The sequence below is a fragment of the Podarcis raffonei genome, chromosome 3 (assembly GCF_027172205.1).
Source record: "Podarcis raffonei isolate rPodRaf1 chromosome 3, rPodRaf1.pri, whole genome shotgun sequence".
In the NCBI taxonomy this organism is placed as follows: Eukaryota; Metazoa; Chordata; class Lepidosauria; order Squamata; family Lacertidae; genus Podarcis; species Podarcis raffonei.
In genome coordinates, this window is record NC_070604.1 from 11,959,717 (window position 1) to 12,031,805 (window position 72,089).

Sequence of the window (72,089 nt, forward strand, 5' to 3'; positions counted from 1 at the left end):
TCACTTTTACCTTACCTATATGGCTTCCACTTAATTCTAAGACAAGTGTGGGAAAACATGGGCTCTCCAGATGTTGCTGCTGCTACTATTCCTATTATCCCCAGGAAGCATGGCCAATGGGAACAATTCTTTTCACTGGTGCTAGAAATAAAAGGAAGCATCTGTTTTCCCCCACACTTCTAAACCAACCCCTAATATATTTTCCTCAGACAGATGGACCATCCAAATAACTAAGTTAAATTACATAGTTCTGACTGTTCAAAAGGGATGTTATTGGAGCTAAATACACACCTGCAATGAATTTTGTTTAAACCTGTCAAATCCCTCTCCGAATTTCATTGACACACCTAACATCTGAAGGAGGTGCTTCATCCTCTTCTGTAGTGTGATTGAATATTCATGATATGGCTTTGCGAAGAAGCAAGTCAAAAGTATTTCATGATGAATGACTGCTACGGTGTCCTGATTTCATTCAGCTGAAATTGACCACGAACTGCCCAATTTCATGCTGCCTGTGTGCATTTCAGGCTGTGTCTGATGTGCGGGCAGCAACTAGGCGAGATGCTCACAATCAGGTGCCGAAGGAGTGCAGGTGACTCCTCTGAAAAGCCTTTTGTGGGCCAGTCACACGTGACTCCTCTGAAAAGCCTTTTGTGGGCCAGTCACATGGGCTGAGTGTTACAATCCTTCTTGGGTTGCTTTTGTTTGATACTATGTTACCGTATTGACCCGAATATAAGCCATACCCAAATATAAGCTGCAGCTTTAAAATTGGAGGGGGAGGGAGAGAGAAAAAGAAAAAATACCCCCATACCAGCTGCTTCCTTCCTCGCTGCTCCTGGCTGCATACTGGGGGGGGGGGCACACTGCCTTACCGGCAGCCTTTTCCCTTCCTCGCCCTCTGTCCCTTCCCATCCTTGGGGAAGAGAAGGGGGAACTACACGTTCAGCAGGCACAGTTTGCCCCGTGCTCCTGGCTGCAGCCCGTAAGGTCGCGAATATAAGCCGCATTTTAACTTTTCATGATCAGAATTTGGGGGGAAAGTGTGGCTTATATCCGGGCCAATACGGTATGTATTTTTGTGTTTTTATATTGTGAACCACCCAGTGAAGTGCGGTTTAGACATTATTATTATTATTATTATTATTATTATTATTATTATTACTACTACTACTACTACTATTACTATTATAGTGGTACCTCGGGTTATAGACGCTTCAGGTTACAGACTCCAGCAACCCAGAAATAGTACCTTGGGTTAAGAACTTTACCTCAGGATGAGAACAGAAATCATGCGGCGGCAGTGCAGCAGCAGCGGGAGACCCCATTAGCTAAAGTGGTACCTCAGGTTAATAACAGTTTCAGGTTAAGAACTGACCTGCAGAACAAATTAAGTTCTTAACCCAAGGTACCACTGTATTATTATTATTATTATTATTATTATTATTATTGACAATGAGCAGCAATCTCTGAATCCTTACCTGTAGAAGTGCCTGTTGAGACCGACACTGCAAAATCTAGAATAAATTCAGAGGTAGGCAAAAGCTTCCTCCAGGTTTCCTGATCACCAGTTCTGAGATGGGGAGAGCGTGGCAAGTATGTCCCATTGCGTCAAATTACTCTCAAATGATCCCCTACAAATGCTCCCACTCACAAATAATTCCTTAAAAATTGCCTGCTGCTTCTGCCAGCTTGTTATGTCACATCATTTTATTGAGCAATAAGAGCTTTCTCTCCCACATAGATTCGGGAATAGACAAAACCATGTACAAAAGTTCCACTGACTTCAAAAGTAGATACTGTCACACATTTTACAAAAGGACAAATGTAGCAGTACAGTACAAAAGTCTTACCTTGTAACAAACAGAGCAAAACAATCCTGTTTAGGTTAATGTACTTTGTCGATCCGATATAGCTGTGTTAATTCATTTAAAAGCTGGTCATAGAGGAATATAATAATTGTAATGACAACAGACTTCCAGAAGGTTGTGCAGAGTTAATCAGACTCAGATTACGCAAACCTGTTATGGTCTGAACCTAAACTAAAACAGACAATTAACAATGCAATAATATGCATGTCTGCTAGGAAGTAAGCCCTAATGAGTGTGATAGGACTTTCTTCCAAGTGTGAATAGTCTGAAACTACACAGTCTGAATCCAAGTCCTAATAGATTCTGTGGCATCGTTCTGGGTAAACTTGCACAGACGCCACAGCGAATGTTCAGGGATGATGGAAATCCAAGAGCATCTTCCCCATCCTTGTCTTAGGAGCTCAAGGTCCAAATATGGCCCTATCTTTAAGCCACCTTGGAAAGTTAGACTAAACAGGGATCAAACCCAGATCTCTTCTGCCCCCCAGTGCGGAAACCCCTCTTTGGGTTGCTTGTGCATAATGCACATTAAAACATGCATCTTATAAAGCACAGCTTTAAAGGAAGTTTGAAGAACACAGTAAAGTAATGCCTACGTAGCCAGGGAAACATTTTGATCTGCCATATCATGAATTTCCTATTAAAAGAGTTACCGGTACTTTAGATGTATGGATTTGAGTCTAAAATGTGAAGGCTCAGTGCAGCCACATTCTCATATAAATCCAGTCCTGTGAATAAATCAATTTCACCAGCTCAAAGATTATTCTTACCAAAAGGAAAGCACTTTTCAACTGCAAGAAAGCACTATGTTTTCAGCAATTTTCGTTCAGAGAGATGCTGCAAAAGTGAGCAAAAGGCAGAAGCTCATTCAGAACAACTTAAGGTTTATGTACAGAGGTTGCAATTGGGCTGAACCACAGGTACTACAGGTTACACGGAAAGGGGGAGGATGTTAGAATATAGTTCCGTTCCACCTTAAACGGTGGAAGCAAGCAGTCATGTTTTTCCTTTGTTCTGAACTACGTTGAATAAAATGGTGGAATGGAGCTATTTCCTAACACTCCTCCCATGGTGTCTCCCCCCATAAAGAAGCTCTCCACAAATAGATCAAAGTGTGCATGAAACCCCTTCACACACCAGCCAGATAAGTGAATGGCAAGGTGTTTAGCCACTGCCTACATAGGAAATAGGGCTAGCCTGCAGTCCTGGTCACTCCATCAATCCTTCACTCCCCATGTATGTGTGGCATTGTGTAACCCTCAACATCTGGTCCTTTGCTGAATATTTGAAGCTGCCATATACCTTGGTTCTCGAACGGTTTAGTTGTTGAACAACTAAGTGTTCTGGTTTGTGAACGTTTTTTCGGAAGCCAAATGTCAAGCATGGCTTCCGCTTGAGTGCAGGAAGCTCCTGCAGCCAATTGGAAGCCACATCTTGGTTTTCGAACAGATTAAGTTCGAGAACCAAGGTACCACTGTACTGAGTCAGATCACTGATACATCTTTTTCACTATAGTCCATTTTGACTCACAGTGTCTCCCCAAAGTTTCAAGAGAGAGATCTTTCTCTATCCTGCTGTTAGCTGAAGGTGTTAAGGGTTGAACCTTCTGAATGCAAGCATGACCATTTTACACCACTGAACTCTGGTCCTCCCCTGTTCAGGAATAATTTTTTACACCCAGAACAATATGTGTGCATGTTAACTAAATGACCATTCTCCCCATGCCCAGGTCTGTGTACCCACAAGAATCACCCAGGGCTTGAAATATTGGCACAGTGTGTTTGTGTGTTGGTCAGAGGTAGAGATGGACAAGCCTGTCCATTTGGGTTTCTCAGTTCCCCCATCTTGAGTCCCGTTCTCCACAGTTCTGTGTTGGTGTGTGATGCTTTAGTGCTCATTTTCTCCTAAATTTAATGTTTTCATATGCAATGTTGCCTACAACATACATTTTTGCAAGCAATTTCCCCTAATACGCATTTCAATATGTTGCTTTCGCTAATAAATGCACTTTTTGGTACTCATCATTTGGTTGGAGAACCAACCAAAACTCAAAATTCGGAGGAGTGTGAATTGTGAAGGAGGGTTGTGTTTTGGTTCACACAGTTTTAGGAAGTGTTTTATCTGGGAGGTTTGCATGAAAAAGCCAATGGAACCAAATTACTCCCCCATCTCTTAGAGGGGCTCTGCCCTCCTGACCTGTTGTGCCAGTACCCAGTTTTGAAGACTCCAAGTGGGGGCCTGATTTGTTTAAAATTTGGGGGCTTACTTCCCCATCCCCAATTTGAGCACCACCTCAGCTAACTCTAAAACATCTTACCTAGTGCTTAAAAATAAATAAATTAGGGATACTCTCATTTTCCTACTCATATTGAAATAACTGCCTTTCAAGGAGGTCAAACCTAGATTCACAAAATGTTTAGGGGTATGCGTACCCCTGCGTACCCCCAAAGTCCATAATTCCCTAGTAAGAGCAGATGCACTGCAAGTTGGATCCTCCTAACAAAGGGTCCATGTTGTGCATGGTCCTAGAACTCTTCCCCAATTGGCTCGTGGGCAGGGCTTGCCCCGCTCCAAGCCGGTGGTGCCACAATTATGCTACTGGCCTTTAGCCAATCGGCAACGTGGCAAGGTTGGGGGTTGGGGGTATTTATTCGGCGGCGTGACGTAGGCACCCTCTCTTGCTTCACACTGCTGAACGCCCGCCCACCCGTTAGTTAGGTCGTGTCTGGCCTTGCTTTGGACTTTGGTTGATCGTCTGTTTTGGAACGGGGGCCAAGTAGGATTTTTGTCCAATGTGGCAGATTGGCTGTGGCCACTTGGTTTTTGCCTACCTCTTAGCAATCATCACAACTTTGTAAGGTTAGGCGGTTAGGCGTTGGTTTAGGGGGATGTGGGGAGGGGAGGTGCGGCCATCACTTGCCCCTCCAATTAATAGGGTATTCCGTTAAAGGAATCTGGGGGGGTCTGGATCTTGTCAGAAGCCCAGGGAGGGGCTAGGGCCATGCCAGAACCCCAGGGAACCCCAGGGGTGAACACCAGTCAATATACATCAATGGAGCTCCCCCTGCTGGTAGTTTACCCTTCCAGGCTTCCTGCAGGGTGGGCAGGAGCCAGTTATAGTTTTGATACCAGTGCCTAAGCCAATACCAGTCACACTTGTCTATTCAATAAGGTTGTGGCCAAAATTTGCCCATTAACCTTTAAGCTAAATTCTCTCTCCACTGTGTCTTTATTTCCATGGGGGACGGGTTTTGGGGCTCAGAGCACAAGTATAAGGTCCCAGGTGCCATCTCCATCGAAAGGACATAAGTTCATGTGAACTTGTCTCTGCTTAGATATCCTGTAATAACATAAGCCAAGCAGCCTAAAACAGCAGACAGACCCCACCGATTAAGTAATGACCACAAGCATAAAATAATACCACGGTACTGAAAACTTTGGGACATGTGATTTACAGATGTAGGAATCCAACTTCCCCCTCATTTGCACAGGTAAGTTAGCATATATCCATCACTAAAAATCCGAAGAACTCAAGAGACCGATTACGGCAACATGTCACTGCTCCATTTATCAAGAACATGAAGATACAAGAAAAAATAACATTCCACCCATGAGTCCGAACTGGGCCAAAGTACTGCAAAAATAATATATATATATTGTGTTGTAATAAAAGAACATTACTCAAGTAGGGAACACTACTGCGGAAGAGATTATTTTCTGACAGAAAGCGAGCTTGGTTCCAGAAATGCTAGTGTCCATCAGGAAGAAACATATGGAGTTGCTTGGGCATGTTCAGAAAATACAGGAAGCATATGTGAAGCATAAATATTTGATCCATAAAGCATCTTGCTGATCTTAGACATTCGCCTGCCTTCTGTTTGTCTTAGATAAACCATGAGTTTTCTTGCAGTTATCCTAAGAAAAAACCAAAACAAAATCAGGAAATTCTGGCGAGAGTCAAGATGGAATCCTGTGTTTGTAAGAATAACATTTTCTTTGATTAAGGACTTGCGGGGGGGGGGCGCTTTTAGAGTGCCAAGTGTAAATAGTATAGTCTCATAAAAGGGAAACTGGGATGTAGCAAAATCGGGTGGCTTGTGTGGCTACACAATTTCATTTCCCAGTGGTCTGTCCAAAGTCTGTTTTGGGGGCCTAATCTGGTCTGCCGGTTGGTTTAATCCAGCCCCTGTGGCAGTTCATTTCCTGGGGTAAAATCCTAAAAATACCTCAACAACTTCAATCCTAAAAGAAGCTCAACAACTCCAACCCTAAAAAAAGCTCAACAATAACTTTGGTTGGCCTCCATGGCCCTTCACTTCATCAAATCTGGCCCTCTTTGAAAAGTTTGGACACCACTAGCCTAAGAGAACATGGAAGGTTCTTCTGCCCATGTGAAGAAAGAAAAGAAAGTCAGATGAAATCATGAGGCCACACACATCTTTGCTGTGAGGAGATTTCTGCCCAAATTTCACTTTAGCCTAATGCAATCCACCTCTGTCACAGGCATGGCGCTAGTTCTGATGTCGGTATCTACGCTAGACTTGGCTCCATGGTAGGTGGACCTCCATCTGAGCAACATGATCTTCTTGAAGTACTTCATGGTGTTGTTCTTTACGGTTACGAAGCACATGGTGTTTATCATGCTGTTGCTCATGGCTATGCATTCTACTATATAAAAGGCGGTAAGGTAATGCTTCTCTTTCACAAACACGGTGGGGAAAAAATCACGGACGATTGTGAATCCGTAGAAAGGTGCCCAGCAGAGGACATAGGCCGTCAGGATACACATCAGAACCAGTACCGTTTTCCTCCGGCAACGGAGCCTCTTCCGGATCTGTTCCGTCTGAAAGCCCGGGACCGTTTTGAACCAAAGTTCCCGCGAGATCCTGGCATAGCAGAGGGTCATGGTGAGAACGGGTCCGACAAACTCGATGCCAAAGATGAAGAGGAAATAGGATTTGTAATACATCTGCTGGTCGACAGGCCAAATCTGGCCACAGAAAATTTTCTTTTGGTTTTTGATCATGAATAATACGGTTTCCGTCGCAAAATACGCGGATGGGATGGCAATGATTAGAGAGACGATCCAGACAACGGCAATCAGAAAGGTTGCTGTTTGGTAGTTCATCCTGGGTTTCAGTGGGTGAACGATGGCGAGGTACCTGCAAAAGACAGATGTTTCCAAATTCTTGTTAGGAAAGGCTTGCAATTAAATTATATTTACTTGTTACTGGGTAGAAATAGCAAGTCTTTTTCTTAACTCCCACCACCACTATAATCAATGTTGAGGAAATACCCTTGGGCTGGCAGGCAAAGGTAAAGATAAAGGACCCCTGGACGGTTACGTCCAGTCAAAGGCAACTATGGGGTTGTAGCGCTCATCTCGCTTTCAGGCCGAGGGAGCCGACATTTGCCCACAGACAGTTTTCCGAGTCATGTGGCCAGCATGACTAAATCGCTTCTGGTGCAACAGGACACTGTGACAGAAACCAGAGCGCATGGAAATGCTGTTTACCTTCCCGCTGCAGTGGTACCTATTTATCTACATGCATTGGTGTGCTTTCGAACTGCTAGGTTGACAGGAGCTGGGACCAAGCAACGGGAGCTCACCCTGTCACAGGGATTTGAATTGCCGACCTTCCAATCGGCACAGCTCAAGTGGCTCAGTGGTTTGGACCACAGCATCACCCACATCCCTTCTTGGGCTGGCATAATATTGATGGTGGTGCATAGCCCTGCAATCAAAACCCAAACCCCTGATCCTGAGAGTGTCTCTGCTGATGGTGCAAAGCAGCATATCAGACTGTAAGTCTTAAAGTATAATGACATGAGGTTTTAGAGTTATTATTATGATTATTATTAAAAATCTAGATTGCTTCTGGGTGGGTTTTTTTAGCAATGATTTTATTTACTGCTGTTATTTTAATGTTACTTAATGTCTGTAATCTTATCGTATTGTTGCTTTACTGATTGCTTGAGAGGGTAAGCACCCTAAAAGGCAAAATAATATATATATTATAAATACAAACTATGTTTTTAAAAAATACAAGCCCTGTGACATCAGGAAAGTGAAAAGGTTATAGGGCTTACTCAGCCAATGCCCTGATTTTCTCTTGTATTAATCAGTGGATCCCAAGGTCACCTGGGGCCGTCTCTTTAGATTTCAGAGTAGTGTTACAGTCGTGGCTCATCATAACGCAAGACCATGTTTTCCATACCATTTCTTTCAGCAACAATTGGCTGCAAAATACTTTCCTGCACTGAAAAAGGTTGTAGGCAAACTCCTAATTATACTTGATGCTTTCCTGTAACATGAATTGTTTTCAGCACTTCTTATCTGTAGCTGCCCAGCTACTCAGATGGGAAGTTGAAACACATTCTGTCTGCATGTATTGACAGTTTGTTCTTATTCGAGATTAATGTTTTTAATCAACCGAGAATGCAGTGTGTTCATATTTCCACATGAAGGCAAATGCAAGAGGTTTGCATTGATTCCTAACAGCGTCTGTGAATTAAGGGCCTGATAGGAATGCGAGAATTCCTCTGAAAGAAAGACACTGGGAATTAAGATTGCATGCACAGCTTCCCATAAGCATCAGTGCTTTGGTTGACAAGAGTGAAAGCTATTTTGCTTCTCTTATTCTCAGAGCCGGTGGGAGTGAGCATGAAACCTCCCCTCTTTCGATAACATCAGCTGGTGCAAGTCCAAGATAAATAAGCATTTGCCCTGATCTAGACAGAGAAATCTGTAGGAAGGAGTAACAGTTTATCAGGCTTCATGTTCCCAAAGTGGACGTCTATTGAAGTGGTTGGATGTGGCTTTAAATCAAGAGGGGCTAACCTGTGGCCTGCAGCCTGCATACGGTCCCTTAAATGTTTTAATGTGGCCCCAAGGACCCGCCCGCCAAATTTGCTTCTATTTTTTAAGCCTATTTGATGCTTGCTCTTCACACACACAACCATTCCTAGATGTTTTGGGTATCCAGATCGGGAGCCTCTTTTTACCATTAAAGGGGGACTTGGGTGGCACTGTGGGTTAAACCACAGAGCCTAGGGCTTGCCGATAAGAAGGTCAGCAGTTCGAATCCCTGCGACGGGGTGAGCTCCCGTTGCTCGGTCCCAGCTCCTGCCAACCTAGCAGTTCGAAAGCATGAAGTGCAAGTAGATAAATAGGTACCACTCTGGCAGGAAGGTAAACGACGTTTCCGTGCGCTGCTCTGGTTCACCAGAAGTGGCTTAGTCATGCTGGCTACATAACCCGGAAGCTGTACGCCGGCTCCCTTGGCCAATAAAGCGAGATGAGCACCACAACCCCAGAGTCATCCGCAACTGGACCTAACAGTCAGGGGTCCCTTTACCTTTACCTTTTCCCGTCTTTGGGGCAGCACCATTGTAAGAAGGTCTTATAGCTGAGGAACCAAGAAGGAGAGATCATTCAAGACTACCTTGCAATGGCTCTTCCAGAGGTCATTTGTTAAGGTAAAAAGAGGGCTTCACTCCCCCTTGTTTCCTACCTCATTCAAGTGCAGCAGAATCTCTCCCTGCTCCTCAGCTGATTGGTAGAAGAGCAGGGATTGGGGCTGTGAAGTATATATATGTATCACTATATCATTAGTAGTATCATTACTAATATTATTCATTTCCTTCCATATCTATATCTATATATTGTATCAAATGCCATCCCAATCTCCATGCAGTGAGAGATTCCAGGGGTTCCAGGCACCTACCTAGGGTTTGTGTTTCCTTCTGGAAATGAGGATCTGCAGAGACTGTGGTGTCTTTGTGATATATGGTTTATTAAAAGGTAAAAAGGTAAAGAACCCCTGGATGGTTAAGTCCAGTCAAAGGCGACTATGTGGTGAGGTGCTCATCTCATTTTTTCAGGCCGAGGGAGCTGGTGTTTGTCCACAGACAGCTTTCCGGGACATGTGACCAGCATGACTAAACCGCTTCTGGCACAACGGGACACCATGACAGAAACCAGAGCGCACAGAAACGCCGCTTACCTTCCCACCAGAGTGGTACCTATTTATCTACTTGCACTGGCGTGCTTTTGAACTGCTAGGTTGGCAGGAGCTGGGACAGAGCAATGGGAGCTCACCCTGTCATGGGGATTCGAACTGCCAGCTTTCCAATCGGCAAGCACAAGAGGGCGCGTCCCATTCCCTTTACCTTATTTACACATATATACAACCTGAGTCTAGATAGAGGAGCTCCCAGCATTACACTCTAAGGGGGTCCCTTGCTTCTCCCATAGGCACAGCATGAGAAATCATCCATGCTCTGTGTCTCCTTCTACAGCCCCCACTCTCGCTTGTCACCTCTAACAGACTAAAACAATTCCCCTCTGTACACAAGGGATTGCATCACAGGAGTTAGACCATATGGGACTGCATAGTAAAGGTAAAGGGACCCCTGACCATTAGGTCCAGTCGTGGCCGACTCTGGGGTTGCGATGCTCATCTCGCTTTATTGGCCAAGGGAGCCGTAGTACAGCGTCTGGGTCATGTGGCCAGCATAACTAAGCCGCTTCTGGCGAACTAGAGCAGCACATGGAAACGCCGTTTACCTACCCACCGGAGCGATACCTATTTATCTGCTTGTACTTTGACATGCTTACAAACTGCTAGGTGGGCAGGAGCTGGGACCAAGTAACGGGAGCTCACCCCGTCGCTGGGATTCGAACCGCCGACCTTCTGATCGGCAAGCCCTTGGCTCTGTTGTTTAAACCACAGCGCCACGTGTCCCTGGAACTGCATAGAGCTTCATGCATTTTTTTATAGCTCAGTCAGAAAAGCATGAGACTCTTAATCTCAGGGTCACGAGTTTGAGCCCCATGTTGGGCAAAAGATTCCTACATTGCAGGGGTTGGACTAGATGACCCTTGTGGTCTCTTCATGATGCTATGATTATCCTTTTCATATGTGGTTTTCACTAACGCACACATTTTTGCAAGCAAAATTTCCCCTAACATAATGCATTTTCGTATGCTATTTTCTATTATACACACTTTCCTCTAACGTTTTGCAAACACCATTGGGCTGGAGCATTGCAAAATTCTGATGAGTCCAAATTTTGAAGGCTAGCTGTGCTCGGTTCTCATATTGTTTCGGAAAGTGCAAATTCGATAGCGCAAATTTGGCTTTAAGGGAGTACCAAATTGAATTTCTCTTCTACAAGGACTTGACTATCCAGGTGTCGGTGAAGATAGAAGCTGAGTTTGGGTAACTGGAGAACAGGGGAAGAGGAAGGAAGGGGGGGGATAAAATCCACGGGTATATGAAAATAGCATATTTTAAAACATTTTTTTTAAAAAATCCAGATGGAAAAATGCTCAAGATGAAATATTTCAGCTTCTGTGACTTTAGTTTCTTAAAAATTGCTCTGCAGGTGAACTGGTAATAGGCAACAAGCGCTGCATGGAAGTGACAATGAGGCTGGTGACAGTTGTTCCACCAGTGCTTGCAATTGACTTCTACTAGCTCTTGAAGGAGTATCAGAATGCACGGTGATTTTTAATTCCCTTTCTAGGTTACCATGGGCCTCTTATCAGAGAAGAGAATGCTACATAAAGCCAATTTCAAAGCTACATTGGTGTTTTACAAAGCCAGACTGCCCATTATGCTACCAGGTTTCCCCCCTTCAACTTTCACTTCTACTGAATTCTCTTCCCGAAGCCTAATACAGTGGTACCTTGGGTTACAGACGCTTCAGGTTACAGACTCCGCTAACGCAGAAATATTACCTCTAGTTAAGAACTTTGCTTCAGGATGAGAACAGAAATCGTGCTCCGGCGGTGCAGCGGCAGCGGGAGGTCCCATTAGCTAAAGTGGTGCTTCAGGTTAAGAACAGTTTCAGGTTAAGAACGGACCTCCGGAACAAATTAAGTACTTAACCCGAGGTACCACTGTACTTTGCATTCTACTAGTCTCACTACTTGAGAAGCATGTTGTTACTCTTTATTTCTACTTCAGAATTAAAATCTTGGACATTTCTCAATGTAGTTCTTTTCCCCCCTGATATGTGGCTGTATACTAAAAACATTTCTTATATATTAGTGTGTCCTATTACAATGGAGGAGCATTAACTGTAGATTTTCCATTGCTGTTACAAGCCCACGTTTTTATATAAAGCATTCAGAAAATAAATTTCCTTGGCACAAAACATAGTTGCAAAAATAATACTGGTCTCTCCAGAGCTGAGTCAGGCTAAGAGAGAGAGAGAGAGAAAGAGAGAGAGAGAGAGAGAGAGAGAGAGAGAGAGAGAGAGAGAGAGAGAGAGAAGATTGCCGCTCTTCCAGATTATGATCCCATATTGCAAAGATACGGCCATTATATGATCACTAAACAATAATAGTCTGTAGAAATGGATTCGTCAAAGGCCGTTTATGTTTGTGCACCAACAAGTCTGCCATATTATTGGTAATTTCAAAAGACGCCGTAAACCCCAAAGACGCCGTTCTGACATGTCAAAATTAGATTCTTATGCAAAGAGGAGGCAAAGTTTATTTGGCTTTGGGGCACTTTCAGACTGTTGAGTGGGATTCGACCACATGCCAGGAAATTCAGATTGCACAACCACAGTTGATTAGGAGGTCTTGTACAACAAATCTGCTTTCACTTCTTTGCGCTGGAAAAAGTGCTTTGAGGCAACATGGTCTAAATCAGGATAGATGCTCAATAAGCAAGCTGCTTGGAAGTGCCCTTCAGTACAAATACTAGTTGTGTGACCCTCAAGCTCAGGATCTTTTTAATGTTTGCCATTTTTAATATGTTTTTATATGTGCTGGAAGCTGTCCAGAGTGGCTGGGGAAACCCAGCCAGATGGGCGACGTATAAATAATAAAATGATTATTGTTATTCTTTTTATAAAGGAGCATAGACTCTGCCAATTGCTGCGTGATTCTGGTTCTGCTTGGCAATTTTGTATATTAATGGCATACACTATCCCCACCAGCTACTTAATAATAATTATTGCTAGTTCCCAAGGTGCCTCTTTCAAATCATGCTCAGGTTTCGCCCTCTGAGAGGATATTGTTTTAAAACTTCAAGATGACTAGAAACTCGTTTATGAAATAAGAGGATGGCTGGATAAGCCACATGCAGCAAAAGCTAGCTTTGATTGCAGACGTTTGACCCCAGGACTGAAATCCTTTGCAGTGATTATGAAGCAGTGCTTCAACCTAAATTTTCTCATAAATTGAAAAAGAAATCTTTTTTGCTTCTGCTGAATCATGCTTTGAATTGGAAACAAAAGATAATCCACTCTAATGCATCCTTGCCTGCTCACAAGTTAACCTGCAGAGCGATTTTTAATATTAAATAGAAATGAAATGAAATCAATCCTAGGCATTTATTTATCTGGATTTTTGTTTAAATAAAAGATTAAGAGATGAGGTATTTCTTTCATGGCTTTTAAACCTGCTTTTGGTACCCCTTCTCTCTCTTTCCCCACAACTGATGGCTAAAACAGCCTGGAAAGATAGAGCACAGGGACCTGGAAGGATAATTCGTGTCCAGATCAGAGGTGCAAAACAATGGGCTGCCTGAGAAGGTGTGCAAGGAAAAGGAAATCCTTCTATTGTATTACAGTATTACAAGCCCCAGGGCTGAAACAGGTTGCCCTTCTGCCACAAGAATGCTGATAGCCAAATGGTGGAAGGGAGATACAACGCCAACTAAAATGGAGTGGCAAGCGAAATTATTTGATCATGCAGAATTGGCAAAGATGACAGGAAAAATTAGGAACCAGACAAACCAAAAGTTCAGTGCTTTTTTCTAAAAATAAATAAATGTTTAGAGGTACTCTCATTTTCCTACTCATATTGAAATACTGCCCCTCAATGAGGCCAAACTTAGATTCACAAAATGTTAAGAGGTATGCGTCCCCCCAGAAGAAAAGGTTTAATAAAGAATGGGATATATACCAATTATATTTAAAAGAACATTGTCCATATATGAAATCTTTGACATGCTTTGATTAACTTCTGCAATGTTATATGGTAATTTATAGGTAATGTATGATAAGTTAAAGGTCATACAATATGCAGACAACAAGGAAACGAAGGACCTATACTGAGGAAGAGGGAGGTCTTAACGTATGGAATGATTTTATTTTATATGTAATGTTTTCTTTGTATTTGATGGGCTTTGTTTTTCCTTTTGTTCTTTTCGTGGTGAATGGACTTAATATGCAAAATCAATACAGATTAAATTGCAAAAAAATGAAAAAGAAGAATCAGGTTGCCCTTTGCTGGGAAAACAGTCTGCATCATCCACTCTGCTAAGCCAAAATGTCACAAAGTCCTTTTACCTCAAGCGTCTGAGATGCTGTGAAGTGTGTACACTGTGAAGTGTGTTGCATTTTGGAGCACGATGTACATAGATTCTGAAGCGGAGAGAAGACTTGAGTGCCTAATTAACTGTTCAGTATTTAATTTGCTAATGTGTATTTAAAGGGAAAATCTGTTGGGATAATGATGATCTTAAGCAGGAATATAGAATTCTTAGTGACTGGTAGGGATGAGGGAGAGACTGGATTCCATGCACATTTAAAGGTGAATCTATCTTCTCTTTCTGAAACAACCTAGAACCATAATGTGCATGCCTTAGAAGCTCACACAATTTTGCGATGCAGTTCTCCTAATATATGATAAAAATGCATATATTAGGGAATAGTGTGCATGAAATATATTCTAAAATATATTCTACAATATAGAACCAAAATACACATGCCTTAGTAGTTCACACAATTTTGTGATACGGTTCTCCAAGGAATTGTTGTTGATAAAAATGCATATATTAGGGAATGGTGCACATAAAAATCAATACATTAGTGAAAATAATGTCCAAGATTGCATTCTCTTAGGGAAATTTGCTTGCACAAATGTATACATCCATCAAAATTGCATATAAAAATGAGTTTATTAGGAGGAATTTGCACCAAAATGCTGAGGCTTTTGAAGAAGAAAACAAAAACAAAAACTGGGTGGAGAACTGAATTTAAGACGTGGGAAATGAGAAACTGGCAGATCCTACCTTCTCTAGCTATAGGCAAACCCAATTCTAATTACCCTCCTTACCTGTCCACAGCAATCGCCAAGAGCGCATTGGTGGAGACGTAGAGTGAGACAGTGCGCAAGTAGTTGACTGAGGCACAGAGCACATGGCCATGCTCCCATGACAGCTGCCGGACCACATAGTAGTCCATCTCAAAAGGGCAGCAGACGATGGCCACAATGAAGTCAGAGATAGCCAGGTTTGCAATGAGAAGGTTGGTGAGATTGCGCAGCTTCTTATATCGGGCCAGAGCGGCGATGAAGACAAAGTTGCCAATGCCACAGACCAGCATGATACCAACCAGCGCCACACCGATGACGATCTTGGCGGCAAAGAAAGTGCGGGTCTTGGTCACGTCATCGCCATCGTCCAGGGGTAGATCATAGTCGTTGTAGCTGAAGTTGAAGGGGAAAGTGTAGTTTGGGGAGAAGGAAAAGTCTCTGCTGAAGTGGCTGTATATCGCAGCAAAGTTGGTGCTCGCAAGCGTGTCGTTGGTAGGGTGCCATTCATGCCTCATGATGTTGCTCTGGTCAGTCTCTTCTTATATCACGAGGAAGCTGTTGTGAGCTTTTGTCTTCTCAGTATCTCCCAGGAAGGTCCAGCCAGGGAAGAGAGCTTGCACTTCTGCAAATTGGGATCTTTGACAGCAACCAAGCCATTCCTCACCTTTTAAAATCAGAATAGAAAAGAGAATCAGAGGGAGCAGCAAATGTATGGGAAAGCAGAGGTATTCCTGTGCTAAAGACTTCTGCTTGAGAGCCATAGATCAGGAGATGAACAAAGCTTTGGCAGCCCATGTGTAAATATTTCCAACTGCTCTGCATTTATATCACTCGCAATAAATATTTGAGATGCAGTGCTTTACTGAGCAGTAGTATTTTGAAATAACATATCGGGGTAGGTGAGAGAGGTAAAAACAAATATTTTCCAGGTTAGGTTATGCTCCTTCTATTCTATCTATTTGTGTAGCAATTATATAGAGCTGGGTGAAGCTACCAGATGTTTGTGTTGTCACCAATACTGCCTTGTTAATGGCTGCCAACACAGTAACCAATTTCCTCAGCTGCCTCTCTGGAAATTGCCACTAGACTGTGTCACCTCACTTCAGAGCACATGTCATGGACTTTTCCTTCAATTCTTTTACAGTCTGCTAAGGGCTCAGAGAGAAACTGCATCTTGTGCACTTTGGAATGTTATAAGTAATTAAATTGAGTGGAAGCAATCTCACGCCAACAAGGCTTTTTATTATTATTTTGGAATTGGTTAAACAGATACACAGTGCCAGATTTCCAAACTGTGCAATGGCATAAGCTTTGGTTTGGGTCAGTCAGCAAAACTGATTTTCAGCATGCATCTGAGGATAGGCTCAGGGATGCTGGGAAGTCTAGCTTGCAAGGGAGCGGAACAACAAATCTGAAACCACAAACTGCAGGGGTTTGTTTGTTTTTTTGCATGTTCACATTTGCGTGCCCCCAAGACACCCCTGAATAAAAACACAGTTCACACATCATTTTTGTTTTGGTTTTTGGCATAATTTTGGCCACAACTTTATTGAATTACAGTATGTGAGTGGTTGCTTAGACATTGGTTAGCGACTATCTGTTCCCACTTGGAGGTAGGAACAGAACAAACAACCACACCCCTGTGGAGGTCAGTAAGGGTAAACAATTTTGGGGAGAGAATAAAACTGGGAGCCAGGCTCTCACCTCTCCCCAAATACTCCCTGGGGCTCTTGCGTGGCCCTAGCCCTTTGCCAGGGATTCGGACAAAGGCATGGCGAGCCCCTGGATTCCTTTACTGGAATACCCTTGCAGCAGCAGCATTGGAGGGGCAGGCAGAGCCAATCCATGCCCCCTCCACCAACCAAAAATTAACCAATGCCTAACCGCAACCTTGGGACGTTGGTGGCGCTGTGGGTTAAACCACAGAGCCTAGAACTAGCCGATCAGAAGTAGATAAATAGGTACCTCTCCGGCGGGATGGTAAATGGCGTTTCCGTGCGCTGCTCTGGTTCGCCAGAAGCGGCTTAGTCATGCTGACCACATGACCCGGAAGCTGTACACCGGCTCCCTTGGCCAATAAAGTGAGATGAGCACTGCAACCCTAGAGTGGGCCACGACTGGACCTAATGGTCCGGGGTCCCTTTACCTTTACCTAACCGCAACCTTACATGTTGTGTCGATTTGCTACGAAGTAGGCAAAACCCAAATGGCACCAGCCAATTAGCCAAATGGTAAAAATTCCTACCAGGCCCCTGCCCCAAAGCAGACAACCCCATGACAAGCATAGCGAGGTCAGCGCGAACAAACCCTAAATAAAGGGAGGGGGGTAATCCGATGTGCGCAGCAAAAAGAGGAAGCTCAACGCTGCACACAGGGAACATATATAGCACCCCCATCAATCAAATAAAATTGCAACAATAAATTTTCCCCGGCAACAACTGAAGGTGTCCAATCAAATTCATGGCCATCCAAACTAACCTGCCCAGCAACTGGGGGTGTCATGTTTGCTCCCACCGCAACACGTGCTCTCCATGAAGGAGAACCTGCTTTGGCAGATAAAGGAGTTGTATCCATGTCTGCATATGTTGATGGGCTGTGGCTCAGCGGTAGAGCATCTGGTTTGCATGCAGAAGGTTCCAGGTTCAATTCCCAGCCCCTCCAGGTTCAATTCTCCAGCCTCTCCTCGATAAAATATAAATGCTCTGAAGTTTTGTGTATGGCTCTGATTCATTCACCGAGCCCTGCCTAGGGGAAGGTTTCCCCATTCCCAACAGTGATGATGGACATCTGCAGCACTGGATGGGCACATAAATCCTGAAGCAGTTATTTGGCGGCAGTTGTGTGGATGCGCAATGCACAGAACCGACTGACCTGTGCAATTCAGGCTTTGTTTATAACCTGTGCATTGCTAATTCACATGGTACGTATCATTTACTTCTGCGGATGGGTCAGAAATTTTTCTTGTATTCGCAAACGTATGAGATGCAAACTTCTGAGTCTGGTTTGGTCACATTGAAAGCAACACAATAAAGGGCCACTTTATTTACGATGCAGACTGGCAAAGTGCTGCCTTTTGTCAGCTTCTCCTGGTTGGAGACCATGCCAGCTTCACCAGGAAAAGGGGAAAAGGACAGAGGGGCATTTAAATGAGCTTTATCTGCTTAATGATTGGAGGGTAAAGTATAATTAGAAATAATAATCATCAAGAGATCCCTTTCCTCTGGTTGCAAGGTTTATTTATTTACATGTAGCAAGCAACACAATTTCTTTTGGTCTCCGTACCCGCTTTGCCTCGAAGCACACCATCATACTTTCAAAGACTCTGAACCCATCTCTGGAAATGGACCTGCTTCTGGGTTCATAATATTAGGATGCCAAGCTGTGCGCACAAAAACGCCAAAGAGCAACTGAGAAAAGCAGCTGTTGGCAGTAGATGTTCAACAATGTCCACTAAACAGCATGAGTTGTTTTTTTTTTAGACAGCAAAGGAAAGCCTGCACAACAGGGGAGATCAGCTCCCGCTTGCACCCATCGAACAGCGTTTTTGAAGAAGCACATCAGTGTTCACAAGGCAGCTGTGCTGATGGATTTTTTCTTCCCTTCCAGAGGAAACTTCTTCGGGCAAAGTTCAATTCTTTAACATGTTTCAGCCATCAGAGGTACAAATGCACGCTTACCATTTATGTTAGCAAACCTCACCAAAATCAGCCTGAAGATGCTAACAACAGTGATGATTGATGATAACGCAGCATAGAATCTTTGAGGATTTTTGGTGGTTCACGGAGACATCGGTTTTTGTGGGCAGCCCAATAAACTGATGTCTCTGAGGTCCCACAATGCTTATTGCCTTTTTGTTGCTGGAGACTAGCATAAATCTTGTAATTGAAAAGTCTCCAGCTTTATCTGGAAGTAAGTTTCACGAAAAACAATGAAACCTTCGCCACCCCCACCAAGGAAATGTGTTGGGATCAGGGTGTAAATAATTTCTAGAAATCAATCCAGGACAATGTTTGGGGAGGGGTGTGTGCCAAATTGCTGCAGAAGAACAGCAGAAAACATCCAATCTCAAAATCAATTGATAGGTACAGCTATTTATTTATTTTAAAAAAAGCAAATTAGGAGTTTATACATTTTCCAAATCAGCTTCCTGTACCTTGCAAAATAATAAACGCAGCATTTTTTAAAAGTACAAATCAGACATTACCTGTTCCAAGGCTATGCTTCGGTCTTTGATGCTGTGCAGAGATGCTGAGTTCTTAGTACGCTCCGCTCCACAGAATGCTTGCAGTCCTATTGGAAGCACAGCACTGAAGGTTATCTAGTGATGCTGTGCAGGACTAAAGACGGAATCGCACATCTGCCTTGTAGCTGAGAGAAATCGGAAGCCTGCCTCCCTCTGTGGCTGCATCTAAATCCTTTTCTCTGTGGGAGGCATCTCTATGCTTCCTGTGCAGATCTAATTTTAAAGAGCCAGTCCGCAATAAGTCACACACCCCTTCCCTTCCCTATGTGTGCCTGGGTACGTGCGTAGACATGCATAAGATTCCGTGTCTATATTCAGAACGATCTTCCAGAACACAAGCAGAGCTCTTTATCTCTGAATTCATTATACGAAAGCATACTGCAAAACCTGATCACTGTGGGCTGCATAGATCATGGACTGGATCACTAGGCTCAATGTTGTCAGCTGTGATACCCTTCTCCCTTCCCCCAAAGCAATTACCCTTCTCACGGCAGTTTTGACTGTGATATGATTTCCCCAACCACAATTCTCAGAGACTGAAACCATTTTAGAGAAGCACTGAGATTTCTAGGGTTTCTGTATGTTGGTAGTCACTTGGAATATGGGGTGACTGGGCATCCAGCATAAACTGTATTCTTAATAAATAAATAAATATTAGGGTACAGAATATGTATGTGAACTATGGGCACAATCCAGCTGAAAACAAGCATTTTAGAAAAACAAACAAACCTTGAGAGTTATGCATATTGGCCTCCACAGTCACTTACGGACCGACTGTCAAGACCATGTTCATGGAAGACAATCTTTCTCTCTTTTTTAACTCAATCTTTATTGATTTAAAATCAACATAGACACACACAAAAAACTTAGAAAAAGAATAAAGAAAACAGAACAAAAAACACACAGCACATCTCTTACAAATAAAAATAAAGAAGAAAATAGAACAGTACATCGCGAATACACAAAAGTATTTCAGCCATCAACTTCTGACTTCCTTGATGTGGGTTCTTTGTTTCCTTAATTACTTGCCTCTATTTTTAAAATAAACTTAGTCTTTATTAAATCTTATTTGTGTTCTTTATACCTTATTCAATTCCAAGAGTTACTCAAGGCATTCTAAAGTTTTAATATTTAATATTCTTTTAAATATTGTCTATAGATTTCCCATTCTCTTTTAAACTTTTGGGTTGATCGATCTCTGATCTTTTCCATCATATATGCTAGTTCCATATATTCAATCAGTTTTGCTTGCCACTCCTCTTTTTTATTTTTATTTTTATTTACGTTTAGAGGGGATTCTGATTTAGTTATAATCCAGTCATAATCCCACAGATGGTAGCTTCACCCCATTGGCTCCTCAGCCAAGCACATACACCAAAGGTCTGAACTTGCAGTTCCGCTCATACTGAGCAGGATTTTGATTGCAACAACACATCACCAGTAGGGTAAAACTAACCTGTCTCACGAAGTCTAACTGCCACTCTTCTTTTGATGGAATTTTATCTCCTTTTATCTCCTTTCCACAATCTTACTCGGCTACGAGTTACAGTGGTAACCTTCATCTTACATACGCTTCAGGTTACAGACTCAGCTAACACAGAAATAGTACCTCGGGTTAAGAACTTTGCTTCAGGATGAGAACAGAAATCGTGTAGCAGCGGCGCGGCGGCAGCAGGAGGCCTCATTAGCTAAAGTGGTGCTTCAGGTTAAGAACAGTTTCAGGTTAAGAATGGACCTCTGGAACGAATTAAGGACTTAACCCGAGGTACCACTGTATTGCCAAAGTAGAAGAAGAAATTGCAAATAACACAGAGGAAAGAGAGAAGTGTCAGTCACTTGAAAGGGCCATCCCTGTTTAGATGCATCAGTCTGGAGCAGTGTCCATGGGGGTGGGGAAATGGGGAGGGTGCAATTGCCATTAGTTGCTAGGAAGCCAGTCTCAGTGACTTTATCTACAACTGCCTGTACAAAATTGCTGTCCTCCAGATGTTTCGGACTCCCAGACTGGGGAAAGCTAATCTTCAGCAAAGCTGTTAGTCCGAGCTCCATTCAAGAACAGGAATGAACAGCATCGTCCCAATGGCTGAATGGGATTATGCTATAAAACACCTGCTGTGAATATTAGGAAAACAGTACATTTCCCCCTGGTTGTGTGTGTGTATGTGTGTGTGTGGGGGGGGTGCTTTTCAAAAATACAGTCATACCTCAGGTTGAATGTGCTTCAGGTTGAGCGTTTTCAAGTTATGCTCCACAGCAACCCAGAAGTAACGGATGGCATTACTTCTGGGTTTCGCCACTTGCGCATGCACAGACACTCAAAATGATGTCACACGCATGCGCAGAAGCGGCAAAATGCAGCACGCGCAGACACGCAGATGTGTCCTACGTTCTATTCAGGATGCAAATGGGGCTCTGGAATGGATCCCATTCGCATCCAGAGGTACCACTGTATTTGAAATTCCGTTGACCTGCTATTTCATACCCATGGCTAGCTCAGTTCATATGGAAGAGAGAGGAAGGTGCCTCTGATGACAGATACTGGACAGTGTTGATGAGCTACAGAGCCACTGGTCTTTTCTGTGCTCTGTCCTGTCACCTGTAAGGCTTCAGGGAATCTGATTCCTCCCATGGTGGCAGCCAATAAGCAGATAAACAAGAGGAATTCTTACCAAGTAATTTATTTCATAATTTACATAGAGAGAAAATAACAACAACAACAACAACAACAACAACAACAACAACAACAACAATAATAATAAATTTTATTTATATCCCGCCCTCCCCAGCCGAAGCTGGGCTCAGGGCGGCTAACAACAATAAAACAATACAAAAGTACAACACAAACAACACTCTAAAATCATTCATTATAAAATTAATTAAATTCAAGCCACTGGCCACTATTGGGCCAGAGCTCCGCGAAGATTGCCGAGGGAGGGAGTCAGGCTGTGCCCTGGCCAAAGGCCTGGCGGAACAGCTCTGTCTTGCAGGCCCTGCGGAAGGATGTCAAGTCCCGCAGGGCCCTAGTCTCTTGTGACAGAGTGTTCCACCAGGTCGGAGCCACAGCCGAAAAAGCCCTGGCTCTAGTTGAGGCCAGCCTAACTTCTCTGTGGCCTGGGACCTTCAAGATATTTTTATTTGAAGACCGTAAGTTTCTCTGTGGGGCATACCAGGAGAGGCGGTCCCGTAGGTACGAGGGTCCAAGGCCGTATAGGGCTTTAAAGGTTAAAACCAGCACCTTAAACCTGATCCTGTACTCCACCGGGAGCCAGTGCAGTTGATATAGCACCGGATGAATGTGATCTCGCAGCGAAGACCCCGTAAGGAGTCTCGCTGCAGCATTCTGCACCCGCTGGAGTTTCTGGGTCAGTCTTAAGGGCAGCCCCACGTAGAGCGAGACAACAACAACAACAACAATTTATTATTTGTACCCTGCCCATCTGGCTGGGTTTCCCCAGCCACTCTGGGCGGCTTCCAACAAAGATTAAAAATACATTAAAATGTCACACATTAAAAACTTCCCTGAACAGGACTGCCTTCAGATGTCTTCTGAATGTCAGGTAGTTGTTTATCTCTTTGACATCTGATGGGAGGGTGTTCCACAGGGCGGGTGCCACTACCAAGAAGGCCCTCTGCCTGGTTCCCTGTAGCTTTGCTTCTCGCAGTGAGGGAACTGCCAGAAGGCCCTCGGCGCTGGACCTCAGTGTCCGGGCAGAACGATTGGGGTGGAGACGCTCCTTCAGGTATACTGGGCTGAGGCTGTTTAGGGCTTTAAAGGTCAACACCAACACTTTGAAGGAATGCTGCCTCCCTAAGATAATGGCGTTGCTCCGAGTAAAGTCCAGCCCCCTCCATCTCTCCTATTCTACGTCACTCTTGCGTCGGCTAATCTGAGCCTTCTGCCTCTGAGCTGTCTGCTCTACTACCCTCAATGCTCGCCTGGTCCAAGGGCACTGAGTCTGTCAGCTGTCTCTCCTCTGGTGTTTCTTCTTCCTGCTGTTCCTTGTGGGAATGTTAAGGATAGTAGGAAAGGATATATTGGATAAGTATGATCCTTCCTTCACTCACGCTAGTAATTGATGTAGCAGAGCAGATTCCCCTTGAATATAACTGGAAGCTAGTTTGCGGATTCGTTTGAATCTCTTACTAAAGATTATTTCCTGGTGAACCCTTTAATCCCTCTTAAAAAAATAAAGACACAAGAGTCTTTCTGAGTAAAGTAACAAAAGGTTTACTCACATTTTAGTTCACAGTTTGACCCCTGAAAGGCAGACTTTTATTTGGCAGTTACACAATAAACTGTGAGTTCATTTCATATGGAGACTGAACTCATGTGCTGCTGGCTGAGAGCCAGCAGTTAGCAAAATTACATTAAGACAACAAAATGGCAGCAAGACACCAGCATGGCAGCAAAAGAGCAGCAAGACAATAGAAAGTCAAAACAGACTGATAAAATGGCTGCATGATTCAGCTCTTTTATGGAGTCAGCCAGGGCCACACCCATCTCCCAGATCACATGCAGGGGGAGGAAGCTCCAGACCAATGGAACAGGAAGTTACACTGACTGGATTCCCCCCTGCCTGTGCCCGCTGTAGGGAAACAAGGAATGTTGCATTTGACTGCACCAATGGATTACATCCCACATTCCTCTCCCAATATTTCCCAGCTTCTCCCCTCTGCAGCCTCTGAACTATGAACTTCTGCAAACCACTGTTCTAAATCTATACTGTCTTCCTGTTCTCGGGAAGGTTCAGGAGGGGGCGGCAGCCCCCACCATTCCTCCTCAGTCCAGCCCCTGACACCACCACTGTTTAAACAATAATCAACTTGCAGACCCTCCAGCTTGTATGCACAGAACAGGAAGGGGCAATACTGTGTTCTTTTTCTCGGTTGGCCAATGCTTTGGCCCAGCACAAATAAGAGCCCCGGTGGCCCATCTAGTCCAACACACTGTTCTCATAGTGGCCAGTGTGATGACCGTGGGAGGCCTGCAGGCCAGAACTGTGCACAACAGCCTTCTCCCTTCCTGCGGTTTCTGACAACTGGCATTCAGAAGCACATTGTTTTCATCAGCGAAGGTTAGGGGTGGGTATTGCAGTCACGCATCTGTTCATTTCCCCCCTCACTTAATGGTACTAATTGAGCTACACAGTTAGAATCATTAAGCATTAAGATCTCCCTCCTTCCCTTCCACGATCATAGCAGGAGACAGGATTAGATACAAAACATTGAATGACAATGGCTGCTGTCCTCACCTCAATTAAATGGAGTTCAAGGGAATGCACTTTCAGCAACACAACTGCACAGTTATAATTGGTCGGCTTTGATAAGTTGCCACTTGCTTCATTGTTTTTTCATAATGGAATAAATTTGTACCAGTAAACATTGCTTAACACGTGCATGAAAGCTGATTGGCTCGGAGAGCTCCTGAACAACCATGAGTGGGGCTCCGCACAATGACTGCAAAAATTGTCACCATCTCTAGTGGAGGTAGAACATGGCTATCAGTTAGGAAAGCTGTCATGACAAAGGGACACGGCTGGCACTGTGCTCTAAACCACTGAGGTTCTTGGGCTTCCCAATTGGAAGGTCGGCGGTTCAAATCCACGCGATGGAGTGAGCTCTCATTGCTCTGTCTCAGCTCCTGGTTATCTCCCGCTTGGACTACTGCAATGCGCTCTACGTGGGGCTACCTTTGAAGGTGACTCGGAAACTACAACTAATCCAGAATGCGGCAGCTAGACTGGTGACTGGGGGCGGCCGCCGAGACCATATAACACCGGTCTTGAAAGACCAACATTGGCTCCCAGTACGTTTCCGAGCACAATTCAAAGTGTTGGTGCTGACCTTTAAAGCCCTAAACGGCCTCGGTCCAGTATACCTGAAGGAGCGTCTCCACCCCATCATTCTGCCCGGACGCTGAGGTCCAGTGCCGAGGGCCTTCTGGCGGTTCCCTCATTGCGAGAAGCAAAGCTACAGGGAACCAGGCAGAGGGCCTTCTTGGTAGTGGCGCCCGCCCTGTGGAACGCCCTTCCAGCAGATGTCAAAGAGATAAACAACTACCTGACATTCAGAAGACATCTTAAGGCAGCCCTGTTCAGGGAAGTTTTTAACGTGTGATATTTTACTGTATTTTTGGTTTCTATGGAAGCCGCCCAGAGTGGCTGGGGAGGCCCAGCCAGATGGGCGGGGTATAAATAATAAATTATTATTATTATTATTATTATTATTATTATTATTATTAGCAGTTCAAAAGCATGCCAGTGCAAGTCGATAAATAGATACTACTACTGTGGTGAGAAGGTAGACAGTGTTTCTGTGTGCTCTGGCTCCTGTCACCAGAAGTGGTTTAGTCATGCTGGCCCTGTGACCTGGAAAGCTGTCTGTGGACAAATGCCGGCTCCCTTGGCGTGAAAGTGAGATGAGTGCCAAAGTCGCCTTGGACTTAATCATCCAGGGGTCCTTTACCTTTACCTTTTACCATGACAAAGGGGAAAGGGAGGCAATTGAATGAACCTGCTTCCTGCTTCCCCTTGGGGCAGTAGACCGTTGAATTTTTTTTAATGTTCAATATGTGCAACCCCAGCTGCGTGACTGGAGAAGGGAGCCGAGCAGAGTGAGGGAAGAAGACAGGAAGACAGATGGATTGATGGAGGAGGAGAGGAGGCTGAGCAGAACAAACTTGACTCCAATGGCTGTGGAGGAAGAACCTGGTGGAGCACAAAAGGCGATGAAAAGCAACCTTTTTGAATTTCTGGTCCATGGTCTCTCTTGGTTTCGGAGGCACTGGTACATCTCCTTACCAAGGGTGCAAGGGAGCCATTGCCCAGACTGTCCCCTATCCTGCTAGGTATACACATGAGGAACAAAGTGAGTTTAGCCTCATATTATCATGCATACTTCTCTCCATCAGAAAGAGCATTCATACTGTAAACATCAGTCCATTACAGCTGGATGCCTTTTGATATTAAAAATAGTAGGCTGAATAGATCTCTGTGTACTCACTTGAAAGGTCAATCTTTTAATTTTTTTTCATGGTGCAACAATTCTTGACAGCTCATATGAATAAACAAGAAAATGGTTGATGGGACTGGGATTGAGGAGCTGTCAGAATCTGAAAAGAACTGTTTATTTCTTCTGCTACTGGGGATTCTAATATTATGTTACCTTAAGATGAATTCTTTAGAACACTGACGTCAGTGACAAAGGCTTCATTCCTGCTCCCCCTGCCCTCTTTTGCCTTTAGACCAGCTCTGAGTTTGCCATGTTCAATAATTCCTGGTGACTAGTGAGATTGGATATGGGATGCGGGTGGCGCTGTGGGTAAAACCTCAGCGCCTAGGACTTGTCGATCGCATGGTCGGCGGTTCGAATCCCCGCAGTGGGGTGCGCTCCCGTCCTTCGGTCCCAGCGCCTGCCAACCTAGCAGTTCGAAAGCACCCCCGGGTGCAAGTAGATAAATAGGTACCGCTTTATAGTGGGAAGGTAAATGGCGTTTCCGTGTGCTGTGCTGGCTTGCCAGATGCAGCTTGTCACGCTGGCCACGTGACCCGGAAGTGTCTGTGGACAGCGCTGGCTCCCGGCCTATAGAGTGAGATGAGCACACAACCCTAGAGTCTGCCAAGACTGGCCCGTACGGGCAGGGGTACCTTTACCTTTACTAGTGAGATTGGATAGCTGTTTTCTGAAGGCTTAGCTAGAGATGTTTTGCAAAGGTTTGTAAAGGCAGCCCTCCAGGCAATTTTGGGCAGGTACCAAGATAAATTAGTGTTCTCCAAGTGAACTCCTGCATATTTGGGCCATAGGTGTGCAAGGCACTGTGCCAACTAAAAAACACATGAGACTTTCCTCAGATGGCTTAGAACAGTGATGGTCCTCCAGATATCGTTGAACTCCTATTCCTGGCAGCCTGAGCCAGGGATAATGGGAGCTGTGTTCCAATAACATGGAGAAGGGACAAAAGTTGTGCATCCCTGGCTTAGACCAACCTTCTACCACTTGGTGCCCTTCAAGCTGTTGTTGAATTACAACCTCCATCAGCTCCAGCCAGCCTGGCTATTGAGAAGAGATGATGGGAGTTGTAGTCCAGCAGCAGGAGCTGGTTGGCCCTGAAGGTACAAGTAATGGTAAGGCTAGTGTTATGATAGCTAGGAAGTGGAAGGGGCAAGCAGAATATAAAATGGAAGAATGGTATAAAGAGGTGTGGGATATACTGTAGCTATTAATGATAAATTAACATGTGCCATTAAGGTAAGACAGGGAATATTCAGGAAAAATGATTTTGAGGAGAGATAGAGGGTGCTTGTAGAATTTGTACTGTTAAAACAGAAAGGTGTCAAACCATCGCAAGAGGTGTTGAAATTTTGGGAGGGTGGATAGTTACAATGGAATGGTCTTGGTGGTAGGGTGCACATTTTTATTCTTATTTATTTATGATTATTACTTTGTCATTTTTTTAAAAAAAAGGATGTATAAAATGTAAATAAATGTATAAAATATAAATAAATAAATAAATAACAACCAAGAAAAGCATGCTAATAATAATGATTTTTTAAAAATTGGGCAAAACCCCATTCATACCATCTCAAAATCCAATGCTTTTTAATGAAATCCATCATGCATATCTGTCATTAGGGGCCTGATTGGAGGGTATGGCTTGTAGGCAGACCTAGAATTATCGAATGGTAGAGTTGGGAAGGATTCTAAGGCTCATCTGATCCAACATCCCATAATGCAGGAATATGCGGGTGGCCCATAAGGAGATTGAACCTGTGATCCTGGTGTTATCAGCACCATGCTCTAACCAATGGAGCTAAACCCGAGTACCTCTTTCTTTAGAATTACCCCACAGTTTCTGATCCATTTGTTCATGCTAAATTAACTCTACAGCATAGCCCAGATTAAAAGATAGAGGGACAGTCCATTCTTGTGGAAGAAATGGGTTGGTAATGGGGTTTAAATGTACATTAAATCAATTGACATGATCAGGTAGAGAATTTGTTTCATTTTCAATGCTATGGTTTAGATATCACCTAACTGTCAGTGGTGTTCGACCATTATAGCACCTTTGGGTGTCTGTTTATGGATCATTAGATTTGAGTGCTTCAGTATCTTTATGGAAAAGTAAACCCATAAATGTTTATACATGTTTATACATTTGTACCTTGGTTCTCAAACTTAATCCATTCTGGAAGTCCGTTCCAAAACCAAAGTGTGACTGAGAATCATGCAAGATCGTTAACAGGCAGGATAGTAAATTGTTTTTATATGCAATAACAGCAGCAAGAGTATTATTGGCACAGAAATGGAAACAAGAAGAATTACCGACAAAAGAAGAATGGCAGACGAAATTAATGGACCATGCAGAATTAGATAAGATGACAGGAAGGATTCAAAACCTGCGGGACCAGAGGTTCTCAGAGGACTGGAATAAATATCTGAACTATTTGAAAAGCAATTGTAATAAACAGATAAAGCTAGTTAGGATTGCATGAAGTTTTGTAAGGAGGACTATGCGAAATAGTGCAGAGAAGATTATGAAGAGAATTGTTAGTTATGGATAATTAAAAGTAATAAGGAAATTAAGAAATGTAGATTAAATGATAAAGACTGAAAAATCTTCAGATGTGGTTGATGGAAGTCCAAAACATTGTATAAGATAAGAAATTATGTTATATGATTGTTGGGAATGATATGCAAATAATAATAATAATAATAGAGAATCATGCAATATTGGGGTTCCTGATCCCAGGGAGGACCTTGTTCAGATGAATGTGCTTCCAATGTGCATAATGTTTGCTGCATCTACACCATAAATGTAAGGCACATTTGAAACACACCCACCCAGTAATTCTAGGAACTGCATCTTATTCCTGACAGAGCTACAATTCCAAGCACACTTAACAAAAAATCCCAGGACACTTTGGCGGAAGCCATGTGCTCTAAATTCTGGGACATGGGTGGTGCTGTGGGTAAAACCTCAGCGCCTAGGACTTGCCGATCGTATGGTCAGCGGTTCGAATCCCCGCGGCGGGGTGCGCTCCCGTTGTTCGGTCCCAACGCCTACCAACCTAGCAGTTCGAAAGCACCCCCGGGTGCAAGTAGATAAATAGGTACCGCTTTATAGTGGGAAGGTAAATGGCGTTTCCGTGTGCTGTGCTGGCTTGCCAGATGCAGCTTGTCACGCTGGCCACGTGACCCGGAAGTGTCTGTGGACAGCGCTGGCTCCTGGCCTTTAGAGTGAGATGAGCGCACAAGGCTAGAGTCTGTCAAGACTGGCCCGTACGGGCAGGGGTACCTTTACCTTTACCTTTTATGTGCTCTAAATTACTTTAAACGTACAGTGTTTATGCAGCCACCGAGAAGGGTTATTGATATGACTGGATCTATCAGTGTATTTTAAAGAAACTGAGGTTTATTTAAAATGGCAGGCGTACAAAGAAATGGCAAACGCAAACACAAATTCTTAGCTAACTGTTTTCAGGAAGCAGAATGGATTATGCTTATTGAATGTTCTGTGAATTGCTGCATGTTTAGGGATAGCAATTTTTCTAAGGATAACTAAATTGCACCAGGCAATCTAGGGAAACTGTTGATCCTTTAAATTTCTAGCAGAACTGGAAGTGGTTGACCATCTTATTATCACGAAGAAACGACAAATCCCAGTGCACGCTAGTAATTGATATAAAATACAATTGCCATCATTTCAGTGGCATTATTCTGAATTCTTAACATTTCAAAGCACAGGGAAGAATGCTAGTACAATATGCTGAATGCTCAATACAAGAGTGAATAAAATATATTGATTGTTCATCAAATGTGAGGCAGTGAGGGAAATTAATGTGCAGCTGCATTATTTTGTGCTTATCCCATCAACCATAAATATCAAGTTGTCTTTCCTCCTGGTTTATTGTTCATCCACAATGCTTTCTTCTTTGTTTTTAATCCTTCTTTGTTATGCAAGAGCGAAGTGCTGGTGACTTTAAAGATTCCATCAAGTGCAACTCTGTAAACGAAATGAGACTATATTGTACACCAGGTATAGGCAAACTCAGCCCTCCAGATGTTTTGGGACTACAACTCCCATCATCCCAAGCTAACAGGACCAGTGGTCAGGGATGATGGGAGTTGTAATCCCAAAACATCTGGAGGGCTGAGTTTGCCTATGCCTGGTGTACACTAAATATCTCAAGGCAACATGTGCTATAACTTTCCCATTTGCCACTGTATCCTGTTGAATACTTTTTTAAAAAAGGAGAAATACTGTACCTCCCTCCCACTCACCAGCCCTTCCACCTACCTGATGCTTTGCCTTAAATGCCTCACTGGGATTATGAGTTCAACATGCATGGCTTTCTGCCACACACACACACACACCCCGGCCCCAAATGGACTTACTGCCTTTTGAGAGGAGAGGTGATAGCCCAGTGGGAAAACCCATGACTTACATAGTGACTCTGGGTGCAATCGTTAGCATCTCATGTTAAAAGGGATCTTGAGCACAGAGGGAAAGATGCCTTTTGCTTCAGAACCTTGGACAGCTACTGCCAGTCATAGTAGAGAAGAGTTTCTCAAACAGCGAGCCAGGACTCACCAGCAGGTCTACTTTCTGGTGGGCCTCAGCAGTACAGCCTGCCCAGGAGCTCCTCACTCGCTTGCTTGCTCGCTCACTCCCTAGCCATGTGGTAGACTTTTTGTTGGACCATCAGTATGTGGATGATACCCAGCTCTACCTCTCTTTTAAATCAGAACCAACGAAGGCGGTGAAGGTCCTGTGTGAGTGTCTGGAGGATGGATGGTGGCTAACAGATTGAGGCTGAATCCTGACAAGACAGAAGTACTGTTTTGGGGAGACAAGGGGCGGGCAGTTGTGGAGGACTCCCTGTTCCTGAATGGGGTAACTGTGCCCCTGAAGGACCAGGTGTGCAGCCTGGAAGTCATTTTGGACTCACAGCTGTCCATGGAGGCACAGGTTAATTCTGTGTCCAGGGCAGCTGTCTACCAGCTCCATCTAGTACACAGGCTGAGACCCTACCTGCCCACAGATGGTCCCGCCAGAGTGGTGCATGCTCTGGTTATCTCCTGCTTGGACTACTGCAATGCGCTCTACATGGGGCTACCTTTGAAGGTGACCCAGAAACTACAACTTATCCAGAATGTGGCAGCTGGACTGGTGACTGGGAGTGGCTGCCAAGACCATATAACACTGGTCCTGAAAGATCTTCATTGTCTCCCAGTACGTTTCTGATCACAATTCAAAGTGTTGGTGCTGACCTTTAAAGCCCTAAACATCCTTGGCCCAGAGTACCTGAAGGAGTGTCGCCACCCCCATCGTTCAGCCTTGACACTGAGGTCCAGCTCCGAGGGCCTTCTGGCGGCTTCCTCCCTGTGAAAAGTGAGGTTACAGAGAACCAGGCAGAGGGCCTTCTTGGTAGTAGTGCCCGCCCTGCAGAACGCCCTCAAATCAGATGTCAAGGAAATAAGCAACTATCTGACTTTTAGAAGACATCTGAAGGCAGCCCTGTTTAGGGAAGTTTTTAATGTTTGATGTTTGATTGTGTTTTTAATATTCTGTTGGGAGCCACCCTGAGTGGCTGGAAAGCCTGGCCAGATGGGTGGGGTATAAGTAAACAATTATTATTATTATTATTATTATTATTATTATTATTATTATTATTATTATTCACAAGTAAAGTTGGCCTGGAAATAGAGAGGTTCACAGGTGGAGTTGGGGGGAGGGAGGGGAGGAAGGTCTCCCTTCTCTGAGGGGGAAGGGCCAGAGGAGATGTTGTAGGAAATGAGAAAAAAAGATCCAATGTTAGTATTTATTATTATTAATAATAGTAAACAAAGTGGGAATAGGAAAAAAAGGGATAAAGTGTGGAAAGCTGTCAGAGGAACAAAGTGGCTGTAAAAGGACTAGGGAGGGAGGATGAAAGAAATTGGCCTTTTGGGGTAGGATAACAAACAAGGGACGTGGTTGGCACTGTGGTCTAAACCACTGAGCCTCTTGGGCTTGCAGATCAGAAGGTCAGTGGTTTGAATCCCTGCAATGGAGTGAGCTCCCATTGCTCTGTCCCAGCTCTCACCAATCTAGCAGTTTGAAAGCATGCCAGTTCAAGTAGATAAATAGGTATTGCTGCAGTGGGAAGGTAAACAGCGTTTCCGGGCACTCTGCCTTCCGTCACAGTGTCCCGTTGCACCAGAAATGGTTTAGTCATGCTGAGCACATGCCCCGGAAAGCTGTCTGTGGACAAACGCTGGCTCCCTTGGCCTGAAGCGAGATGAGCACAACAACCGAATAGTCACCTTGGACTGGACTTAACTGTCCAGGGGTCTTTTACCTTTTTCAACAAACAAGCTGCGTGTGTAAGAAAAATAGGATAGGTGAAAAATACGTTGAGAAGCATGTGGGCATGGAAGAGAAAAACATAACAGAAAAAACCTTCTTTGCTTAGAACCATTGGATCAACAAATTCCCTAAAGGGTTATTGCAAATGTTTCTCCTTAGGTAGAGTAAAGCTGAACTATGGACATGCTTATTTTTAAAGAAAATTCTGTGGCGAAAAATTTAGCTATGACCCAAAGTGGATTACTATCCGTGGAAAAGAATGCCAGTAACTACCAGCCAATTATTCCAGCCTCTGCCACCATTTTACAACCTGTGGGCGTCTGTAATTTTCAGGGGTTTTAAATAGGCCCCGGTGGTTGGAGAGTCATTTTTGCTGAATATTGGGCTACAATGTATTGTAATTCCTGTACATGTAGCTGCTCTGTTGTCAAACGGTGTTATGCGGTAAAATGCAGCTTAGTCTTATATAGTATGCTTGGAATCATTATGCAAACCGACTGGAAGAAACATGCCACACAAATGATGTGTGTAAAAAAATATTGTTATTTGTTACCTTTAAAATTTTATCATTTTCTAATTTTATCTCTATTAATGATCAGAAAACTCTTGAAAAGGGCAGCAAAATCGAATAGAGAAGTGTCCATTTATGGATTTGTCCTCATTCCACCCATTTTGTGCATATTTTATCTTGCAATAAGCAAAAAGTTTGAAGAGAAGCACCATGGACTGAAGAATAGGAAGCAAATGGGACATTCTTGCATTTCATGTCAGAAACATATCTACTGTTTGCCCTAGTTTTCAGAGATGGTAAGCATTTGCTGTTTATGCACGAATGAATCAAAGTGTAGCCTTCATTTTGGCCTCTGGATAAATGTTCAGAAGAAAAGTATCTGGAAGCAAATGTGCTTTCCCCAAACAGAGCCATAGATTTTATTAGTGGAAAAGTACCACACTGCTCATTGTGAGCCCAAGTTCCCTTTTAACAAAGTCAAAGCTGTTGACACTTGTTTTTGTTTAGCTCTATTCCAATGCACAACTCTGGACCAGGTGGTTGACAAAGAATCCATTTACAACAAACAAGGACTCACACAATTGCTCCGAGAGGAATTCAAAGCCACACTATTACAAATGTAATATCTGTATATATCAACTTGATCCCCGCTCCCTCTGTGCATTCTTCTGGGGGATCCCCCGTCGCCGCCAATTTCAGGAAAGGGACAAGGCAAGAGAAAAGTTCTCTTTTGCACAGCTTCAACTGATGGAGGTCCCTGCTCCTGCCAACCTAGCAGTTTGAAAGCACACCAGTGCAAGTAGATAAATAGGTACCGCTGCGGCAGGAAGGTAAATGGCGTTTCTGTGAGCTCTGGTTTCTGTCATGGTGTTCCATTTCACCAGAAGTGGTTTAGTCATGCTGGCTACATGACCCAGAAAGCTGTCTGTGGACCAACGCTGGCTCCTTCAGCCTGAAAGCGAGATGAAAGCCGCAACCCCATAGTCACCTTGGACTGGACTTAACCATCCAGGGGTCCTTTACCTTTTTACCACCCACTGTATCATTTGTCATCTTTTAAAATATTTTTACCCTGAATCTCCTTCTGAAAGGAAGCCAGAAAACTATAAAATAAGCTTTAAAAGCTTGGGACACCCAGAATTTTTGCTGCCACACTTGCCAGCCTTTGCATCCTCTGAAAGCAAGCAGAAATGCTTTCCTGGCAGAAGCGGTGCTGTAAGGAGCTGTGAATCCAGTTGTCACTTGGCTTCAACCTGTACCTAGTGGCTGCCATATTTTTTTCTCCCACAGCAAGATGCCCTCTCCCATTCCACAAAAAAATGTTGACCAGAACAATGGGAAATTAGCTCCACCCAAGGTATGATGGGTTAAACCACAGAGCCTAGAACTTGCCAATCAGAAGGTCGGTGGTTCGAATCCCCACGACGGGGTGAGCTCCCGTTGCTCAGTCCCTGCTCCTGCCAACCTAGCAGTTCGAAAGCACATCAAAGTGCAAGTAGATAAATAGGTACCGCTCCGGCGGGAAGGTGAACGGCATTTCCGTGCGCTGCGCTGGTTTGCCAGAAGCGGCTTAGTCATTCTGGCCACATGACCCGGAAGCTGTACGCTGGCTCCCTCGGCCAATAAAGCGAGATGAGTGCTGCAACCCCAGAGTCGGCCACGACTGGACCTAATGGTCAGGGGTCCCTTTACCTTTAAGGTATGATGGAGAACAGCAACAAGTGGGAAAAGATACAAGGACAGGAAGAAACATCATGGGCAGAATAATTGCCACACACAGGAAGAACAAGGATATAGTTTGAGTTCTTCACTTGTAGTTTTACAAATTAAAAGGTGTCATAATGACACATTAAATGGTGTCATTATGAATGGAAGTCATTAATATTACAGTTGTTGTATAAGGGATTGTTATTTTGACTGGAGTGTAAATGAAATTAATCAGATTTTAAAAGATGACAAATGACACAACTACCTGGTTGCAGTTTTATAAATCATTCTTTCTCTTTACATTTCCAGCAGGTATTTGTACTTGTTCCATACATTTTTGCTAACTTACTAGGAGTCAGATACCACCTGTAATCATTTTAATATAATTTTCATTCAGCGTACAACATGCTGTAAATTTCAAATCCATTTTCCATAACTTTTCCCAATCTGCAATGTTGTGCCCAAGATCCTTTGCCCAGTGAGAAACAGGGTTTTAATACATCTGTCTTGCTGGTGTGCAGAACAAATGAATTTACTCAGCTCAATTTAAATTTTATTGGAATATTTCAGTTGATTGCAGATGGTTATCAGTTTGTTTTTAATTGTTTTTCCATAGACTCCCTTGCACCAGATAGACACATTGCAGCGAAGAGGTTTGTTTTCCGCTTCCAGCTCTCTCTGTCAGTTCTGGTGAGCTACAGCCTCTTCTTTAGACTCCAATTGTGCATTGACTGAGGGCAGCGAATGTCCCTGGGTATCATGTCCCGACAGTTTCAATATGGCCCTGAGGCAGCATCAAGAAATGTGTAGTGAACTTTTATGCAGAAAGCAAGTTTGCAGTAGCCGTTCTCGTGGGGATGGGGGGAAAGGAACTTAGCCTTATTTAGAAGAAATCTGCACTCTTTTAAATAAGTTGAAACTTGCTAGGTTTTTTGTTTTGTTTTTTTAACAGAAGACCCTGTCATTTGATTTGTCAAAGACACATCTCTTATTCAGACATTACGGGAGAATATATATCTGACTGCAGATAGATTTGCCCCCTCCCCGCCTCTTGCTTCCTTGCCTTTATAAATAGGACCCCCAGACATTTGGTGGCCTGAAGCAGAGTTCTCTTGCTAGGGAAACTTCTCAAAAGTCTCACCAAACCATTCGGTTCCTGCCTGCCCCCTCAGTTCTGCCACCTGAAGCTAATACACAGCAGTGCCAACTTGAATAAAATATTGTAGGGGGACTAAATAAGCCCTGCCCTGCAAAATTGATCACATGTCACAGTACACACACACCATTTTTTTTTAAAAAAAATATTTACGTTTTCCAATTTTATACATAATTTTGCAACCATTTTAACATTTCGAAACTCGACTTCTCCCCCCCCCACATTTCCTTAAATTTATTTATTTTTATATTTTCTACCTATTCCAAATTAACTGTGCACACACACTATTTGAAGGAGAATGCCTATTAACTTTGTGGGGGCAAAAGCCCCCTCAAATATATATTTTGTAAATATATAATTTTAATTAAATTCTCTGTTTTACAATTTATTTATTTATTTATTTATTTTTATAAAATATTTATTGAGATTTTACAAAAAACAAAGGTTTACAAAATAGAAAGAAAACATATAAAAAGAGATAAATTAAAAGGAAACATACAAAAATACATAAAATAGAAAAAAGAAAAAAGAAAAAATAAACATACAAAATGCAAAAAATGAATAAGTAAGAAAAAATTAAAAACAAATCCATTTTTTGTATCTTTAAACTCATTAGCTTGTTTCCTTGACCTCCTCGCACCTCCCCTTTTTGTGTTCCCATTTACATAATCAAATCAACAAATCCTTACCCTCTTTCCTTTATCTTAACTCTATATCTTAACATGTTATAACTCTATATTTTCATCCATTATCAATCCATTTTTGCATATTCTTATTAACTTTGTTGCTAATACCACTTATTTTCAATCCAACATCATTTTAACATTCATTAATTTTACAGTGTTTCTGCAAATAGTCTTTAAATTTCTTCCAATCTTCTTCCACCAACTCTTCTCCCAGGTCTCAGATTCTGCCAGTCATTTCCGCCAATTCCATATAGTCCATCACCTTCATCTGCCACTCTTCCAGGGTGGGTAAATCTTGTGTCTTCCAATACTTTGCAATAAGTATTATTGCTGCTGTTGTTACATACATGAAGAAAGTTCTATCCTTCTTTGGCACCAGTTGGCCGACTATGCCCAAAAGAAAGGCCTCTGGTTTCTTCAGAAAGGTATATTTAAATACCTTTTTCATTTCATTATAGATCATCTCCCAGAAAGCCTTAAACTTTGGGCACGTCCACCAAAGGTGAAAGAATGTACCTTCATTTTCTTTACATTTCCAACATTTGTTATCGGGCAAATGATATATTTTTGCAAGCTTGACTGGTGTCATGTACCACCTGTATATCATTTTCATAATATTCTCTCTTAAGGCAATTTAAAGTACTCATTTATACATCCTGGAGATATCAATGACCTCCCTTCTTCTCTTTCCATGATTCAGTTTACATATCATAAATCCCTGCATATTTTACAGAAACTATACCAGTCAGTATTCCATTATTACATCCATCATAATTTATTTACACTTTTGAGTTTATCTGAATGCTGCCAGCGTTTTCAGCTGTACACAGTTATTTCCCATATAGTCAATAAACGCTTTCCCATCTTCTTTATACATATGCTCTTCTTGTTCTCTTATTCTATATGTTAAATCTGAGAGTTGTGCTATTCCATCAACTTAAGTTGCCATTCTTCTTTGGTTGGGACCTCACTCGTTTTCCATTTTGGGGCTAACTAAATATGGGCCAAAGGGACATGGGTGGCGCTGTGGGTTAAACCACAGAGCCTAGGACTTGCCAATCAGGAGGTCGGCAGTTAGAATCCCCGCGACAGGGTGCGCTCCCGTTGCTCGGTCCCTGCTCCTGCCCACCTAGCAGTTCGAAAGCACATCAAAGTGCAAGTAGATAAATAGGCACCGCTGCGGCGGGAAGGTAAACGGTGTTTCCGTGCACTGCTCTGGTTTGCCAGAAGTGGCTTAGTGATGCTGGTCATATGACCCGGAAGCTGTACGCCGGCTCCCTCGGCCAATAAAGCGAGATGAGCGCTGCAACCCCAGAGTCAGTCATAACTGGACCTAATGGTCAGGGGTCCCGGTCCCTTTACCTTTACCTAAACATGGTCCGCAGTTGTTGTATACATAAATAACCCTTTTTGACACCTGGGAATCTCAGTCTGAATTATCCGCAACAGAAAAGACACTGGGTTTTTTTGGAAAGGTACTTTTAAACACCCCCCCCCCCCAATTCATTATGGATACTTTCCCAATACTCTTTTACCCTTTTACAAGTCCACTACATAGGAAATATTTTATTGGGGGGGCAAAGCCCCCACAACCCCTAGGAGTTAACACCTATGGACTAAGCATTCTCATTGGGTATGGAATAGTTTCTGGCTGTGGAGAACGGAGTAGTAGAGGACAGAAAACCAGTGGGAAAGTGAAATGTCATGGCTGCAATCCTGAATTGAACCACTCTGTACTGAAACATTTTGTTGCAGGACCTACTGGCACTTCATACTTGCTTTTTTTGGCCATGACCTTGTTTATTTGCTAATCCATTTCCACAAGGCTAGTAACTGGTGACCCTGTTAAAAGTTTAATCTGTCATTTCCGTTGGCATAGCTGACACCGTCCTGCATATCGGTATATACGAGAATTACTGTTGAGCTCTAAAAACCTTTCTGAGATGGCATTTAACATATTGAGCTTCACAAAAAAATTCATAAATCCTTAAAAATGCTGTGCTTTGATAGATTTAATGTGTGGCTTAATTCAGGAATGTCTAATTCACTGAAATAGCACAGATGGGCTATTTTTGAATGGGCTTATTGAATTTTTGTTATTAGTATTATTGTTGTTCTTGTTGTTATATTTATTTATACCCTGCCTATCTCCCAGACCAGCACTTAAGGCAACCCACACAAATTAAAACAACACAGATAAAATACAAAGAGCTAAAGACACATAAAAGACAACAGTTAAAAAGGTAATTAAACTCTAACAGGGTGAAAACAATGGAAAAACAAATGGATTAAAATACAGAGAATAAAAACAGTGCAGCACAGTTAAGAGCCCTTTCCTTAAAAAAAAAAAAAAGTCAGTTCTCAAATGCTTTTCAGAATAAAACATGTTAAGTCTGCAGGTTGTGCATATTCTGTCAACTTAAGTTGCCACTCTTCTTTCACCCGTTTTCCATTTTGGGGCTAACAAAACATAGCATACATAAATAACCTTTTTTTTACACCTGGGAATTTCAGTCTGAATTATCCCCAGCAGAAAGGACTCTGGGTTTTTTGGGAAATTACTTTTAAACATTTTTTCCAATTCATTATGGATCATTTCCCAGTACTCTTTTACCCTTTTACAGGTCCACCACATATGAAAGAATGTTCCCTCAACCTCATTGCATCTCCAGCACTTATCTGATTTCAGTCTTATACATCTGAACACATAGGTAGTCAAACTAAGGACCGTGGGCTGGATGCGGCCCAATCTCCTTCTCTATCCGGCCCATGGACGGTCTGGGAATCAGCCTGTTATTACATGAGTAGAATGTGTCCTTTTATTTAAAATGCATCTCTGGGTTATTTGTGGGGCATACCTCGTGTTTTTACATGATTAGAATGTGTGCTTTTATTTAAAATGTATCTCTAGGTTATTTGTGGGGCATAGGAATTAGTTCATTATTTTTTTCAAAATATAGTCCGGCTAGATAACAAACTTTTTATAAAAGAATGGAAATGGTTTATTGAATATTTACAAATAAACTGTAAACAGTTAAGAACATTGGCGGGATTATTGTAATAACCTGCACTTTTTAAGAGTATGTATTAAAATAAGATGAATAAATGAGCAAATTTAGTTAATTTGGATATGCAAAAAATATTAAAAATAAATTTAAGGCTCCGCAGAAAGATGGGAAAGGAAGTCAACTTTTAAAATGTTCAAAGGATTGTTAAATTATTGAAATGTAGAAAAATGAAAATCATAAATATAATAATAATAAAAAAGAATAAAACTGTCTGAATGAAAAATGTGCATCACATTTTTAATATTATAGACTACATATTGATCTTTAAAGTTATGTAAAGAAGGGATAGTCTGCTGTACTGCATTGTGGTACCATAAGTATGTATACGATTGCAACGGGGGGGGGGGGAATCACATTAAAAGGGACTGCATGGTGGCATTATTTATTAAAAGTTTGTGCCATGCATTGGTATATGCTGAGGAAACAGAAAATATCTCCTTTGAGTTGAAAATATTCAATTTGATTTGTTGCCTTTGCTGCTTTTTCTTAGCTATGAAAAGCTCTGCTGTATCTCAAAGACATTCTGCAAGATTACTGAATGGGTTACTCAGAGCAGAGATTTAGCATTTCTGTTCCAGATGTTTGCAGCAAGGGGGGGAAAAAGATCCCACAGGGTCACTGAATGTGCTCAGCTTGAATAAGCTTGCCTCTAAGTGATTCCCCCCCCCCCATTGATGAGCAAACAGCTCTCATGTGTCAGCATTTATTTTGCATTTGTTAGAGCCTTCGGGAACCAGAACAGGGCACTGACTTTCAAAAAACGGCCCCAGAAACTGTGTGTTCCTCTATAGCTGAATAACCATGGGACAGAGGTTTTAAGTAGTGCAAATCAGGTTTCTTTTGGGGTTTCAACGGACTTAAAGCGACTTATAGTGACACAGCCCTGAAACCTTGGACGAATGCCATGCACGCTGCTTACGGGCTAATTGCATTTCAAATGTAATGTTCAGGCAAATAAAACTGCCTGCCCTTTGACTGCTAATTTTAGCTCAAGGCCAGCTCTAAGGTCAGGTGCTGTGAAATATTGGCCACCTCGTTGCTACATGCATTAGCGCCAGTGTGAAAAGGCACGATTTGGCCTCGTGCTACTGCCATTACCTGGGTCCCGCTTCTCCAAACTGGGGCAGTAAAACGGCGACTGGACTGCAGACGATGCTTGGAATTGGAATATTCCTCCTTACAATATACAGTGGTACCTTGGGTTACATACGCTTCAGGTTACATACACTTCAGGTTACAGACTCCATTAACCCAGAAATATTACCTCGGGTTAAGAACTTTGCTTCAGGTTGATAACAGAAATCGTGCAGCGGCGGCGCAGCGGGAGCAGGAGGCCCCATTAGCTAAAGTGGTGCTTCAGATTAAGAACAGTTTCAGGTTAAGAACAGACCTCCGGAACGAATTAAATACTTAACCTGAGGTACCACTGTATAGGTAGAATCTGTGACTTTCCAAAAGCTAAAACTGCAAGGTTTTTTAGTGGGGGCAATTAGAATAAGATCTATTATTTGTTGATGTAAACCTCCAAAATGTATTTTGTATAGTTTCTGCCTTCAGTACATTTTATTTTATTGCCATGGCTAGTGGCTGATGCAAATAACGATTCTTCTGATTAGTATTATTTTTGTAAATTTATTTGGTTTTTCAGATTAAAATTCTACAATCGCGTATCATCATACAGTATAAAAATAAGATTCCACAGAATCTCCTGGACTTCCCTCCTCTCTTTTGTGGGTCTTATTGTTAGTCCTATCCTCTTGCATCTTTTATAATAATCCAAATCTTTTGCATCTCCATTATAATCAAAATTCACCACTAACACCACAATTGTTATTCCAATCCCACTAACGACTTTAGCTGCTTACAATGGTTTTTAAGATAGATTATAGATTTCCCCCATTCCTTATTAAAATTTTGATCTTCCTGATTTCTAATTCTTCCAGTCATTTGTGCCATTTAAAGATTCTTCTGATCTGATCTTTAATTTGTGTTTTCTCACAAAACATCATTCAGTTGTGTGTCATCTCTCCAGATACATATTTAATTTGTGCATGAATGCGTGTTTTCTCAGGACCTGTATTTAAATGTGTGCTTTCTCTCGTATTTAAACATGCTTTTTAATATGTGCTGAGAATGGCACCAGAACATTTGGGGAAGGGCTAATCCTGTAGATACTTAAGTTCTTAAGCCTACATATTAGTCTGAGGCACAGGCCAGTTCATATAAGTATTTGCGAAGACTGAGCTCCTCTGGCTTCTCTAGGTTCAAGATGATCAGAGTCTAAACCAGAGTTTTAAATAGAGGAGACAGAGAGGAATAGGATGTACTTGGGGACAGGGGGAGAGATCTGGCAGCATGTCTCCGCATTTTTATTTTTATTTTAAATGAAACTTATTCAAATGTGAAAGATAAGGCAGCCAATTCTTAACTGGTGATGAATCTCATTTTTATTTTTTGCCCTGATCCACTGCAGATTTTAGGGTAAATATTTGTTTCTGCTTTCCCACAAGCTTAATGACCTCATGTATCTGGGTGACCTGATGCTAATCTCTTTATTGCTTCTGCTGCTTCCTTTTAAGGTGCTATTCTGCACCAGCTATTTTTTTCCTTTTAAACTATTGCAATGTGCTCTACGTGGGGCTACCTTTGAAGGTGACCCGGAAACTATAAATAACCCAGAATGCGGCAGGTAGACTGGTGACTGCGAGCAGCCGCCAAGACCACATAACACTGGTCTTGAAAGACCTACATTGGCTCCCAGTACATTTTTGAGCAGAATTCAAAGTGTTGGAGCTGACCTTTAAAGCCCTAAACCACCTCGGTCCAGTATATCTGAAGGAGCGTCTCCACCTCCATCGTTCTGCCCAGACACTGAGGTCCAGCGCAGAGGGCCGTCGGCCGGTTCCCTCATTGCGAGAAGCCAAGTTGCAGGGAATCAGGCAGAGGGCCTTCTTGGTAGTGGCACCCGCCCTGTGGAACACCCTCCCACCAGATGTCAAAGAGAACAACAACTATCTGACTTTTAGAAGACACCTGAAGGCAGCCCTGTTTAGGGAAACTTTTAATGTTTGATGCATTGTTGTATTTTAATATTTTGTTGGAAGCCGCCCAGAGTGGTTGGGGAAGCCCAGCCAGATGGGTGGGATATTATTATTATTATTATTATTATTATTATTATTATTATTATTATACACTTGCCAGATATTATGCAAACTTTAAAACCGTTCATGTACGAAAGTAATTTTTTTCATTGCTTTCTATGTTGGTGGGGGTTTTTTTGTGTCCCGTTGCTCCAGAAGCAGCTTCATCATGCTGGCCACATCTCCCGGAAAGCTGTCTGTAGACAAACGCTGGCTCCATTGGCCTGAAAGGTGAGATGAGCGCTGCAACCCTTTTGACCGGACTTAACCTGGTCCTTTACCTTTTCTCTTTTTTTAAAAAACCTTTTTACCTTTATACATTTAAAGCACTATTAAGCCACTTTAGCAGCAACAGAGAATTCTGGGAGCAGTAGTTTATTAAGGGTGTTGGAAATTGTTGTTTACACTCTTGACAAACTGCAAATCCCAGCATTGGGGTTTAAGTGGTATAGTTGTGGTTTTCATGCATGGTGTGGATGTGACCTCAGATAATTCTGTCAGATAAATACTGACTTGTACTGGAAGCATGAGGCATCAAACGTTTCACCATTTGTAACGTCTCCTGAATGAACCATTTTTGCCTCACGATATACACTGCACGAAACTGTTATTTGACGTGGTGTGCTGCTTCGTTGTTCTTCTGAAGAGGCCTGTGACGTTTCTATTTATAGATTAATGGCAAGTTTCATGTTCCACAGCAGTCTCCTCAGCTCCTTGCATGTCATTGCAACCTAGCAATTTTGTATGCCTGTCAGGCAAGGACTGTGCACTCCCTTAGACAGCCCCATCGAAGCTTCTCACGAAATCAACTTACATTATACAACCTTTCCTTTCCCAATCAGTTCTCTGAAATACTTCTTTGTAGAAGAAGTAACAACCCCCCTTTAAAAAATACCAGCAGACAAGGAATGCCAGCAAAGAGCAGGGCAATTTGCAGCCAAGCAATTCAAGCAATTAATTACAACCTTTCATTTATTTCTAGTCAAACGCTCCATAGATTATAGAACCATAGATGATGTCTTCTTAGCTATGATTTTCCTGTGTGCGCACATAGCTAGTGGTTCCCACTAAACAATGATGAGGGAGTGTATCATGTTTAAGGCACACATACCTAAGATTTCAGCCACATTTTTTTTATTCATCCCCTCCCCCCATTATTTTTATTAAATTTTCTGTTTTACTTTTTAGAATTTTCATTTAAACAACCTTAAAATATCAATGACTTCCCTTCTCCTCTTTCCCTGGTTCATTTTGCATAACATAAATCCCTGCATATTTTACATAAACTAAACCATTCAGTATTCCATTATGACATCCATCAAAACTTATTTACACTGTTGAATTTATCATAATGCTGCCAACATTTTCAAGTGTAGACAATTTCCCCCATATATTCAATTAATATTTTCCCAATCTTCTTTAGACCTATGTTCTTCCTGTTCTCTTCCTGTGCTAGGTCCACAAGCTGCACACAGTGGCGTAGCGTGGGTTGTCAGCACCCGGGGCAAGGCAGTGAGAGAGAGTGAGTGAGCCAGGTAGGGGCAGAGAGCTGCGAGTGCGAGCGCCCCCCCCCAGATGTTGCGCCTGGTGCGGCTGCCCCCCCCCGCCCCCCACGCTATGCCACTGGCTGCACATATTCCAATGATTTAGAACTTGGAAATATATATATATATATATATATATATATATATATATATATATATATATATATATTTTTGCTCTCCTGACAAAATGGGAGCTGCTGGCCATTGGATACTCCTACAGCAGGGATGTGGCCCCAGTGATGCTCCAAATTTTAATGGACTCCGGCTCCTGTCAGCCTCAGATGGCTTGGCCAATGAATGAGGATGATGGGAGTTGTGGTTCAACAACATCAGAGGACTACAGGTTGCCCATTAAAAACAGAAAATATATATATGAGCCTGCTGGATCAGGCTGATGGCTAACAATAACAATAATAATTTGTTATTTATACCCCACCCATCTGGCTGAGTTTTCCCAGCCACTCTGGGCGGCTCCCAACAGAATATTAAAAACACAATAAAACATCAAACATTAAAAACTCCCCTGAACAGGGCTGCCTTCAGATGTCTTCTAAATGTCAGATAGTTGTTTATTTCCTTGACATCTGCTGGGAGGGCGTTCCAAAGGGCAGGCACCACCACTGAGAAGGCCCTCTGCCTGGTTCCTTGTATTTTTTTAAAAAAATGATATTTATTAGAAGTTTCAAAAATTACAGAAAAAAGAAGAAAAAGAAAACAACAAAAAAATTAACAAAACATACATAACAATACATAAAAAAGGGGGAAAAAACATAAAAACCAATACAACAATAACAATAAAAACACACACATCCAATTTTCCATATCTTTATCTTTCATTTACTTGTTGCATCAGAGCTGGACCTCTGTTTCCCAGCTGAACAATGAGGGTGGAGATGCTCCTTCAGATATACTGGGCCAAGGCTGTTTAGGGCTTTAAAGGTCAGCACCAACACTTTGAATTGTGCTTGGAAAAGTACCAAGAGCTGATGTAGGCATCTAGTCCAGCATCCTCTTCTGACAGTGGCCAAGCAGGACCTAAGCACAAGAGCCCTCTCGTCTCCTATGGTTTTAGCAACTAGTATTCAGAAGCATTGCTGCTTCTGACTGTGGAGACAGAGCATAGCCTCATGGCCAGCAGCCATGGATAGCCTTATCCCCTGTGAAGAGAACATCCATTGGAATTAATCCATCTGAAAAGTACGGTAATCACTGGACTGGTTGCAAACCAAGCTTGAAAGAGCTTTTCTGTTTGAGCAAACATACCAGTTGCCATTGTAGATACAATTTTAGTATTGATGAGGGGGCTGCTGAGGGAGGGGCATGCCCACACAATTCTGTCGTCCCCTTTTGCTTTTTTTGTTATATTAGTTTTGGCATTTTGGTTTTTGTAACACATCCGCGGCAGCCATTCTGCAATCGGCAACTTATTCACACTGTAAACATTCCAGATGCTGGCCACTTGGCCCTTTGCAGACCCAAGAACCTCACTAGGGAACGGTGGAGTCCAGAGACTTCTGCATCCCTCCTTCCAGAATACCCCCCCGGCAGCCTTTTGAAGCATGGAGGTACAGGATCCGCAGAGAGTACGCAGAGGCCTTGAGGATCCCAACACGTCATCTTGCCAACTATCTAAATGCCCCAGACCGATCTCTATCATTTGACAGTATCTAATGCAGTCTTTTCCAAACAATACACAGTGCCATCACAGCAGTAGGGAACCTGGTGGAACCTGGTGATGTGACTGAACAAGAGACAAACACTGGCTCCCTTGGCCTGAAAAGCAAGATGAGCGTCGCAACCCCATAGTCGTCTTTGACTGGACTTAACCATCCAGGGGTCCTTTACCTTTTTTACCTTGAGGCCCACTGGCCTGTCACCTGGTTTAGCTGGCCAGTCGAAATTGTTCCCGGGGTGTGGCCACTGTTGCATGCTGACAGAGCATGTTCTCCTTCATGGAGAGCACGTGTTGCGGTGGGGTTTAACAAGACATCCCACTGTTGCTGGGCAGGTAAAGGTAGTTGGTCACCATTGCGATTGGGCTCCCTTTGTCTTTGGGGAGAATTTGATGTCCCCCAGGCCACCCCAATAACTCACACTTCACACATCAATTTTTGTTTAAGGTTTTTGGCATGAATTTGGCCACAACTTTATTTAAATACACACACGTGAGTGGTTGCTTAGGCATTGGTTACGACTATCTGTCCTTGCCCCAGGGACAGAACTGACTTCCGGATTCCAGTGGAAGCCAGTCCGGGAGAACCATATTGGGGAGAAATGAAGCTGGGCATCAGTCCCTCATCTCTCACTCTCATTCCCCCTGGGGCTTGCACGGCCCAAGTCCGATGCCAGGGACAAGGACGAAAAGAATGGCAAGCCCCTGGATTCCTTTAATGGAATTCCCTTCCGCACCACCATTGGAGGGGTAGGCACTTACCCCTCCACCAACCAATTTTAACCAATGCCTAACCGCCAACCTTACAAGTTGTGACAATTTGCTACGCAGTAGGCAAAAACCAAATGGCAATAGCCAATCAGCCAAATGGACAAAATTCCTACCAGGCCCCTGCCCCAAGGCAGATGACCCCATGACAGGCATAGCAAGGTCAGAGGACAACGAACCCCCCCTTTTCAGGGAGGGTGGGCGGGTGATCCGGTGCACGCAGCCCAAGAGAAGGCCCCAGGCTGCGAGCCCTGTATTTAAGACCTCTGACCCATCCCACACTTTAGCAACATAACATTCTCCCCAGCAACACTCCTTGCCCAATCACAGCATGTGGCCAATTTGCCCAACAACTGTGGGGTGGCCTTTTTGGCCCCCACCGCAACATGTGCTCTCTATTATGGAGAATACGCTTTGCCGTTTTGTGATTGACAGCCAAGAATTCTTATATTCCCTGCGTGCAACGTTGAGCTTCCTCTTTTCGCTGCGTGCTTCGGATCACCCGCCCTCCCTCCCTAATGTTAGGCTGTTTGCTTGACCTTGCTATGCCTGTCATGGGGTCGTCTGCTTTTGGAGGAGGGGCCTGGTAGGAATTTTGTCCATCTGGCTGATTGGCTGGTGCCATTTGGTTTTTGCCTACTGCGCAGCAAATCGTCACAACTTCTAAGGTTGCGGTTAGGCATTAGTTTTATGAATTGGTTGGTGGAGGGGCATGGATTGGCTGTGCCTGCCCCTCCAATGCTGCTGCTGCAAGGGTATTCCGTTAAAGGAATCCAGGGGCTCGCCATTCTTTTGTCCAAACCTCTGTCAAGGGGTTAGGGCCATGCAAGAGCCCCTGGGAGCATTTGGGGAGAGGTGAGGCATGGTACCCAGCTCCATCTTTCTCCCCAAAATGTTTTCCCTTTTTGACTTTTGTGGACATACGAATGTCAGTCTGTCCCTGGGTGGGGTCAGATAGTCGCAACCAATGCCTAAGCAACCACTCATATTTTTGTATTTTAATAAAGTTGTGGCCAAAATTATGCCAAAAACCTTAAACAAAAATTCTGTGTGAATTGTGTTTTATTGGGGTGGCTTGGGGACCTCGACACACAACTTCTAGGAGCCACAGGGGAGAGTGGACTCATGCAGGGGTGGACAGCCAAGTTAACTTGCCCCAAGCCTTGGAGGACCTGCCAGACTTACCCTTGTCATGTCAAGAATGCCCTCTGCCTCCCAGCCGCATTGGGCTTCAGACAAGCTATGCACGGGCTTGGGTGAGAGCTTAGGGCAGGGTGGGAACAAAGGGTGGGCAAACAACCCCAGAAGGAGCACAATGTGTCCCCTTGAAGTATTCCTACATTTGACATTATGCTTATCTCCATGGATTTAATCATAGCTCTTGAATCTCTAACCCTTCTAAAGCAATTGTTCAGATGAACGTTCACAACGAATCTGCAAGGCACACAGATCAACACAACGTGACATTGTAATAAAACCACTTCTGCTGGGATGAAGGGCAGCGGAAGACGTGCAATTAATTCAATAGGGAAACTTGAAGGGGACGTAATGGAAACAAAAGAAACCAGCTCTTAGGAAGGCAGAGAAAAGGTTTCAGTTCACAAAGCAGAAAAGTTGAGAGAGTTCATTCACCGTTACACTGCTTTTTCGGCCATGAAAAAAGCATACTTTGGACTGAAATCCTGTAACACTTCCTTGGGAGTCAGGTCCATTGAACTTGGTGGGACTTACCTCTGAAAAGAAATGCATAGGGAGCTGTAACTAACCTGTGGTCCTCAAATTGTTGCTGGACTACATCTCTCATCATCCCTGACCTTTGCTCATTCTGACTATGGCAGTGTTTTCATGCTTTGCTGGACAAACCATGCTATAAACATCCCATGTGTTGAGGTACAGCTATACCAAAGGAGCAGAGATGATTATTTATGTATGCAACAACAGCAGCGTGGATACTACTGGCCCAGAGATGGAAAGGAGATAAAGTCCCAACCAGAGACAAATGGATGATGAAGATGTTGGACTATGCCAAAATGGCAAAATTGACCGGGAAAATCAGAAACCAGGAAAAGAAGAATTTTAAGAAGGAATGGGAAAATGTTACAATGTATCTGAAAGAACACTGTAAACAACTAAAAACTTTGGCAGGATTTGAGTAACCCTTGTAATGTATTAAAAATTAAGGTAAAAATTTAAGAAAAATAGAGAAAATAGGCGAAGCAGTTGAAATAAGATGGACAATGAGATCACACTAGACAAGAGTTTCAAAAAGCATGGGGGAAATGCAGAGAATACTTCACAAAACAGTGCACTAAAATACATACCTAGACTTGTTTCGATTAATGTCTATAGGAGACTTTGTGGATATTTAAGTTATAATTAGAAAAATCTTAATAATAAAGGAAACAGTTTATAAGAAGTAAATAAGGAAGCCAGATACAGGATAAAGGAAGTCTTTTATTTGGTTGTTTGTATTGTTGTATGTTATGCTCACTGTGTGTTATGTTCATGTTTAATGAGGGTGGATTTGTGTTTTGGGGGAGGGGTTGTGATATGTTGTAAATAAAATTCCAATAAAAAGAAAGAAAGAAATAAGATGGACAATGGTAACCATGGAAGGGCAGAGGGAATTTAGGGAATCCTAAATGAGGATGTTAGTGTTTAATGTTTGAATTTAAATTTGTAACGTAAAACTTAATAAAAAAGATTTAAAAATAAATAAACATCCCATGCGTTGAGCATAGGTTTGGATATTGATGGTGGTGGCAGAGAGTATGGGCTGCTGCTAAAGCCCTCAGACATACAAGGATGCATAGATATAAACTCCAACTTACACTGCAGGGATTCAAGCAGATCTCCGGTTTGTGGCAATCATAATTTAAATGGGGATAGATTTCTTATGATGTCGGCTGCTCATTTCCATCTGTAGAAATTCTTAATGTTTGGAAGCAATTTTTCGTGCAGAGCACGGCCCCTGTGGAACAAATCATAATGATGCAAATGAATAAAGCTGTCTCAGATGCTCAGAGTGGCAAGAGAGAGAAGAGCCCAAAAAACCTACAAGTCAATATGAATCTTATAACTAGAGAAGCTTGTAACTCCAGAGGAAAGCCAGGCCGAGAACGTGCTAGTGGTTTACACTGGGAACGGTTAGAGACTCCATGTGACAGGAAGGAGATGAGAAAGGGAGAGGAAGAGACTCAAATGACATGTTTTATCACCAGTACAGTGGTACCTTGGTTCTCAAACTTAATCCGTTCCAGAAGTCCATTCCAAAACTAAGGTGCGCTTTCCCATAGAAAGTAATGCAAAATGGATTAATCCATTCCAGACTTTTAAAAACAACCTCTAAAACAACAATTTAGGGATGCAGGTGGTGCTGTGGGTTAAACCACAGGGCCTAGGGCTTGCCGATCAGGTCAGCGGTTCGAATCCCCGCGATGGGGTGAGCTCCCGTTGCTCAGTCCCTGCTCCTGCCAACCTAGCAGTTCGAAAGCACGTCAAAGTGCAAGTAGATAAATAGGTACCGCTTTGGCGGGAAGGTAAACGGCGTTTCCGTGCGCTGCTCCGGTTCACCAGAAGCGGCCTAGTCATTCTGGCCACATGACCCGGAAGCTGTACGCCGGCTCCCTCGGCCAATAAAGCGAGATGAGAGCCGCAACCCCAGAGTTGGCCACGACTGGACCTAATGGTCAGGGGTCCCTTTACCTTTACCTTTACCTTTAAAACAACAATTTAACACGAATTTTGCTATATAACGAGACATTGATCCATAAAATGAAAGAATTAATCAAAGTACAGTGGTACCTCAGGATACAGACGCTTCAGGTTACAGACGCTTCAGGTTACAGACTCCGCTAACCCAGAAATAGTACCTCAGGTTAAGAACTTTGCTTCAGGATGAGAACAGAAATCGTGCAGCGGCAGAGCAGCAGCAGCGGGGGGGGGGGGCATTAGCTAAAGTGGTACCTCAGGTTAAGAACAGTTTCAGGTTAACAACGGACCTCCAGAATGAATTAAGTTCTTAACCTGAGGTACCACTGTACTGTATTATAAAATAAATAAGACAGTATTGTATATGATAAAAAATTTAAAATAAAATAAAATTCTTACCTGCACTGATGATAGCCACTGTTTGGATGGGGGGGCTTTTCTCCATTTCCGCAGTCACACAATCAATCAATCAGTAGCTGAACTGGGTTCCAAACAGTCAGAAAAACAAATTAACCGAAAAAGCCTCAAAAACACAAACACACAATAAATAGCAAAAACAAAAGCTTCAAACTTAATCAGTTTTGGAAGTCCATTTGACTTCTGAATTTTTTAAAAACCAAGGCGCAGCTTCTGATTGGGGCAGGGTGCCCTGGAAACAATAGCTGACAGCCACATTGGATGTTCAGCTTCCAAAAAACATTTGAAAACTGGAAGACTTACTTCCGGGTTTTCAGCATTTGAGAACCAAGGCACCACTGTATTCTTTTTCACCCATCAATGTATTACATGCCATTAAAACATTTTCTGGGAAGCGTATTGAAAGCAATGTTTTATACACCTTACATTCTCCTTGTTATGTACTGCAGTTCTCACCCTGGGCCAGCGGGGGATACTGTAGATAGTTATGCAAACGAAGGATCGAAAGTGACGTTCAGCGATTGGATAGTTTGTATGCAAATGAAGGATCGAAAGTGACGTTCAGTGATTGGATAGTTTTAGAAAGTTGCTACAGTTACGTTGTTCTGGAGCTCTATATAAGCAGGCTGACTGAGCTCTTCAGTTCAGTTCTGTTCTGGCCTCTGAATAAACAAGAGCTGTTTGAAGAATCGCTGTGTCGTCTGATATGTTCACCCACAACTTAACACTCCTTATGCATTTCTTTTATATATATTATTATGTGCATCTGTAACTTCTCTGCAGGGAGAAAATCATTTAGGGGAGAAAATCATTTGAGTGGGAAAAGTTTGAACATTAAAAATCTGCACTATTTGCATTCTATTTGTGTCCAATCTCATTGCTTTACGAATCCTCCGCCCTTACAATTATGTGTACATATATCCACAAACAGAGCATAATATTTCATGCATCTGATAAAGTGGACCCTAATCTGCAAAATTTATGACATAATACATTTCTTAGTCTTGCTACTAGACTCTGTTGTCTTTCCATGATTCACTGGAATTCAGAATGAAAAAGTATCAGTTTCAGAATAAGACATTATTATTATTAACTTTTCATTGCTATTCTTGAATCATTGATGGATGTTACAATAATGAGTTTCCTGGCATTTTAATCTACATTCTAATGCTCAGCTTGTTTCATTCTGTAATTAGGTTTAAATGATACACAGCATTTCAATGTCTGTTTCCTATTCTGGCCTTTCTCATTAGCTTCAGGATAGAACTGACTACAGTTTTCTAAATCTGTTGGATGAAAACCAATCTGCATATCTCTACAACACTGGAAAGGGCAAAAAGGGGCTAATTCAATTGGGTTGTTGTTGAAAATGAGCTTGTTGTTTTGTTGTTATTCTCTTTTATTTATAACTCACCTTTTATCATGGAAACATGTGGTTTTCAGGCAGTTAATTACCTTTCCAGACACTGACCTAGATAGGTTTTACCAATATGGTGGCTTTTGACTTTCTAGTGAAGATAACTGGCACTCAATAAATGCTCATGTTATGACTGCAGAGTTCTTGGTCAATTCTGTGTCCAGGGCAGCTGTCTACCAGCTCCATCTGGTATGCTAGCTGAGACCCTACCTGCCCGCAGACTCTCACCAGAGTGGTGCATGCTCTGGCTATCTCCCGCCTGGACTACTGCAATGCGCTCTAAGTGGGCTGCCTTTGAAGGTGACTTGGAAACTACAACTAATCCAGAATGCAGCCGCTGGACTGGTGACTGGGAGTGGCCAGAGAGACCATATAACACTGGTCCTGAAAGACCTACATTGGCTCCCAGTATGTTTGCGAGCACAATTTAAAAAGTGGCGCCCACCCTGTGGAATGCCCTCCCATCAGATGTCAAGGAAATAAACAACAATCTGACTTTTAGAAGACATCTGAGGGCAGCTCTGTTTAGAGAAGTTTTCTATGTCTGATGCTTTATCATATTTTTAATATTTTGTTGGAAGCCGCCCAGAGTGGCTGGGGAAACCCAGCCAGATGGGTGGGGTATAAATAATAAATTATTATTATTATTATTATTATTATTATTATTATTATTATTATTAACTCTTGTGCTAATTTTGCTCGGGGTGATGGGTGGTTTTCAGGCACTGTCCCCTTGGAACTCATGACTGACACTACTTATGGGTATACAAAGAAAGATAAATTGTTCTATTAACGCAGAGTACAGTGGTACCTTGGTTTACGAACTTAATCCGTTCCAGAAGTCCATTCTTAAACCAAAGCATTCTTAAACCAAGGCGTGCTTTCCCATTGCTGTGGGGGACTCAATTTACAAATGGAACACACTCAACAGGAAGCAAAACATGTTCTACTTCCAAGGGAAAGTTCACAAACCAAAACACCTACTACTGGGTTTGCAGCATGCTTAATCCAAGTTGTTCATAAACTAAGCTGTTCTTAAACCAAGGTACCACTGTACCTAAATGTGCAGGTGCTGTGCCACACCCCACACCTCCTGAACCACCTCCTCACTCTAAACAAGATGTACATTTCTGAGCTGGTGTTTTGATGGGTACTTCAACCATACCCCTTTAGCCCTGATGCCACCACAGATAATATTTGTCTGAATACCTCACCCCTAGCATTGCTAAATAATAGGCATGTGGCATAATACAACTATTGTATTAAACGGAAACAACAAACAAGTGGTTGATGATTACAGTGTACATAGGGTTTCAGTCTTTGTCGTTTTTGTTACTCTATTACCTATGCAACAATGGCTTCTATAATAATGCTCCTATGTACATTTAACTGAGACAAAGCCCACTGAAGGTGTGTGTGTGTTACTTTTGGCCTATGAGAGAATGAGGCATCTGATCATAGCCTGCATTTTAATCAAGGCTTATATTTTGATCAGATTCCTGTATTCTAAAAATGACCTTAAAGAAATATATATTTGTAAATGTTTGTATCTCTCATGCCAGGCAGAAACCATACTCTGGCAGCTGTTTATCTTCTTGATCAAGGGCCCCCCTGATCTATAGCAGTGTCTCAGGGTTGTAAAAGGAAATTACAGGCTAGGAGCAAAAGGTCACACTGACCATACAAATTATAGAATACAATCAAGGTTGCAAAAACACAATTAAATAGTAATAATTATTGTGCCTCCCATTAAACTTGAGCCACATCTTCCTAAGGTTAAAAGGGCAAAGAAACAGCAACTAGACTAGGCAAAGCAGATCTCTGAAACTGCTTTGAAGTTCCCTTTCTTTAAAAAAAACACTATATGAAATATTGGCTTAAATGTAATTATGCAAAGGATTTAGAAAGTAAGAAATCATAGAATCATAGAAGAGTTGGAATAGACCACGAGGGCCATTGAGTCCAGACCCCTGCCAAGCAAGAAAAACACCATCAGAGCACTCCTGACATATGGTTGTCAAGCCTCTGCTTGATGACCTCCAAAGAAGGAGATCTTTCATTGATAATGTGTGGGAAGGTGAACAAAAAGATCTGTTCAGATAAAATTAGCCACCATCTGTTTTGGAGTGAATAGGGCAATAGGGCAAAAGATGAAATGTTAGTTAAGGCGCCTAGTCTGGGCAAAAGGTTATCTGGTAATTAAGGTGCCTGGTCGAGGTAAATGTAAGATATATGACTACATATTTGCCAATTATAAATAGAAGGAAATATAGCTCTTTGTCTCCCATAAAAGGTAATAGGAAATGGGTGTATCTTTTATGATTGGTTCTAGCAAACAGCCAATAGGAATTTTAACCAGGCTGATTGGACAGAGGCAGCCAAAGGAGGAGCAAGGGGGCTGAGCTGAGGGAATATAAGTGCTGGCCATAATGGCAGGAGGCCAGGCCAGAGCTTGGTAACCATATACCACTGTGCCTCTTATTTATTTGTCCGACAAATAAATTATTATTTTAATTTCTCTATTGCTGCGTTGAATATTTCATTCCAGCTAAGCGTTAACCACAAGCAGGGTGCTACATTTTATGGTGCCTCTGTGACTCGGATAAGTGGTCTGCTGGAACGCAGCCCCTTCACCTTACTGGGCAGGGTACAAGAGGGAGGACCACTAACTGCTTACCCAGCGCGCACTGGAACATTTTTTCCAGGGGAACGCAGAAGTCTCGTCTGTCTGATACCCTGCCCACCGACGGCGACGGACCGGGGGTAACCAGAGAAATAAACTGGGAACCAGCTAAGGGTAAGTGCACAAAGGGTTTGGCCCTCCAATTAATTAGGAGGAAGAGAAGTCCTGATCAAACTTCTGCGTCTCAGTAAGGGGAAACTGAGTACGCTACATGGCTGGGTACATCAGATGGTGATCTGATGTAGGGAAAGGGAAAGGTTGGGAGGTAGAGTGTGGTGAAGTATCCAGCGCATTGTATGTGTGAGAAAGTACAATCTGTAAGTGTGGAGTGGGTACTACTTCGTTTCTCAGTAAGGCGAGTGTGTGAGTGACTGAGTGGATACTTCACAGGCCCATATAATGGGAGTTGGAGGTTCAAAGGGGGGAAATACACCTCTTGAATGTATGTTAAATAATTTTAAGAAAGCCTTCTCAGGAGCATATGGAGTCAAAATGAAGCCAGAGCGCTTGAGAACGTTATGTGAATTAGAGTGGCCGAAACAAAATACTGAATGGCCATCTCAGGGAACCTTTGATATAAATTTAGTAAGCAAACTTTGGTCTAACATCGCCAAAGAAACTGGAGGGTGCCCAGAACAATTTTCATATATAGATTCTTGGCTGAGCACATTAAATAAAAATCCTCCATGGATAAGGGAATGCAAAGTCCAACGATGCAAATTATTGGCTGTAAAAGCCGAAGCTAGGAAAGGAATCTTGCCAAATAAACTCAAACCCATTTTTGAGGGACCAGAGGAAGAGGTGCTTCCACCTCCACCCTATGCTCCACATCGAAGGGAGCCTAATCCAAATACTCCACCAGTTGTAACCCCAAGGCAAGAAAGTGGAATGAATAATGGGGGTGGAGTCACAGAACTTGATTCCTTGATAGATTATGATAAATATCTTCAGGAGGCCTTGGAGTCCTATAATAAAGCCCAAGCAGAAGTGGTTATTCCACCTGTGAGTCCCAGTAGAACTCCATCTACAGTCTCCTTTAGTGGAACAACCAATTGCCCACCCCAAACCCCTGTACATCCAAGTCCTAGAGAATTATTACAGAAGTTACAGGGAGACCTTGATCGGTCAGCAAGCAATACAGCAAGGCGTATAAAGCTGCTAAAAGAACGCCTTGGGACAGATACCATCCCCTATGATTTGAGGCCCCTAGAGCAAAGCGAAGAGAAAGGTCACGTAGTAGCCCCTCTTAGAAGAGTATTTGATGCACTTGAGGAGCCTGTGCTGGTTAACGGGCAACCCAGACCACGGCCACCTCGAACTTCGACCCTCCAGTACATTCCATTCACAACTACGGATCTGATGAATTGGAAAACACACACCCCATCTTTCGCAGAAAAACCTCAGGCTATGATGGACTTGGTGACTTCAATAGTAAATACTCATAGTCCTACTTGGACAGATTGCCGCCAACTCCTGAATACTCTGTTCACCACTGAGGAAAGGAGAGACATAATTGAAAAGGCACAGATATATTTGCGTGAGCAGGCCAGAGTGGGAAATATTTTTAATATTGCCCGTCATCTCCAGGATAACTTTCCTTTGGAAGATCCTAATTGGGATCCAAACAATGCAATTCACCTGGCCAGGCTTACCACCTACCGCCAGACGCTTGTGCAAGGTATCCGCAGGGCATGCCAGAAGCCCACTAATATGTCTAAAGTCTCAGAAGTAGAACAGAAACCTAATGAGAGTCCGGGAGACTTTTTAGAGAGGCTGCAGGAAGCCTATCGTATATGGACTCCTTTTGACCCTGAAGCCCCTGAAAACAGCAGAATGATTACTGCTACTTTTGTGGCCCAGTGCGCTTCTGACATTCGTAAGAAAATTCAGAAATCAGAAGGATGGGAAGGGATGCTGATGAGCCAAATTACGGCCATTGCACGCCGAGTTTATCGGAATAGGGATGAGGCTGAGAAACAAGAGAAGAAGAAGTGGCAGAAGGAAAAGATGGTAATGCTGGCCACAGCAGTGATGTGTTACCCATAACACTGTTTCGTGTTCAGTGTGCACCCACAAAAGACTTAAGTTGTCACCTTTTGAGCTCCTGTATGGGAGGCCGCCCTCCTTTGTTCAGGATATTCCAGCTGACCTCAAACAAATAGGAGACCATGTGACACAGGGACAAGTGCAATCTCTCTCCCGTGTTTTTGTCTCTCTCCCGTGTTTTTTTTGTTGTTGTTTATCTTAACAGGTGGGCCCTCAAGCACACGCCGTGCAGCATTGCCGAGCCGATTCATCAGTTCCAGGCTGGCGATAGCGTATGGGTGAAAGAGTGGAAACGCGATCCACTTGCACCTAAGTGGCGTGGACCTTACACCATCTTGCTCTCTACTCCAACAGCGGTGAAGGTAGCTGAGGTGACCCCCTGGATTCATCACTCCCGTTTGAAGAAGTCCGAAGGCAGTTGGACGTGCAAAGGTGACCCCTCTAATCCTTTAAAACTGACTCTCTCCAAAAACCCCTGTATCTAGCCCTACGGGGAATGGGCTAGGTCACGGGCAACATTAGACGACTGGCCTGCTGCAGCCACAACCTGGAAGCTGGCTGACCTGCGCACGCCTGAAGCTTGAGGAGCGTCTGAACCAGCGATTGTGAACGGGAAGATTCTCTTATACAATTGATTGACTGCCCCCCCCCCCTGTGGAACAATTATCAGAGATATTACTCATTGGGGATCCTTGGGATATATGTTTTGGTCTTGGTGGTTCCCCATTTCTGTCACTGGGGGAATTATATTAGGGCTAATATTTTTTTGTTATCACAATAAGGTAATCTTTTGTGGAAGGAATGCATATACTAGATATCAACATGATTTTATTACTAATCCTGATCCCTTGGGAAGGGGGAGGGTCCTTGAATCTGACCAAATTTGCTAAATATGGATTCCACCATAACCACAATATGTGGGTAGGCTTAGCTGAGATGGTAGCCAATGTTACAAATAGGACCAATTGCCTTGTTTGCTCTCTTGGGCCAGATGATTCAGAGGGAGGTATGCCCTTATTACCAATACCATTAAATGCCATTGGTATGGTAAGCGAAATGCCACACCAAACAGAAGTACAGAATTTCCCCGGATGGAACTCAACTAAACCAATACGAGTTATACCTGTACAAGGGGAATTCTGTGTACATAAATCATCAGAGGCAGCTGATTCTACCATGATAGGCTCTTCTCATTGCCACTATACTTGGGATTATATTAAGAATAGTCAAACCTGGGCAAACGGTACTACCTATCGAACTCGGAATACCTTGCCCTGTGCACCTCCTTTTATTCATGCATGGAAAATGGTGTGGAACATAACTGTGACAGAAAAAGGCAATCTAACATACTGCACTGTGAACTCTGTACCCCTTTTGATATTTCGCCTTATGCACTCCACGTACCAAAAACCTCAGACCCGATGGTTGTGGTGGATATGTGGAGAATGGGCATACAAGAAACTCCCTTCCAAATGGAGTGGGACTTGTTTCCTGGGATGGGTATTACCACCAATGTGGATTATGCCCACTAGTTCAGCCAAGCGTACACGAAGAAACGCTGATATTTCTCATATAGCAGGAGGAAGTACCCAAAGTTGGAGCGATACTGATGATTGGCCACCAGAGCGCATTATAGCCTATTATGAACCTGCCTCCTGGAATCCTGATGAGCTCATACAAGGGGCTCGGGATCCTATTTATAATCTAAACAGAATAATTTGATTGCAAGCAGTAGTGGAACTTGTAACCAATGCAACGGCCCAGAGTTTGAGACTTATTGCACAACAGTTGGATGAAAGTAGAGCCGCCATTTTGCAGCTGAAAATGGGAATGGATTATGTACTTGCCAGGCAGGGAGGCCTATGTGGAGTCTTGAACTTGACAGGGAATGCCTGTTGCTTTAACATTTCTGATAATGGTGAGGCAATCCGTGTGTTGGCCACAAAGATGGAGAATATAGCACATGTCCCAGTACAAACATGGGAAGGATGGGATATGGGATGACTCACCAACTGGTTACCAAATGTCGCAGGACTCAAAGGGATACTATTGTCTTGCTTGTTTTTCTTGACGGTAGTAGTAATGGTTTTGTGTATGGTGCCATGTATCATTTCATGTTTTAGAAGTACAATTAGCAAGATGATTTCAAATGAAACTCTACCTCATATCATGGCCCTATACAGAGCTTTACCTCAGGAATATGATGAAGGTCAAGCTATCAAGGACACTTGGGAAGGTCCTTGAGCTTGAAAGGGGGGAATGAGGCATCTGATCATAGCCTGCATTTTAATCAAGGCTTATATTTTGATCAGATTCCTGTATTCTAAAAATGACCTTAAAGAAATATATATTTGTAAATGTTTGTATCTCTCATGCCAGGCAGAAACCATACTCTGGCAGCTGTTTATCTTCTTGATCAAGGGCCCCCCTGATCTATAGCAGTGTCTCAGGGTTGTAAAAGGAAATTACAGGCTAGGAGCAAAAGGTCACACTGACCATACAAATTATAGAATACAATCAAGGTTGCAAAAACACAATTAAATAGTAATAATTATTGTGCCTCCCATTAAACTTGAGCCACATCTTCCTAAGGTTAAAAGGGCAAAGAAACAGCAACTAGACTAGGCAAAGCAGATCTCTGAAACTGCTTTGAAGTTCCCTTTCTTTAAAAAAAACACTATATGAAATATTGGCTTAAATGTAATTATGCAAAGGATTTAGAAAGTAAGAAATCATAGAATCATAGAAGAGTTGGAATAGACCACGAGGGCCATTGAGTCCAGACCCCTGCCAAGCAAGAAAAACACCATCAGAGCACTCCTGACATATGGTTGTCAAGCCTCTGCTTGATGACCTCCAAAGAAGGAGATCTTTCATTGATAATGTGTGGGAAGGTGAACAAAAAGATCTGTTCAGATAAAATTAGCCACCATCTGTTTTGGAGTGAATAGGGCAATAGGGCAAAAGATGAAATGTTAGTTAAGGCGCCTAGTCTGGGCAAAAGGTTATCTGGTAATTAAGGTGCCTGGTCGAGGTAAATGTAAGATATATGACTACATATTTGCCAATTATAAATAGAAGGAAATATAGCTCTTTGTCTCCCATAAAAGGTAATAGGAAATGGGTGTATCTTTTATGATTGGTTCTAGCAAACAGCCAATAGGAATTTTAACCAGGCTGATTGGACAGAGGCAGCCAAAGGAGGAGCAAGGGGGCTGAGCTGAGGGAATATAAGTGCTGGCCATAATGGCAGGAGGCCAGGCCAGAGCTTGGTAACCATATACCACTGTGCCTCTTATTTATTTGTCCGACAAATAAATTATTATTTTAATTTCTCTATTGCTGCGTTGAATATTTCATTCCAGCTAAGCGTTAACCACAAGCAGGGTGCTACAAGAATTGCTTCACGCATTGGTGACACATGAACAAAACAAATATAATGTCCCTGCAGATAATTCCTCTCTCAAATTAAATGGTCCACCACCGTGCTTCTTTCAAGCAAAGTCTGTGGGTTGTGTTTCTACTTTTTCAGCCAAACGCTCAGAGCAATTAGGAATGCAGGAAATGAGAGAAACACAATAAGAGTGCACCTAATGCTTTCTTTCTCTTGTTTATCACCCTTATTATTCTGCACTTGTTATGAAACAGCAGCATGCATTTCTGGCTTCTGCAAGGGGCTATGTAAACATTAGGCGCTCCGGCAAACACCCATTTACGGGACACCTTTGCTCTACCGCATTTCGATGACGCCCACCCCTAATGTTATGCTCCCCATTTCTTATGTGCTAGCTTCACCCAGTGGCCTCATTGTAGTGCAGAGAGAATGAAGACTTGTAACGTTCTAAAAATATCCCAAAGAAGTCAATTAAGCCTCAAATCCAGGATCCAGTAGGACATATGAAACTGCTTTGTATCACCAAGTTTCCGACTGTTTTATTTAATCCTGCTACCTAGTGCAAAACCAACAATTTCCAGTTTGGTAAGCTGCTTAAGGAGATGTTATGTGCTGCATGCATCATGGAAAACCCTGCGCAACAGTCAATATTAATGATTTTTTGAAATTACGAGTTTAATATCCTCAGCCTTTTCTCCTTCTGTCACTTGAAGTCAAACTATTATTTTCACTCACAAATGCTTGAGCAAGTGACATTTTCCTTCAATGATAATAATGATGATGATGATGATGATGATTTGTTATTTATACCCTGCCCATCTGACTGGGTTTTCCCAGCCACTCTGGGTGGCACTCAACAAAATATTAAAAACATGATAAGACACCAAACATTAAAAACTTCCCTAAACAGGACGGCCTTTACATGCTTTTATTTCTATGCTATTTCTATTTATATCTATGCATTTTTATTCTATGCTTTTATTTCCTAAATATATACTGGCTTCTCCACTGCCACACCCGAAGATTCATAGACTAATAAAACATTAAACATTTCAAAAAAAAACCCGACCCTCCACAGGGCTGCCTTCAAATATCTTCTAAAGGTTATATAGTTATATATTTCCTTGGCTTGGGGGTTAGTTACTTAAATCCAAACCCTCCAACATTTCTCCAATGAAAATAGGGACATCCTAACATATCCTCCAATATTTCTCTGATGAAAATAGGGACATCCTAAGGAAAAGCAGAACATTCCAGGATCAAATCAGAAACTGGGACAGCTTCTGTAAATCTGGGACTGTTATTGGAAAATAGGGACACTTTGTGGGTCTGCTATCTACTTAGTTTGCACGTTGTATAAAATATAGAAGGATTTCAGTAAGAAACAGGAAGCTTGGTTTTTTTTTCTTTTTTGAGAAAGGCCTTAATGGTTTCTTTTTCCCCTCACAGCAACCCTGTGAGGTGGATTGCTAACATTCCCATTTTAGAGATGGCCTTTAAAGCACATTGAAAGCAAATTCTTCCCCTCAAAAAATTCACTTAAGTTTACAGAGTTACAAAAGAGTTACAATTCCCAGTAACTCTAGAACTATTTGAGGGAAATAATGAGTTTCAGGTGTGTTTTAAAGGCAGAGTGCGACTGCAGGCATACTGAGAAAATAATAGTTGCCCACTTACCCAGTAAGAACAATTCAGGCATTATGTGGAGTAACTGTAGCAGTCCTGCTTAAACCACATAGAAGACAGTGGGAGATACCTTTGAATTTGCTTCTGCAATTTCATTAACATGATATAGAAAAAATAGGGGTGGTTGGATTTTGTTGTCCAACTCCCCAATGGACTGAGTCCCCTAAGTCCATGATTGGTCAGAGATGAATGGATGGAAGCAGGATGCAGTGAAAGCAAGGCAGATCTTCATTTTTCTGTTGCAACAGAGTTCCCTCCCTCCCTCCCTTGCAAGGAGGCATGTGAGACCCAGAACCAAGATGAAACATCTCTTTTAAGGGTTTTCATTTTGGCGTGGAGAAGAAGCACATCCCCTCTATAAACAGTCAGAAATTACATCCCACATAAGGTGGGGTTACTGTGGCTCAGGCAGGCCAAGGTGTGATATTCCTGAGGATTGAGCAAGTTTTACATAGTGCCAGGCACACTTTACACAAAACATTAGCATTTGATAAGACAATCAGGATGCCTGTCAGACATCCCTCAATGCAGAGCATCTGCGAAAACAATGACAATTAATACAAAGGAGGTTTATAGATACAGTGGTACCTCAGGTTACATATGCTTCAGGTTACATACACTTCAGGTTACAGACTCCGCTAACCCAGAAATAGTGCTTCAGGTTAAGAACTTTGCTTCAGGATAAGAACAGAAATTGTGCTCTGGTGGCACGGTGGAAGCAGGAGGCCCCATTAGCTAAAGTGGTGCTTCAGGTCAAGAACAATTTCAGGTTAAGCACGGACCTCCGGAACGAATTAAATACTTAACCCAAGGTACCACTGTATAGGAGAGGGATCCCTTCAGGAACTTCCCCTGATTGTACCTGCTTACCTTTCCTCAGGCAAGGGGGATTAAGGAGGCAGAGGGAATATTTAGATAGGAGAACCAAGGTGGCTTTTGGATTTCTCTCCTCTACTGTTTTAGGCATGTGGTTTATATACAGTGGTACCTCGGGTTAAGAACTTAATTTGTTCTGGAGGTCTGTTCTTAACCTGAGGTACCACTTTAGCTAATGGGGCCTCCCGCTGTGCCACTGCCACACGATTTCTGTTCTCATCCTGAAGCAAAGTTCTTAACCCAAGGTACTATTTCTGGGTTAGCAGAGTCTGTAACCTGAAACGTATGTAACCTGAAGCGCATGTAACCCGAGGTACCACTGTAATTATGTATGCGTGTTTACCTTGCGCAATTATCAACATTTATTCTATATTTGAGACCTTAGAATTCCTATAATCAACGTATCTGTACTCATGGAAGATTGGTGTATTGGGGAGTATGGGGCAGCCTGCCCACCTCCCTCCACTGGACATGTTCGCTTTGCATATTCAGGAGCATATTTGAAGTGGGTATTTTTAGAGTTCATCCTCGTGCATGCTGTGGCAGCACAGTCTCCTACCAGAAAGTCTAAATTGGCTCAGAGCTCGTGGCTGAATAAGGATTAAAAAAAACCAAGGAGCTGTCTAGTGGGTAACATAACAACTGTGCAGTGGTGAAAGCAGGTTTAAAGTTATTTTGGCCTGAGAGAAATTTGAGACCTGCAGAAGGAGATATAATTGGTTGGCCTGGGAAGAAGGTAGTGAGGGAGATTGAGGAAAAAGCTTGCCGGCTTTCTATGACACCACCTTCCCACCCCCCACCCCCCAATTCTTGTGCTTCTAACATCATGCTTTGAGCTTCAGGACCAAGCCAAGTAGGACATTAAATGTGTCTCTGCATTTAAAGTGCAGATGGTTTTCTTAAAACAAAACAACAAAACAAAACATAACATAACACATAAATGGCACCAGTTGGGCTTCTCTGGCTATGAAAAGGAAGTTGATGCTAAAGGCAAGACAACAAACAAAAGCAGGCAATTATTTCCCCCCACCCCCTGAAATGAGTATGATTCACGTTGTTCATCTAGAATTGATTCTTGTTGTTTCAGAGATTGAACTGCAGCAATTCTTTCTCACTCTTCCCAGGCATTGCAATGCACACATTATATATATACCGTATATATATATATATATATATATATATATATATATATATATATATGATTTCTTCGATTGCAAAAATACATGCATTGTCTCTTTTTTTCAAGTTGTGTTTTCTACAGATCAGTTTCATATATTGTGAGGCATTTGATTTGTTCCTCTTTCACACAGCACATTCATCCACTTCCATCTTGCTTTTGGCCATGGTGTGAGGCAGGGCAAACGGACAGTGGGCAAGCCATGCTTAGCTTGATGCAGGGTGAGAAAATCTGAGTTGCTGTTTGCTCTGATTCAGCCGTAAGGATCGGGTTTTCTTGGGGAAAGTCAGCAGGGCAGAAGGGAAAAGCACTCGGACACGAACCTAGAAAGTGGGGGGGGGGGGAGGGAGAGAGAGAAGAAGTCCCAGTAAAGGAAGAATGGATACAAAAACTTAGGGAATATACAGAAATGGTGAAACTTACTGCAAAAATAAGAAATCAAGATAAACTTTTTATATAAGAATGGAAATGGTTTGTTGTATTTTTACAAACAAACTGTAAACAGATAAGAACATTGGCAGGATTATTGTAATCACCTGCCTCTTTATAAGAGTATATATTTAAAGTAGATGAATAAATGAGCAAATTAAGTTAATTTGGTTATGCAAAAATTATTAAAATAATAATAAGAATAATAAATTTATTATTAAAAATAAATTTAAGGAACCGCAGAAAGAGGGGGCAAGAGGTCAAGTTTTGAAATGTTAAAATGATTGTAAAATTATTGAAATGTATAAAACTGAAAAGCATAAATAAAATATATTTTTTTAAAAATAGAAAGCATGGGGGGAAAGGTAAGTGTGAATAAGCCACACACAGTTAGCAGCAGCTGCATGTCTGCTGTAATGTGTGGAGGTAAACTTGCACATTGTTTAAATCAGGGATGGAGCACCTGTGTCTTGTTTGGGATACACCTGGCACCATTCTTGACCATTTGCTGTGCTGGCTGGGGCTGATGGAGTCCAAAAAACAAGCAAGCAAACAAGCGACCAACCAACCAACCTACTAACCAAACAAACAAACATCTGGAGGTCCACAGGTTTCCCACCCCTGATTTAAATATACAGGACTTCTCACCATTATACCGATAAATTTCCTAGTCTCAGAGTCAGGGCTTGTCAGGGACTGGGCAAAGGAGGAATGGTGGAGACCACCTCCCCATCCTGACCCTTCCAGGGACGAGGAAGACAATATAGATTTGGAACAGGGGTTTGAGGGAGATCACAGCTCAGAGGCAGATGAGGGGGAAAGTTGGGAAATCATGGGAGAGGAAGAGCAACACATGGCTGACACATTGTCACTAGAAAGCATTCCAGACCCTCCATCTCCCAGAACCCGGCCAGCCTTAAAAGGAGGAGAGGAAAGAGCTCAAAGACAGAGTGCATGGAAGACAGAGGGCATGTAGTGGCACCCATAGAGGAGAAGATGAGAATGATGAATGAGGAAGTGGGAGAGATAGGGAGGGGTGGAGATTCACTCGGAACAACACCATTATCCAAGAGGCTGGGTTCAATAGCCTCTCTCTTTAAAGATTGGGGGGGGGTAAGAAACGTCATACTTTCTTGGGCAACCAGCCAGGAGGCACTGACAGCATTCCTACAATAGCATAAACACTACTAGGATATAGACTATATTGCATGTCTGTGTGTGTGTGTGTGTGTGTGTGTGTGTGTGTGTGTTAGAGCTGCTGATAGCATCCTGAGAGGGCTGTGTGATGTATTATTACTAGAGCAGTCAAGTACAACATTTTCCTGCTGCCTAGAATGGACACACAGGGGGGAATGTGGATCTAGACAGGGAGGACTTCCTGTTGTACCTGCTCTAGAGTGTCTTCCTCCTGTGTGTGACCAGGCATGACCCTAGCTGACCAGATAAAAGGGCTGGCCACGCAACCATCTCTCTCTTGGACTCTTACTCTCATGCTCTTGGACTCTCCTGGCTCTTAGCCAGCACATGGCTCAACCTACACAATGGATGGAGCCCGCAAGCAGAAAATCTGAGATGTAGCTCATACTTCTTTTCACCATAACCCCAAGATAAAGCCTGCCTTCAGATTACTGCTGTGAACTGAATGCAAGTAAAACTCTGTTCTTACTTTTAAAGAAGACTGTGTTGCGTGCTGAGGTCCCCCAAAACACCCCTACCCCAATAACTCACACATCACTCATAAATTTTTGTTTAAGGTTTTTTGGCATAATTTTGGCCACAACTTTATTAAACATACAAATTGTGAGTGGTTGCTTAGGCATTGGTTATGACTATCTGTCCCCGTCCCCCCGTCCCCCGTCCCCACTTTGGGGGACAGCACTGACTCCCGGATTCCAGCGAAAGCCAGTGTGGAGGAAGAAGATCAGGGATAACTGGAGCTGTGGCACAGACCCTCAGCTTCTCCCTGCATGCTCCCAGGGGCTTCTGCGGCCCAAACCCGATTCCAGGGGTTTGGACGAAAGGATGGTAAGCCCCTGAATTCCTTTAACGGAATTCCCTTGCAGCAGCAGCATTGGAGGGGCAGGCACAGTCAATCCATACCCCTCCACCAACCAATTTAAACCAATGCCTAACCGCCAACCTTACAAGTTGTGACGATTTGCTACGCAGTAGGCAAAAACTAAATGGCACACACTAATCAGCCAAATGGAAAAATTCCTACCAGGCCCCCGCACCAAGGCGGACGACCCCATGACAGGCATAGCAAGGTCAAAGCACAAGCCCAAACAAGGGAGGGCGGGCGGGTGATCTGGTGCCCACAGCGAAAGAGAAAGCAGCTTGCTGTGAACCTTGTTTAAATAACCTCTGTTCCCACCCCCAAATTGGCAACATCAAATTTACCCCAGTAACACCAACCACCAATCCAAGCCAGGCCCCTTCAACCTATCCTGCCTGGCAACTACGGGGTGCTTTGCCTGGCCCCATCCGCAACACGTGCTCTCCTTTAGTGAGAACACGCTTTGTGTTATTATTATTATTTTGACAGGGAAATAAAAGGGGAAACTTAACCAAGAAAAAACCAGACTGGATTGCTTAATGAAGGGATTCTCACGAATCCTCAACTTGCTTCCAATAGGTTGCAAAAGGAACGTGATCTGCTGTTTACTCACTAGCATGAGTGAGGAGGGATAATATCAAGACAATATATCTTCTGCTACCTTCCTTAACATTTCCACAAGGGCATCAGTTAGACAGTATTAGGCCCTAAAAATGTAGAAAATATATGTATACACAAAAAGACACCCCTTTCATCCCCCTTCAAAATATTTGCCCTGCAAGGATCAGAAACACGTATTTGCTCTTCAGCATCTCCCATTAATTTCGCCGAGGCTTCAGGGGAAGATGTTTGCAATCAGCTGCGCACAGTATCACATTTGAGTAATATATTTTCTGAATAAATATATTTTCTACATAAAATGCCTGGCATTAAAAACCAGATGCTATATTATCAGCCACTCCATGGGGGGGGGGGGAGAATGCTGCCTCCTTGTAACTGGAATTTAACTAGAGTGAGCAATATATTTAATCCACAGGTGTATTTTTCCCCCAGCCACAAATGCAAATTTCGGTTATGGAATGAAGCCTCCCTCAGCTTCTAGTGGCTTTGAATCAGCAAAGGCACCTAGTGTATAACCGGAATATTCAGGGCTGGAACGATAACATTCTAGGGGATTGCTGCAAAAGAAAGTTTGTAGTTTGTAGTTTGTAGTTCAGAATTCAGGTTCTTTATGTCTTGAGTTGCTTGGCCGAAGGCTGGTCTGCCTCTTGCTGCCACTGCAGGGTGTTAAAGAGGGAAGGTAAGAGCCAACCATTGCAAGATGGTGGGGGACACAGTTGCTCAGCATGGTCAACTTGGGGCTCCCCCAACCCCATCAAATATTTTTTTGGGGGGTCCAAGGGGGTCTGGGCCGGCTGGGAGGGTTCCTTTGCCTGAAGGCCTGGAGAGCCACCAACAATATTGAACTGGATAGAGCAATGGTCTGACTCAGTATTAGGCAGCTTCTTGTAATGTAGCCCTGCTGTCCTCAGATGACAAGCGAAGGAGGGTTTAATCCAGTTCGGTTTGGTTCCATGTACCTGTTACTAGGATGAGTCCTGAGGTGGGGGCAGGAGCAGAGCCCCCAATGCCATACCTGCACCAGGCCCCATAAATCCTCCGGTTGACCCTGCAAAGCAAAAGTACTCCTCACCCAGGGCACTATTTCTCTGAGGATCGGTCCAGACAGCACCATTGGCACTTCAAAGCACCTTGCCGCTGACATCATTGCTATGTCAGGTGGTTGACAGGGGTGGTGAGGCAGATTCCCCTATGGAGCCAAAAAAGGTTCCCCACCAATGGTTTTTATTTTATTTTATTTTGTTATTTATATACTCTTTTTTATAATATTTTTAATTGTATTTTCAATTTTATCATAATCACATTCCATTACATAATTCCATAACCCCAAATGTTGCTCAAACTGAGCATCAACCTTTCCCCGTCCTTCTTTCTGACTTTCAAACATAATTACTTAATTCTTAGCATTTTTTACCTTCTATCTTCTTTTTTGTACTTCCCCTCATTAAATGTAATTCAGTTCCTTACGTTCACATTACCATTTCAACTCAAGCCTACAAACGTTTTCACATGTTTACAATGTTCTTTCATATATAATATAAATTTGCTCCAGTTCTTTTGAAACAGTTTGTTGCGCTGATTCCAGATCTTCCCCGTCAACTTTGCTAACTCTGTGTATTCCACCATCTTAATCCGCCATTCTTCCAGTATTGGAGGTTCCTGCTGCTTCCACTTCTGGGCCAGAAATATCCTTGCTGCTGTTGTGGCATACATAAACAAATTTACATCTTTTTTATTTATATATTCACTGGCGGAGGAAGAGGAATGCGGGGGGAGTGCACCGCCCCCGACAGCACAATCCCAGTGGGGTGCCATCGCGGTTGCCCCCCCGCCCGTGCTGGGTGCCACGCCCCCTCAAGCGGCATGCCACACCCTCAGGACGCGTGCCAGCCCCGCCCCCACCTGCTCTCCACCCCCCTGGTGCCAGAGCATGAAGCTCCACCATTGTATATACTGCCCTATACCCGGGGGTCTCAGGGCGGATCACAGAATAAAATCAAGATATAAAACCACAAAATACCTAATAGAAATAAAAACAGCACCCCAATAACCCCCCCAAAAAAACCACATTTTAAAAGGGTATAGGACGTAAATCGGATTAACCAAAGGAACATTTTTGCCTGGAGCCTAAAGGTGTACAATGAAGGCACCAGGTGAACTTCACTAAGGAGAGCATTCCACAGACGGGGAGCCACTGCAGAGAAGGCCCATTGTCGTGTTGCCACCCTCCAAACCGCTCAATGATGAGGCACACAAAGAAGGGCCTCAGAAGATGATTTCAGGGTCTGGGTAGGTTCATATGGAAAGAGGTGGTCCTTGAGGTACAGAGGTTCCTTCAGGTTACATACACTTCAGGTTACAGACTCCGCTAACCCAGAAATAGTGCTTCAGGTTAAGAACTTTGCCTCAGGATGAGAACAGAAATTGTGTGGTGGCGGCACGGCGGCAGCAGGAGGCCCCATTAGCTAAAATGGTGCTTCAGGTTAAGAACAGTTTCAGGTTAAGTACGGACCTCCAGAACGAATTAAGTACTTAACCTGAGGTACCACTGTATTGTGGTCCTGAGCTGTTTAAGGCTTTATAGGTCAAAACCAGCACTTTGACTTGGGCCTGGAAACTAATTGGTAGCCAGTGCAGTCAGACCAGGATCAGGGTAATATGCTCAAACCATCTTGCTCCGGTAAGCAACCTGGCCACTGAATTCTGCACTGGCTGAAGTTTCCGAACCGTCTTCAGAGGCAGCCCTATGTATAACGCATTGCAGTAATCTATCCTGGAGGTTACCATAGCATAGACAACAGTAGTTAGGCTATCCTTGTCCAGATAGGGGTATAACTGGGCCACCAGCTAAAGCTGATGGAAGGCACTCCAGGCTACTGAGGCCACCTGAACCTCGAGCGACAGCAAAGGATCCAGGAGGACCCCCAAGTTATGAACCTGCTCCTTCAGAGGAAGTGTAACCCCATCAAGAAGCTATAGGAAGCTAAATGTGAAGGTTGTTTGGTTAACACAATGGTAGTATGTATGTAAAAGTGCCGTCTAGCAAAATAAAATCCTTTTCTCACTTGATTTAGTGTTTCCACATGGGATTTTCTCATCATTCGCTTCAGTCGGTTCTTTGTTAGGGCAGCTTACCAAGTCTTTAACCCATGGCAATGTGTTCACACAGCGTCAACTCCTGGCAGGAACGGCATACAATCAAGTATATTCCTTATCTCGCTAATTTCTCTGGCTGCTCTGTTTTGACCCTCAGCCAATTGCTGTTGCCAGCGAAACATCTTGACATTTCTTCATATTTCAAGGAACTTGACTTCACTCAGTGTGATGAAAGGTGGGGAGCAGTGGCGTAGCGTGGGTTGTCAGCACCCGGGGCAAGGCAAGTAATTTGCGCCCCCTAACCCGTTGATTTTAGCACTCGAGTGCGAGCGCGCCCCCCCCAGATGTTGCAGCCGGTGCAGCCGGCCCCCCCTGCACCCCCCACGCTACGCCACTGGGGCTGGGGGCGAGCGAAGGAGCCAAGGACCCCCCCCCAAAGGCTCAGCAGGAATTTATTAAATTTATTATTTGTGGAGCCCCCGCGGGCCGAGGCAGCCGAAGCCCTCTCCCCTCGGGTGCCTCCCCACCCCCTCCTCTCCTTGGGCTGTAGGTGGAGCCCGCGCTCCGAGGCGCTCCAGATCTGGGCTTGGCCAGCGCCTCTCCTCCTCCCGGCTGGGTCCGGGGACTTCCAGCCGCGCTCCGTCCTCGCCCCCCCCCCCCGCGGCTGAGACTTGCGCTGAGAGCCGGAGCCAGCGGCGCCCTCTTCCACCGGGAGACCCTCGCCTGCCCGCCGGCTTCGTCTCAGAGGGTTTTGGGGAGGGCAGGGCACGTCAAGGCCCCTCGGAGCTCTCCTCCCTTCCAGTTGGCAGAAGCAGCCGCCGCCTGTGGCTGGGCCGAGGGGATGGCGGCGTCGGCGGCGTTGGGGTGCGGAGGCTGCCCGTGCCCAGCCAGGCGTCGGTGGCGGTGTCGGCGCTGCTGCAGCGGCTGCTCCTCCTGCGAGCAGTGAGTGGAGCGCAGCCGCAGCGGCGGCGGGGGGCGCGCGCGCTAGGGCGCAAGGCTGGCGGTGGCGGCGGGGAGCCCGGCGGAGGAAGGAACTTGTCCCTTCCCTCTGGACTTGCGCCCCCCCCCGATGTTGCGCCCGGTGCGGCTGGCACCCCTGGCACCCCCCACGCTACGCCACTGGTGGGGAGAAAACCCAGATTGGCTCAGTATTCTTCCATAATATTTGTTAGCTGAAGCTTGTGGTAATAGGGTTTCTTTCCTACCTAAAATGCTCCTGCAATGTTTTGTGTTCTTTTCAATTAATATTTGAATCACCCATAACAGTAGTTTTTCTGGTGATTTCTCATTTACATTTTAGAGATAAAGCATTCAGGATGTTTTTCTCATGAAACACTAGGAACAAGTTTTCCCCTTTGAAGCGCCTAAATACTTAACACCTCCATGTCAATTGCACATCTTTCCCCAAAGCTTTCTTGCAATTTTCAATTTTCTGTACTATTCAGTCTGTAGTAATCAAGAACATTCTTTGAGCAAAAGTTACCAGTTTTTCAGAGCTCTTCCTGTAACCAAGCAACAATCAGCAAAGAATAAAAGGGACACCTTTTCTCAAATAGGATGGTGTTCATGGCTTCAAGGGAAATTTTCGCCATTACTCTGATAACGCCACTTCATTAAAGCATATTTAAACTAGTTGTACAAAGTAAATGTTGGTTTCCTGGTTCAGCTAAGGATGCTGTTAACAATAAGAATAAGCAACAACAAGA

The 72,089-nt window shown here is 43.3% G+C and overlaps 2 protein-coding genes across 2 annotated transcripts; one reads left to right on the top strand and one right to left on the bottom strand.

Annotated features, from left to right (window-relative positions):
* Nucleotides 1-6,166: 6,166 nt before the first annotated feature.
* On the bottom strand, nucleotides 6,167-19,500 carry LOC128409981 (prokineticin receptor 2). The gene is made up of 3 exons (XM_053380567.1): nucleotides 19,136-19,500; nucleotides 14,953-15,595; nucleotides 6,167-7,033 (listed from the first exon to the last, which is right to left on the bottom strand). The coding sequence occupies exons 2-3, from the start codon at nucleotides 15,444-15,446 to the stop codon at nucleotides 6,340-6,342; spliced, it is 1,188 nt and encodes a 395-aa protein (XP_053236542.1). The 5' UTR covers nucleotides 15,447-15,595; nucleotides 19,136-19,500; the 3' UTR covers nucleotides 6,167-6,339.
* Nucleotides 19,501-55,463: 35,963 nt separating this feature from the next.
* Nucleotides 55,464-56,564, top strand: LOC128411611 (uncharacterized). Its single transcript, XM_053384048.1, has 2 exons — nucleotides 55,464-56,440; nucleotides 56,484-56,564. Exons 1-2 carry the CDS (start codon nucleotides 55,495-55,497, stop codon nucleotides 56,513-56,515), a joined length of 978 nt encoding a protein of 325 aa, XP_053240023.1. The 5' UTR covers nucleotides 55,464-55,494; the 3' UTR covers nucleotides 56,516-56,564.
* The last annotated feature ends 15,525 nt before the right edge of the window (nucleotides 56,565-72,089 follow it).

Excerpts from the sequence above, each read along its gene's own strand:
- LOC128409981 (XM_053380567.1), bottom strand. The coding sequence starts at position 15,446 with ATGAGGCATGAATGGCACCCTACCAACGACACGCTTGCGAGCACCAAC. Across the intron at positions 7,034-14,952 it reads TTGGCGATTGCTGTGGACAG|GTACCTCGCCATCGTTCACC; the intron begins GTAAGGAGGGTA and ends TGTCTTTTGCAG.
- LOC128411611 (XM_053384048.1), top strand. The coding sequence starts at position 55,495 with ATGAAGCCAGAGCGCTTGAGAACGTTATGTGAATTAGAGTGGCCGAAA. Across the intron at positions 56,441-56,483 it reads GGTGACTTCAATAGTAAATA|TCTGTTCACCACTGAGGAAA; the intron begins CTCATAGTCCTA and ends ACTCCTGAATAC.